The sequence below is a fragment of the Helianthus annuus genome, chromosome 13 (assembly GCF_002127325.2).
Source record: "Helianthus annuus cultivar XRQ/B chromosome 13, HanXRQr2.0-SUNRISE, whole genome shotgun sequence".
NCBI classification, from domain to species: Eukaryota; Viridiplantae; Streptophyta; class Magnoliopsida; order Asterales; family Asteraceae; genus Helianthus; species Helianthus annuus.
In genome coordinates, this window is record NC_035445.2 from 120,589,670 (window position 1) to 120,661,758 (window position 72,089).

Here is a 72,089-nt window from a genome sequence, read left to right on the forward strand (position 1 = left end):
CAGTCTATGGTTCGTTGACTTTGGTTGCTCGAACCACATGATGGGAACCAAGTCAATCTTCACGAATCTAGATGAAACATTTAAGTTGGATGTGCAGTTGGGTGATAAAAAGAAGCTGGCCATTGAAGGTAAAGGAACAGTGAAGATCGATACAGGAAGAGGAGGACATAAGTTATTAAGTGATGTTTATTATGCACCCAAACTTGAGTATAACTTACTTAGTGTGGGTCAACTTATGAAGAAAGGTTATGCCCTCCATTTTGAAAATGGAAGATATGTTATCTCTCAAAGAGGTGTGACTCTCATGAAAATTCATGTTTCCAGTAATAACATGTTCTTGTTAGATGCCACCAAGGCTGAAGTATGCAGTAAAGATGATGCTAAGATGATCACTTCTCAACTGTGGCACCTAAGGTATGGACACTTGAATTATGCCAGTCTCAAGACTTTACATGATAAACACATGGTAATTGGTTTGCCTACTATTAAGACTACACCTCACTGTGAGGGGTGTCTTATGGGAAAGCAAACTAAATTACCCTTTCAGTCTAAGTCTTGGAGAGCCACTAAAAGGTTAGAACTAATCCATGCAGATTTATATGGCCCTATGCAAGTGCCGAGTCTTGGCCAAAGTCATTACTACTTGTTTGTAGATGATTTCACCAGGATGTGCTAGGTATATTTCTTGGCTAAGAAATCAAAGGCATTTGAGAAGTTTAACGTATTTCAAAAGTTAGTAGAAAAGCAAAGTGAAAGGTCAATCAAAGTGCTTAGAACCAATAGAGGTGGTGAGTTCACCTCCAACCAGTTTAATGCTTATTGTGAAGAGATGGGAATTAGACGTGAGCTAACAATACCATACACTCCCGAACATAATGGAGTTGTAGAACGAAAAAACAGAACCATTATGGGATTTGCTAGAATGTTGAAAGATAAGGAGCTTCCAAATTTTCTGTGGGCGGAAGCAGTGGCAACGGTTGTGTATTTAATGAATCGATCACCAACTGTTGTGGTTGATGGTCTGACTCCATTAGAAGCTTGGTGTGGAGAAAAACCAAATGTTGAGAAATTACGTGTATTTGGGTGTGTGGCATACACTCTTACAAAATCCCAAGGAAGGAGAAAGTTAGATATCAGAGGTGAAAATGTATTTTTATTGGCTATGCAAATCAAGGTACTGGATACAGGTTATATAATCCAGTCACTAAGGTATTTCAAACTCAAAAACACGTTGAGTGCTTGGAAGAAGTAAAGTGGGATTGGTCTAGTAATAAAGTAGAAAGTCAAACTTATGCTGCTTATTATGTAGATCCATTCCCTATGGAGGCTAGTAATGCTAGTGTATCTGCACATGGGGACACAAGTGATGCAACCTTTTCAAGTAATTCAACTCATGAGGCTTTAGACCAAGGGGTATGGGGGCCGGCTTAGGCCCGTCTTAGGCCGGCGCCGGTCCCCCACACCGCCCCCCTTGGCTTGTGATGTTAAAACCGGCATGCTGAAGATGGGGAAGACGGGCCATGATTTTGAATATATAGCCGTTGAACGGCTATATGTATTTAATAAAAAAAATTCCTTTTTTCTATAAAACCATTCCATTTTATACCATTTTTCATCACTTTCTCCCCACTTTCAACCCAAAACACTCTCATTTTTATACCACTATTTTATAAAAAAAAATATATTTTCATCCACAATGGCATCTAATTCTTGGTGGTCCTCGGGTTCTTCGGACGAAGAGGAGATGATTTTCGCAAACACTGTAGTAAAGGCGGCGCAGATTCTTACGGAGGAGGAAGAGGAAGAGGAAGACGACTCGTCTGAAACCGTTATTACCAGACGAATACGGGTTAACAGAGACCGCGAAGGTTTGTCATTAATAAATTTTATTATCCTTATTCCTTATTTACTCGTATTTATATATTTTTTTACGACTGGAGCGCACGAGAAATTGGTGAACGATTATTTTTCGGATGCACCCCTTTACAACGCCGACATTTTCAAATGAAGGTTCCGAATGAGTCGCCGGTTATTCACACGGATTGCTGATGATTTGGCCGGGGTAGACCCGTTTTTCACGCAACGACCCGATGCTCGGAATTATGAAGGGTTCACCACGTTACAAAAGTGTACTGCGGTCATTCGCCAACTGGCATACGGGACAGTGGCCGACGCTTTGGACGAGTACTTACAGATGTCGGCAAGAACTACACGGGAATGTTTGTATCGGTTTTGCCATAATGTGGTGAAACTGTATAGCAAAATATATTTGCGGAAACCAAACGTGTATGATGTTCAACAGTTGTATCAAGCTCATGAAGCACGGCACGGGTTTCCGGGAATTCTTGGTAGCATTGATTGTATGCATTGGGCGTGGCATAACTGCCTGAATGCATGGCGCGGCCAATACACGCGAGGTGATCACAGCCATCCAACCTTAATACTTGAGGCCATGGCGTCACAAGATTTGTGGATCTGGCATTCTTTCTTTGGTCTCCCAGGTTCACTCAACGACCTCAACGTGCTATACCAATCGGCGATCTTTAGCGATGTCGTTAATGGAACCGGTCCGGACATCCGTTTTACAGTTTCTGGGGTTGAGTATAGACGCGGGTATTATCTTGCTGACGGAATATATCCGTCTTGGTCTACAATTGTCAAGACTATTCCATTTCCCGAGGACGAAAAAAGGAAAAAATTCGCCAAGCGTCAAGAAGCTGCAAGAAAAGACATCGAACGTTGTTTTGGTGTTTTAAAAAAATGGGCCATCATTCAACAACCGGCATGCGCGTTCACACCGAAGAGGTTGCGCCTTTGTATGTACGCTTGCCTTTTGCTCCATAACATGATTATTGAAGACGAAGGTCGGGCGATTTGTGAGTATGATGAGAATGCATCTTACGGGAATACTGTCCCGGTAGAGCCGACGCAACAGGATTTAAACTCGTTCGCGCTAATCAACGACTATGCGCATGCAAACCTTCAACAGGATTTGGTAGAACATATATGGAACAATGCAAACGACGCGGACGGTGACGAAGACGAAGACGAGTAGTGTAGTTTTTTTTAAATTTTTAAATGTTGTCTTTTTTTATAAATTTATGTGGTGTAATTTTTTTAGGTCATGTAATTTTTATTTATGTTATGTAATGGATTTTATGTCTTATTTTTAAATATTGAATTGTCTTTATAAAGTTAAACAAATAAAAAAGTAAAACAAATAAAAAAGTTAAACAATAAAAATTAAACATTAAAAAATTATGTGGGGTAGCCCCATCATCCACCCCCCTCAAATTGGGAGGAGGCCCATCCTCCATGAGACGGTGATGTGGCGCCTACGTGGCGGCCCATCCTCATGAGGAAGAGCCTCCCCATTCCCACTAGTCTTACAATCTCCTGTACAAGGTACTAGTCCTCAAGTCTCATCAACTTTGCATGTAACCTCTAGTACTAGTGATAAGTCAACATCTGCTAGTACAGCTACCTCACCTATATTGAGGACTAAGTCCTTGAATGATGTGTATGATGCAACCACTCCCATAAACATGGCTCCTGACTTCTACACATGCCAATTTGCACTAAATGTTTCGGATCCTCAAACCTTTGATGAGGCTGTCACTAAACAAGAATGGAGAAAGGTAATGGAATGTGAGTTGGAGGCAATAGAAAAGAACAAGACCTGGGAGCTCGTGGATCTTCCTCCTGGTAAGAACTTAGTTGGTGTAAAATGGTTAGTTAAAACCAAGATTGGACCTGATCGAAGTGTGTTGAGGCATAAGGCACGACTCGTAGCCAAGGGGTATTCTCAGAAAAAAGGTATCGATTATCAGGAGACCTTTGCTCCTGTTATTCGATTTGAAACTATTCATATAGTCTTGTCTATTGCAGCCCTTAAAGGTTGGAAGCTTTACCAACTGGATGTGAAGACGGCATTTCTTAATGGCAATTTGGACGAAGAAATTTATGTGGAACAACCGGAAGGTTTTGAGGTTCATAAAGGTAAAGTGTACCTGATCAAGAAAGCAAAGAGCTTTATGGACTTAAACAGTCACCAAGGGCGTGGTATTCAAAGATAGACTCCTACTTCACTATGCATGGTTATGTTAGAAGTGAAAACGAACCAACGTTGTACGTAAAGAAGACTAGCATACATGATGTCATTTATGTATGTTTGTACGTGGATGACATTGTTTATACAAGTCCGAATCCAGCTCTTCTGAATGAATTTAGGGAAGGTATGATGGCTTCTTTTGAAATGACTGATTTGGGTTTGCTAACTTATTTTTTTGGGTCTGGAGATATGTCAATCAAGTCATGGAATTTTTCTTTCACAAGAAAAGTATGTTGCTGATCTGTTTTCAAAGGCAGGTATGCTGCAATGCAAACCTGAAATAACTCCCATGAATTCTAATGAAAAACTCCAAATGGAAGATCATTCAGAAAAGGTTGATGCCGAGTTCTGCAGAAGTATGGTTGGCAGTCTTATTTATCTCACTCACTCTCGGCCAGATATAGCTCATGCGGTTAGCCTGGTGTCACGTTTTATGCAAAGTCCATCATGTCTTCATCTTGGTGCAGTAAAAAGAATTTTGAGGTATGTAGCTGGCTCAATAAAGTTTGGATTGTTATTTGCTAAAGGTGAACTTAATCAAGAGGTGAAGCTAGTTAGTCATTCAGATAGTGACTGGGGAGGTTGTATTGATGATCGAAAAAGCATTTCTGCCAATGTGTTTTCTCTTGGCAGTGCTGCAATTACATGGAGTACCAAGAAGCAAGGAACGGTTGCGTTATCAATCACTGGAGCAGAGTACATAGCTGCGACCGTAGCCACTTGCCAAGCAATTTGGTTAAGACGTATTCTAGAAGATCTTCACTTCAAACAAGTAGGTGCTACAATCACTTTTTGTGACAATCAATCTACTATCAGCCTTTCAAGGAATCCAGTGATGCATAATAGATCAAAACACATTGAGTTGAAACATCACTTCATTCGTGAGATGGTCAAGCAGGACTGCAGGAGGAAGTTATGCTAGAGTTTTGTAACCCAAGAAGTCAAGTAGCTGACATCCTTACTAAAGCATTATCCAGGGAAAAATTTGTGTTCTTCAGAAAGATGCTTGGAGTCAAGGAGTTTGAATTATCGGGGGGTAATAAAATTAATCCAAACTCTGGTGACTGGTTGGAATATGGGTCAGATTCAGATATGGATCATGATTCAGATATGGATCATGGAGCAAGTAATGGTGGGCCAAGTCAGAACTAAATTCCTATTCTCATGCATGCAATCACGTGACATCTTATCTTTACTTTTACTGTTTAAAGTTTGAATTATCTGTTGAATAAAGCCTATGGCTGAGTCTATGACTCTTGCTGATTTTTCTGTCTTTCAGTTTATTTCCGTTGGATAATTTTAGTATTTAAAAGGTTCTTTGTTCATTGTGATTGTATGCAACTTTTCTGAGATAATAAAAAGCCCTATTGCTCTTGTCTTCAATACTTGTTAACCTTTTGTTCTTCTTTATTGTATCTCTAATACCAACACATTTGACATAGCAGTTAGCAGTTGCTACTGCTAGGGTTCCTACTAAGCTGCTGATGAAGCTTAGTAGAAGTAGTCGTGGAGTCCGTTGCCATTAATGGTCAGCAAGTTCTTGAGGGGAAAACGCGTTCTCTAAGTGGATACTCGCAATCTGTTTTAAGGGAGCCGTATTCAGCACGAATCCACAGGAAAAAACCGCCTTCTGAATTTTTGTTTTTCTTTTATCCCAGTTGTTACCAGTACTGTAAATTAATTCCATTTCCTTCCATATTGTAACTTATTTAAAAGTATTTATATCAATTTTACCAACAGTTATCTTACAAGTAAAAGTAACATGAATTTATACATGATCAGAGGTACATATTTTTTCGATCTATGGCCTTGCAATCTTCTTCGAGAGCACGTAAACCGATAGCCAAACGAACAGTAGAAGCGTAATGGAGGATATTAGTGACAGAAGAATAGAGGTTCCAAAGTGAATACAGTATGAATCATATTTATCACAGATCTTGTTCCATCTGCTATGAGAGTTCCCTTTCAGTCCAACGTATCCAACTCCTCCTGATGCACCTGTTGCTGCAGCCACAATGCCCAGTAGCAGCTGCAACATATAGATTTATATATAAGTTGGGTTTTTTTTTTAATTTGTTATGCATCGATGATGCTGAGAAGAGTATGGTTCGAAATAATACCGAATCGAGTATAACGAAATGGAATTTTAGCTTTGCGGAGGTTTCTCCTGGCTTCAATAAGGCCAAAACCGAGATTACACCAGTAATGATGCTGTACAAAGCAGCTACCGAGAGTGCTGCTACAAAGTATCTGCAAGATAACAAAAATAGTAAAGGTTGGTGAATTAAAAGGAAAGCTGCTGAAAACAATGATATAACATTTCGACAGAAATTTGCGACCGACCGAACAGTCGCAACTCTGTCGCAAGTACACTTTGCGATGAAGTCGCGATGAAATTTGTTTTGTCTTTTTGTCGCTAAACACCTGTGATGGTACTTGCGTGAAAAGTTTACAATTTATGTTGTCGCTACCTCTGCGACACTTTTCATACAGCCTTTCCCGACGGAATTCCGATGGTATTGCAATGGATATAGTGTATGCTATGAATTTACGACAGGGGATGTTTGGGACTGAAGTTCGTAGCAGTTTTGTAACCGAACAGTTCTGTCACGAACCCGGTGAAAATTAGCGACAGGTAGAAATTTAGCGACGGTAGATTCTGTTGCAAAATTTGTCGCAAAATTAGTAATGGGCATGTCGCTGAATGATGACAGAATATGCTTGTCGGAATTTCTGTCCCCTAAATTTGTTGCTAAACCAGAAAAATCTGTTGCTAAAATATTGTTTACAACAAAAACAGTTAATGTTAAAGACTACAACAAGACGGCTTTAGTTCCGTCCCTAAATCAGTTTCATATCATTGTTGTTAGCAGCTTTCAATCAACATACTCAGTAAATCCCACCAATAGCAAAGCTAAGGTAGGGTCTGAGGAGTGTAAGATGTAGACAACTTCACCTCTACACCCTATAGGAATAAAGAAGTTGGGGGGAGGGGTGTGGCAAAGGTGAAAGTATACTAATTTTAACGTAATTTTGCTAATTTTATGGTTGATAGCCGAAAGACAAGGGAGTACATGCACTAATTGGCTTTTGTCCCAATTGTTGAGTGTTATGTAGAGACTGTGTACATCTTACTCTCCTCATACCCTACCTTAGTTTTGCTATTTGTGAGATTTACCGAGTATGATGTTGATGATGTTAGCAGCTTAAAAAAAAAAGAAAAAGAAAAAAAAAACTTACACAAAAGCTGGGGAGTGACTAAATTTCGCATCCCTTGATATTACGACGCCCGGGGCGACTAGAATTTGTTTGGTTTGTTTAGAAGTGACCATGACAACGATACTGGTTACCGCGGTCGCAAACAGCAAGACCCTCAAGAGCAGATCAACCACCGCATGTTTCTTCAAGCTACGATGACCTAAACTATACTCCGTCGGTGGTGCAGCTGACGTTTTTAGTGGTACCTCCATGCTTACAGTGGCATGTTGAGGAGTTGTGGTGTCACTGGATGCCATTGTTGCGAGAATGTATATAGCTAGATTATAATAACTGAGTAAAGTTGGTTGTTTTTTTAAGTGTGGTTGGAAGAGCATAATTATACAAGATTAGGTCAACTAAATTGGCAACATATTGGTAGTATTTTCACACACGTATGTGAATTTTAAGTTTTAGCGTGTGAAAACAGATTTTTGTTTTCTTGGTCAACAAGGGATTACCAGATTTGTAAATAGGGGTTGCTTAGGTGAATACACTATTGATCACTTGGGTTTTATAGTCTAGTGGCATCTTGAGGGTTAAGTCTTGGATTCCACTCCCACAAAAAAGAGGTTTTTTCCCATATTTATTGGGTTTCCCCCTGAATTGGTGTGAAAACAGATTTTTTTTTTTTTTTGGTCAACAAGGGATTACGAGATTAGGGGTTGCTTAGGTGAAGGCACAATTGATCATTTGAACGTAAGTTAGATTGTTTAAATGTGGTTGGCGGATGGCTTATTTATTGGCTTTTTTTTTTGGGTAAAGCTTATTTATTGGCTTTCTTCTTTTACTAAGTCTATCTCCAACGCTGGAGAAAAAGAAAGATCCGTCCCTGCCCTTGATGATGTGGCTAAATGACATGGATGAGAGAGAGTGAAAAAACTCTAAAGCTAAGGGCGATGCCTGTTGCAGAGGAGGGGAAGAATGGCTGTTGTTGTGAGAGAGGAGACGGGGACCACTGTATTGACGCCCGTTGCAGAAGATGGAGATAATGGGAGGGCAGCTGAGGTGGCCCGGGCGGGAGATAAAGGGCGGACACTTGCGTTGTGGATAGTCTAACCAGCCGGCTCCTTCGGTAACTGTTTGTGAATTGTTTTGGGAGTATGTTTAGACCAGGCATAGTGGAGTTTTTTTACGTTTTTCCAAAAAAAAAAAAACCCCCACCACGCCCTTCCATTCCCTCCCCCCCCCCCCCTCCCCAGGGGCGTTTTTGTTGCGAATTTGGGTTGGGGCGTTCCAAATTAAACGTCGGGTGAAGAAATCTTGGGCCAATCAGACCATTCCACGGTTGGATGTATAAATATTGCATAAATATGGGTAATGATTGAATGTGGGTTATGGGGGGTTATGGGGCATTATACCACTACACCCGTTTTAAGATAATGCCCACATGCTGACTAGACTGTGATATGGCGCAAAACACCTAAGAGTATAGACATTTTCTTCCTCTCCCACCATACATGGTCTTATGCTCATTTATTTACATTTGATTAAACGTTCGAAAATGAGCATGACTTGTTTGTAAACCTTTGCTTATTTTCTTCGGTTTATTTTCATTTGCTTATGTTTGTCTAACTCAATTTATTAGTTAGTTATTAGTAATACTAATTAATTGGTCCATCATGCATCAACACGCCATCTCAATTACATTTTCGAAATCAAGCATTGTGTAATCGATAGATGAACGAGCAAACAATGTTGGGAATTCGAAGTCAATCTCATGGCATCATGCATGGAGGCGGCTAGTAGATAATGATCAACTCGAGTTAAGGAGTTGTAAGATAAACATTACTAATTAATTAGTGGATTATTATCTAAGTATCCTATTTGTGTCACGTTAGGATGTGTGTTTAGACAATTATCATGTAATTAATTAAGGAATATTGGATTTTAATAAGACTAAATTACAGAAATCAACATTTATGTTATACTCAAACTACACTTTGTACCTTTCACTATGAAATTGACAAAAATCAACCTTTATGTTCATGTTTTGCTACAAAGTATAACCTTTAACACAAACGATGTTAGTTTTCTTGGTTAACTGCCCTCACATGCATTGCATGTGAGGGTATTACTGGCATTTCCCATTTCCCATATGTATTTTATATTAATTATTAATATTTATATAACTCAGCTTACCTACCCCCACCTCTCTCTCTCTCTCTCTCTCTCTCTCTCTCTCTCTCTCTCTCTCTCTCTCTCTCTCTCTAAGAAAACCTTCAAATTCATCCATTCATCCATGACATAACAGAAAATCAACATCTGATTCCTTCTCCTAACTCAATTCGTCGCTACTTTCTCAGATCTAAATCCTTTTGATTCACTGTTTACGGAAATGGTTGCAATTTCTTCCAGGCCTTGTACCGTTGAAGAGATCTTCAAGGATTACAACGCTCATTGTGTCGGAATCGTTCGAGCTCTCACTTACGGTATTGGTTTTTTTTTTTTTTTTTTTTTTGCGTTTTTTGTAGCTTTTGACTTTGTTTAGTTGCTGATTTTTTATTGTTTGTTGTTGCGGATGTTGAAGAATTCTACGTAACTTGTGATCCAGGTTTAGTTTCATGTTTAAATGCATTTGTGTGATTTTTGAGCGATTTTTGTGACAACCGGCAAAATTTCAGGTTAATCCGTACGATCTAATCACTATTTATTAATTAAATTTTGTGCATTTAGACTTAATTATATTATTAATTGAGTCCATAAAGTCTAGCAATGTCCGGGTAAATGCATGGGTTTGCATTTGATGTCGTTTGGTATCATCTTATCGCTTCATGTAGCGATAAGAGTATGTAAATAAAAAAAATAGAACGAGCGTTGGTGGATTATCCGGTACATTATAAAAGATGCTGACACGGTTCCAATATGCCTAGAACTGTAAAATTTATGGCATTATTATGTGTTTGGCACAAGTAATATATAAAACTTGTTTCGGATAAGAAAGTATCATAGAATAGTTATTTGATGTATCGCGTCAATGTTATTTTAATCGTGTTCTAACATCTATACATTCCACCAAACAAAAAAAAAAATCTATTGTTTAATCATTATTGTCTGATGATAATTAAACTAGATTAGAGTTTTAACTAACTCTAAACATTCTAATTAGACTAAGCACCTAAATATCTAGAAATACCATTCTTGCAAGTGTACAACCAAGTAAAAAAAAAAAAAACAAATCAATTTACACCCACATGCCATACGTCCAACCCATCTCCCCCATTTCCCTATTACCTAATGATTTGATGTTAGTAAAATTTTTGTCAAAAGAAGTATGGTGTAACATGTGTTAGGTATAACTCTTCATAACACTCAAACTAAGAAAATAAGCTCACTCATTTTCACCCTTAAACTTTCGGCTGGACACCCACATTCCTCTCAATTTTTTTTTAACTACCACTACACACATAACTACACTAGAATTCTACCAAGTGTTGAGATTGGGAAGATTGGAGCAATACCTTGGAGTTTATTGTCAACACCTAAGCTTCTACATTTACTTTCAAGAAGTAATCTTTCCTAGTTTTAGACTAGTGGTAAGGATCTTATTTATACCTTGTTTATATACCCATTTAATATCTATTTGTGCAAGTTGTCACCGAATGAGATGTTAAAAAGTATTTTGTTAAACAAGTAAAGTTGATGATAAAAGAAATGAAGGCTTTCCAAGTGTATAAATATATGGTGTTTGTGTTTATGTTCTTACTAGTTATAAAAAAATGATTTTTAGATATTTGCATGTAACATGATGTTAGTTATAAGTCATGGGTGTGTAAGATGTTGTTATATGAGATTATGTCTAAAATGTAAGTAAAATATATGTAGAGAGTTTGCGGGATGTATGATGATCTTAAAAGTGGTACTTGTATATATAAGTGTTAAAATCAATCTTAGTGTGTTAAAATATAGTTTAACATATTTAATGGTGAATCTCATATGTTAAGATTTGGAAGATATTAAAAATGAGTTATTGTATGATATAACCTGATTAAGTATTCTTTTAGGAGTTAAAAATAACTTAATAAGAGGAAAGTGGTGAATTTGGTTTATTAAAGTGTATATTATGTTAATGGTAGAATTTGACATAATATGGTTTAAAAAGGGCAAAGTATATGTTAAGAGTTGATGTTACATATTTAATATCATATGGATTGTTATATGTAAAATAATGATTCGGTATGTCAAGGGTCTTATGATATTTAAAATCGAGACTTTGGAGATTTTTAGTAAAAATTGTCGCTTTATATTAATTTGGCCTTTTCAAAATATACAAGTATTTTAGTACAAAGTATATCATTCCTACAAAAATCGAGTTTGAAAGTATAAACGGCCAAATCTTGATGTCGTTGCCAAAACTATATACATTCTTGCCTACAAGCATTTAAAAATACAAAATATATATTTTTGAATCGTAAAATAATTTGGAACATATTCTCCGCAAAGGGTCAACAAGTCGTATAAGTGCGATCCGTGAAACTTTGTGACTTTTGATGGATTATTTTTTTTATAGTTACGGGTTATCATGTTAATGATGAAACGTGTTTACATGGTTAAGTGCTTGTCATATATAAGTGTACGCATGTATGTGAATAAGTGTATACAGTATGTGAGCAAAATGTTCGTGTCAACGAACGAGTTTTCGATAAATATATAATTAATACTAAAGACATTATTTTCTGACTATTTATCGTAATCGGAGCGTATATTTATTTTAATAATAAATATATATGCACATTTTTGGTCGAGTTCGACATACGGATTTTGTGGTCGTCAAACCATGTGAATAAATATGATATTTAGTTGTAAAATATATATTTACTGGTTTGAATTTGTAGCTCGGGACTAGGTCTCGACATTGTGTGACAATGTGTGAAATATATATATTTCCTGTAATATATATAAATACTTGGGAATTCTCGGATAACCACCCATCAACGCGTCGTAAGAATTAAACATTTTAAATAAAAGGTTAACATCTCATTTTGTCTAAACAAGTTTGGTGAACGACTTGTCGAGTAGACACATATTTAGACCTAGTGTCTTATTGAATTAGGACACGTGTAGGTCGGGAATTATTTTGGACATTTGGTCTTGCTAGCATACGCACGGAACGCAATTTGTGAGTCTTCACGGCCCCTTTTACTTATTTAAATGTTGATTTAATCGGGGGAAAGTCATGCTTGGTTACGGGGTATGGTAGTGGGAATGAAATCCATTTTTGTCTATTTTGTGCGCATAAGTTGGTTGGTTTTAGAGCTCGGAAGTCCTCGTGTTATTGTTTCTTTAGTAACCATTAGTCGTGGTAATGACCGCGGAACAGTCGAATAGATCTATTGGGTTTAACGAGCCCCGCTCCTGGTCGGTCGTGACCCTGTGGGAGTGCAATTGTGTCCAAATATTCTTAGACATCGTCATGGTGCACGATGTGGCGAGGCATCATCGTTATGGTTTGGTTACGGGCTTATGTCGGCACATGTATCACGGTTTTTGCAAGACCATGATTCGACTTTCGTGATTTCATTAACTACGCATACTAAATTTTTATCAAATGAGTTTAAGTTTCATTTGTGTCATTTAAACCTGTGAACTCACCAGCATTATGTTGACATTTTTAAGCATGATTTTCAGGTAAGTGAAATTTGGTTCGTGGCTTTAAGAAGTTGCATGCATCATGGACGATACCTTTTGGGGGTTTTGCCTTGTATATTTCATCGTATCGGAAATATACTTGACAAATCCTAGGAACTTTATAAACAATATAACTTTTGGTCGTATGTGTTTTTGAAACTGGAAGTTGTGTAAACTAAATATATTGCTATGGTTTGTAAACTTTAAACTTCGGTATCGTTGATGCTTAATCATATTAGTTGTTTGCTTATCGTATGCTTGAAATCCTTTCATGGTCGCACCTTGCGTTTCCGCCTTCGGCGGGGTGGGACAGATTGGTATCAGAGCCTCGATTATAGCGAACTAGGATTCGGTCTCGAGTCTAGACTATAATCTCATATCTAGGTGCCACGCATTAAACGTTTTCACTTGCCTGAAAAGTTTCATTGCATTGCATCACGTTCATGGTTGGGTCTACGAGTCGTAGGCGGGATTCATGGTTTAGTCTACTTAGTGTAGAAAGGAGTTTTGGGTATACATGGTTTGGTCTATATTGTATAGGCAAGTTATTTGGTTCATGTGGAGGGTTTTGTGATTTATATACATATATATAATTTATATATACATGTGTTTGTACGGATTATCTTGCCAGGTCACAATGTCGTCAGCTTCAGATCCTATCGACATTTCAGATTCAGACGAGGGGATCATTGACCTCGTGTCCGATGAGGAGGTGATCGAGTTGGAGTCGGATGATGAGCCCGCTATGGAAGTAGTGCCGGAGACGGATACTGAGCCGGAGGAGGATCCGGACTACGTGTCTGTCGATGTGCTGAGTGGCGTTAGTGGTGAGGGGGAGATAATAGCCTTAGGTGGCCCTGTGCTGATGGATGATATTCTCGATCTGGGGGATGTTCTAGTCCCTGGTGTAGTTGTCGTAGGTCACCCCGATGGACACCTTATTATTGACATCCCTCCCCTTGCGATTGAGGTCCCTCGTGTTGATGTCCCTGCTGGTGGGGACAAGGTTCCAGTGTTTCATGTTGATCATGTCGACGATGACATAGGAGTGGGCGAGGCGTTTGATATTGCGATTCTAGAGGTCTCTTCCCCAGTTGTGTCCGTCATGGACATTTCATCTTCCGACACTACTGATAGTGTATCTTCTTCTGCTCTTAGAGCCGTAGGTCCTAGTGCTCACGCTACGGACTGTGGCACTGCTGTAGAGCTTATAGCTCCCACTACTCTCGAGATGGGTGGACCGTCTCGCGCTATTCTTGCTCAAGTCGATGATGAGAGAGTTAGCGAGCCCAGGAGGGAGATTCCTTCTGTTTTTGAGATTGGAGGACCTTCATGTCCCGCTACAGCCAGCCCTTTCATTGAGAGATTCCGAGCTGCTGGCTTTCTTGTGCCCCCAAAGCTCGAGACGGGCGGACCTTCTCGACCCCCAACCACCATGTCTCCTTCTGATCCTTGCTACCGTTCTCCCATGTTTCCACCCACCCTCGAGAAGAGGATAGATTCTATTGAGATGCTCCTACATGTGTTTATGCATAGGATTGATAGGGAGTTGGATGTTATACGACAGCGAAGAATCAACGATGCCGAACAGGTGATTATCCTCACTTCAGCTTCAGCACGCCACGATGTGACTTTTGGTATGACAGATTCTAAGATTTCAGAGGTTCAGGCTAGGGTGACTACACTCGCTCATGGGATGAGAGTTATCGAGGAGGACTTAGCTAGAGTCAGGGCGGCACTCGAGACACGACCACCCCAGCCCCCACCCCAGTAGTTGTGATGTGATGATCTTACTTTTGGTTACGAAGATTGCTCGTGGAAGAAACTTTACCTTTTTGTATATTGTCTAAACTTGTAAGCCAAGGTGATGTAGCCTTGAGCTCTTTTGGATCCTTCACGAAACAATGTAACAAGTTTGAATGATATGTAAATTATGGTATTTTATTTTGATGCGTTGTATTTTGTTCTTTTCATGATTATTATGATGTTGTGGTTGTTATGGTGTGGTACTTGTATGACACTGCAATTGTTATGATGGTGATTAATCATATAATTTTTATTACTCGTGCACTCATGATTGTTAGTGATACTTGTCAATGTCATCATATGGTTATTAAGAACGGTTGTATTCTTATATTCGTACATGGTTGGCAATATTTGTTGAAATATATGTCTAAAATTCTTTTGATATTTTACATCAGAATACCATGGCTCCGAAACGAAGAAATACTCGTAAACAACCGAATTACCAACTTCCCACCACGGAGGCAGAGTTGGAAGCTTTGTTGGAACAGCGCATTGCTACCGCCATTGCACAGTATGAAGCAAACCGTGTCGATTCCAGCGGCGGTACTGGAGGCTCCGGAGGTTCTGGACCTGGAGGATCAGGAACGGGTGGGAACATTGTGATTGGTAATAGTTGGTTTTGCATGGCAACTATGGATTTTCTTGATTATGTTATTCTTATAATAATTATATCTTGATAATTCAGGAGGTACTACCATTCCAGGGTGCACTTATAAGGCATTCCTCGACTGCAAGCCTCTAAACTTCAATGGTACCGAGGGAGCCGTTGGGTTTGTACGTTGGGTGGAGAAGACGGAATCGGTGATCCGTATCAGCAAATGTACCCCGGAACAAACGGTGATGTATGTTACTTGCCTCTTTCTGGATGAGGCGTTGACTTGGTGGAACCTTCAGGTTCAAACATTAGGTGATGAGGCCGCTTATGGGATGACATGGGAAGGACTTCGGGAATTGATGCGAGAAGAGTACTGCTCGAGAGCTGAAATCCAAAGACTAGAGACAGAATTTTGGAATCTAACTATGATCGGCGCTGATGTTGCGGGGTATACGCAACGGTTCCATGATTTGTCCAGGGTAGTTCCCTACCTTGTGACACCGGAGTTCAAGAGAATCGAACGATATATATGGGGTTTGGCACCTGAAATCCGTAGCATGGTTACCTCGTCTCACCCTGCTACAATTCGAAGTGCAGTGAGCCTAGCTGTTAGTTTAACTGAAGATGCGGTGCGCATGGAGACCCTAACTAGGAAGGGAAGTGACAAGAAGGATTCAGTCGATGAATCAAAGAGTTCGGGTAAGCGGAAATGGTCTAACTTCAAGAAGGGTAACAACGCTACAAACCAAACTGCAAAAACTCAAGATGTGAAAGCTTTCTCTGCTACTGCGAATGCAACAAGCTCTGGTCCAAGAAAGTATACGGGTCCTCTACCCAAGTGCAACAAATGTAACTACCATCATGTGGGCACTTGTGAAAGTGCCAAATGTAAAAGGTGTGGAAAGGTGGGACACAAAATAGAAACTTGTAGGGTGGTGTTACCAAAGAAGGACAAAGGATGCTACGAGTGCGGTGCCGAGGATCATTTCAAGCGGCAATGTCCTAAGTTGAACCCAGCTAAGGGTCGAGCCTTCGTGATTGGAGCTAAGGATGCTCGTCAGGACCCGAACGTAGTTACGGGTACGTTTCTTCTCAATAATCATTATGCTTCAATTCTTTTTGATACTGGTGCCGACCTTAGCTTCGTATCTACCGACTTTAAACGTATGTTGAATTTAGAGTCAAGCAAGCTAGATATACCCTACTCTATTGAATTGGCCAATGGAAAGTTGGTTAAGTCATGTGAGGTTGTTAAGGGTTGCACGTTGGTCTTGTGCAATCAAGAATTTAGTATAGATCTTCTACCGGTCCAACTGGGTAGCTTCGATGTCGTAGTCGGCATGGATTGGTTGTCGAAAAACCATGCCGAAGTGATTTGTCATGAAAAGATAATTCGTATTCCTCTATCCGATGGTGAGACGCTTTCTGTCCATGGAGAAAGACGTGGAACCCCATTGCGAATTATTACTTGCATGAAGGCCCAAAAATGTCTACGGAAGGGTTGCTTCGCATTCTTGGCGCACGTAGTTGATAAGAAGACAGAGGAGCCTAAACTTGAGGATATTCCTGTTGTGAGGGAATTCCCTGAAGTCTTTCCTGAAGACTTGCCAGGATTGCCCCCACAAAGGCAAGTCGAGTTTCGCATCGACTTGGTCCCAGGAGCTGCCCCTGTAGCTAAATCGCCTTACCGTTTAGCTCCGTCAGAGTTGCAGGAATTATCTAACCAACTTCAAGAATTGCTAGACAAAGGTTTCATCCGACCGAGTTTCTCGCCTTGGGGAGCTCCGGTCTTGTTCGTGAAAAAGAAAGACGGAACCTTCCGTATGTGTATAGATTACCGGGAGTTGAACAAGCTCACTATCAAGAATAGGTACCCTTTACCAAGGATCGATGACTTGTTTGATCAACTTCAAGGTTCTAGTTTCTATTCGAAGATTGATTTGCGTTCAGGCTATCATCAGTTGCGAGTTCAAGAGGAGAGTATTCCCAAGACGGCGTTTAGAACCCGTTACGGTCATTATGAGTTTCTTGTCATGCCTTTCGGCTTGACTAACGCACCGGCCGTATTTATGGATTTAATGAATCGCGTGTGCAAACCTTACTTGGACAAATTTGTGATTGTTTTTATTGATGATATATTAATATATTCGCGGTCAAAGGAAGAGCATGAGCAACATTTAAGGCTTATTCTCGAATTGCTGAAGAACGAGAAACTATACGCAAAGTTTTCGAAATGCGAATTTTGGATTCGCGAGGTACAGTTTCTCGGTCATGTAGTAAACGAGAAAGGGATTCATGTCGATCCGTCCAAGATAGAGGCTATAAAGAACTGGGAAGCACCAAAGTCTCCAACTGAAATACGCCAGTTTCTAGGATTGGCGGGGTACTATCGACGATTCATTGAGAATTTTTCAAAGATAGCACAGCCTTTAACCGCCTTGACCCAAAAGGATAAAAAGTTTGACTGGGGAGATAAACAAGAATCAGCGTTCCAGTTACTTAAAGAGAAACTTTGCGGTGCTCCAATTTTGTCTCTACCCGATGGTACAGATCATTTTGTGGTTTATTGTGATGCCTCGCATCAAGGTCTAGGTTGTGTGTTGATGCAACGAGACAAAGTCATCGCTTATGCATCGCGTCAGTTAAAGGTCCATGAGAAGAACTACACCACCCATGATTTGGAATTGGGTGCGGTGGTGTTCGCTTTGAAGATTTGGCGACATTATCTCTACGGTACACGGTGTACCATTTTCACGGATCATAAAAGTCTTCAACATATATTTGATAAAAAAGAATTAAATATGCGCCAACGTCGCTGGGTGGAGTTGTTGAACGACTATGATTGTGAGATAAAGTATCACCCGGGCAAGGCCAACGTTGTTGCGGACGCCTTGAGTCGGAAAGAAAGGGTTAAGACTTTACGTGTTCGTGCGTTAGGATTAACAATCCAAACGAGCCTCACCACTCAAATTCGTGACGCACAACGTGAAGCTCTTAAACCGGAGTTTATTAAGGAAGAATCTTTGCGCGGCATGGAACAACAATTGGAACCTAAGGAAGATGAAATGTTGTACTTCATGGGTCGTGTTTGGGTTCCATTGTTTGGCGGGTTACGTAATATAGTTTTAGATGAAGCTCATAAGTCGAAGTATTCGATTCATCCAGGTGCTGATAAGATGTATCATGATTTGAAGGAATTTTATTGGTGGCCCAATCTTAAAGGCGATATTGCGACCTACGTGGGAAAGTGTTTGACTTGTTCTAAAGTTAAGGCCGAATATCAGAAGCCATCTGGCTTGTTACAACAACCTGAAATCCCGATATGGAAATGGGAACAAATTTCTATGGATTTCATTTCAAAGTTACCTAGAACATCTAAGGGTAATGACATGATTTGGGTAATCGTGGATCGTTTGACAAAGTCCGCACACTTTCTACCTATCCGCGAGAAGGACAGTATGAAAACGTTAGCGGAATTGTATATCAAGGAAGTAGTGGCACGTCATGGGGTACCTGTTTCTATAATCTCTGACAGAGATGGCCGTTTTATTTCAAGGTTTTGGCGTTCCTTCCAAAAGGCATTCGGATCTCGCGTAGATCTAAGTACGGCCTATCATCCTCAAACGGATGGCCAAAGTGAAAGGACCATCCAAACACTGGAGGACATGCTCCGTGCATGTGTGATGGATTTCGGTGGAAATTGGGATACTCATTTACCATTAGTAGAGTTCTCGTATAATAATAGTTATCACACGAGCATCAAAGCTGCTCCATTTGAGGCTTTGTATGGAAGGAAGTGTCGGTCCCTGTTGTGTTGGGCGGAGGTCGGTGAGAAACAGTTGATTGGTCCAGAATTGGTTCAAGAAACCACGGACAAGATTTTTCAGATCAGAGACCGTATCAAGGCGGCTCGTGATCGTCAGAAAAGTTACGCGGACGTTGGGCGTAAACCCTTAACCTTCGAGGTCGGAGATAAAGTCTTGCTAAAAGTCTCACCTTGGAAGGGTGTTGCAAGGTTCGGTAAGCGTGGTAAGCTTAATCCGAGGTATATCAGGCCGTTTGAGGTTTTAGACAAGGTTGGTACCGTCGCGTACAGACTAAAGTTGCCCGATGAGCTTAGTGGCGTTCATGACACATTCCATGTGTCAAACTTGAAGAAGTGTCTAGCCGACGAGACACTTATCATTCCTGCAGATGAAATCTGCATCGACGACAAACTCCACTTTATTGAAGAACCGGTCGAGGTTACGGATTGGAAAGTCCAAAAGTTGAGGAGGAGTCGTATTAAATTGGTTAAAGTTCGTTGGAACTCCAAGCGGGGACATGAATTTACTTGGGAACGCGAGGATCAAATGAAGATGAAGTACCCCCATCTGTTTGAGAAGACTCCTGTTCAGGATGACTCGGCTTGAATTTCGGGACGAAATTCTTTTAACGGGGGGAGAATGTGACAACCGGCAAAATTTCAGGTTAATCCGTACGATCTAATCACTATTTATTAATTAAATTTTATGCATTTAGACTTAATTATATTATTAATTGAGTCCATAAAGTCTAGCAATGTCCGGGTAAATGCATGGGTTTGCATTTGATGTCGTTTGGTATCATCTTATCGCTTCATGTAGCGATAAGAGTATGTAAATAAAAAAAATAGAACGAGCGTTGGTGGATTATCCGGTACATTATAAAAGATGCTGACACGGTTCCAATATGCCTAGAACTGTAAAATTTATGGCATTATTATGTGTTTGGCACAAGTAATATATAAAACTTGTTTCGGATAAGAAAGTATCATAGAATAGTTATTTGATGTATCGCGTCAATGTTATTTTAATCGTGTTCTAACATCTATACATTCCACCAAACAAAAAAAAAATCTATTGTTTAATCATTATTGTCTGATGATAATTAAACTAGATTAGAGTTTTAACTAACTCTAAACATTCTAATTAGACTAAGCACCTAAATATCTAGAAATACCATTCTTGCAAGTGTACAACCAAGTAAAAAAAAAAAAAACAAATCAATTTACACCCACATGCCATACGTCCAACCCATCTCCCCCATTTCCCTATTACCTAATGATTTGATGTTAGTAAAATTTTTGTCAAAAGAAGTATGGTGTAACATGTGTTAGGTATAACTCTTCATAACACTCAAACTAAGAAAATAAGCTCACTCATTTTCACCCTTAAACTTTCGGCTGGACACCCACATTCCTCTCAATTTTTTTTTAACTACCACTACACACATAACTACACTAGAATTCTACCAAGTGTTGAGATTGGGAAGATTGGAGCAATACCTTGGAGTTTATTGTCAACACCTAAGCTTCTACATTTACTTTCAAGAAGTAATCTTTCCTAGTTTTAGACTAGTGGTAAGGATCTTATTTATACCTTGTTTATATACCCATTTAATATCTATTTGTGCAAGTTGTCACCGAATGAGATGTTAAAAAGTATTTTGTTAAACAAGTAAAGTTGATGATAAAAGAAATGAAGGCTTTCCAAGTGTATAAATATATGGTGTTTGTGTTTATGTTCTTACTAGTTATAAAAAAATGATTTTTAGATATTTGCATGTAACATGATGTTAGTTATAAGTCATGGGTGTGTAAGATGTTGTTATATGAGATTATGTCTAAAATGTAAGTAAAATATATGTAGAGAGTTTGCGGGATGTATGATGATCTTAAAAGTGGTACTTGTATATATAAGTGTTAAAATCAATCTTAGTGTGTTAAAATATAGTTTAACATATTTAATGGTGAATCTCATATGTTAAGATTTGGAAGATATTAAAAATGAGTTATTGTATGATATAACCTGATTAAGTATTCTTTTAGGAGTTAAAAATAACTTAATAAGAGGAAAGTGGTGAATTTGGTTTATTAAAGTGTATATTATGTTAATGGTAGAATTTGACATAATATGGTTTAAAAAGGGCAAAGTATATGTTAACAGTTGATGTTACATATTTAATATCATATGGATTGTTATATGTAAAATAATGATTCGGTATGTCAAGGGTCTTATGATATTTAAAATCGAGACTTTGGAGATTTTTAGTAAAAATTGTCGCTTTATATTAATTTGGCCTTTTCAAAATATACAAGTATTTTAGTACAAAGTATATCATTCCTACAAAAATCGAGTTTGAAAGTATAAACGGCCAAATCTTGATGTTGTTGCCAAAACTATATACATTCTTGCCTACAAGCATTTAAAAATACAAAATATATATTTTTGAATCGTAAAATAATTTGGAACATATTCTCCGCAAAGGGTCAACAAGTCGTATAAGTGCGATCCGTGAAACTTTGTGACTTTTGATGGATTATTTTTTTTTATAGTTACGGGTTATCATGTTAATGATGAAACGTGTTTACATGGTTAAGTGCTTGTCGTATATAAGTGTACGCATGTATGTGAATAAGTGTATACAGTATGTGAGCAAAATGTTCGTGTCAACGAACGAGTTTTCGATAAATATATAATTAATACTAAAGACATTATTTTCTGACTATTTATCGTAATCGGAGCGTATATTTATTTTAATAATAAATATATATGCACATTTTTGGTCGAGTTCGACATACGGATTTTGTGGTCGTCAAACCATGTGAATAAATATGATATTTAGTTGTAAAATATATATTTACTGGTTTGAATTTGTAGCTCGGGACTAGGTCTCGACATTGTGTGACAATGTGTGAAATATATATATTTCTTGTAATATATATAAATACTTGGGAATTCTCGGATAACCACCCACCAACGCGTCGTAAGAATTAAACATTTTAAATAAAAGGTTAACATCTCATTTTGTCTAAACAAGTTTGGTGAACGACTTGTCGAGTAGACACATATTTAGACCTAGTGTCTTATTGAATTAGGACACGTGTAGGTCGGGAATTATTTTGGACATTTGGTCTTGCTAGCATACGCACGGAACGCAATTTGTGAGTCTTCACGGGCCCTTTTACTTATTTAAATGTTTATTTAATCGGGGGAAAGTCATGCTTGGTTACGGGGTATGGTAGTGGGAATGAAATCCATTTTGTCTATTTTGTGCGCATAAGTTGGTTGGTTTTAGAGTTCGGAAGTCCTCGTGTTATTGTTTCTTTAGTAACCATTAGTCGTGGTAATGACCGCGGAACAGTCGAATAGATCTATTGGGTTTAACGAGCCCCGCTCCTGGTCGGTCGTGACCCTGTGGGAGTGCAATTGTGTCCAAATATTCTTAGACATCGTCATGGTGCACGATGTGGCGAGGCATCATCGTTATGGTTTGGTTACGGGCTTATGTCGGCACATGTATCACGGTTTTTGCAAGACCATGATTCGACTTTCGTGATTTCATTAACTACGCATACTAAATTTTTATCAAATGAGTTTAAGTTTCATTTGTGTCATTTAAACCTGTGAACTCACCAGCATTATGTTGACATTTTTAAGCATGATTTTCAGGTAAGTGAAATTTGGTTCGTGGCTTTAAGAAGTTGCATGCATCATGGACGATACCTTTTGGGGGTTTTGCCTTGTATATTTCATCGTATCGGAAATATACTTGACAAATCCTAGGAACTTTATAAACAATATAACTTTTGGTCGTATGTGTTTTTGAAACTGGAAGTTGTGTAAACTAAATATATTGCTATGGTTTGTAAACTTTAAACTTCGGTATCGTTGATGCTTAATCATATTAGTTGTTTGCTTATCGTATGCTTGAAATCCTTTCATGGTCGCACCTTGCGTTTCCGCCTTCGGCGGGGTGTGACAATTTTGTGGTGTAATCAGTGATTTTTGCTTGTTATTTTTGAAGTAATTTTAGGTTTTGTTTGTGCTTAATTTGTAACTGAATATTAATGTTTATATACTGATACATAATTCATGTGATTTTGAGCACTTTTGTAATGTAATAAGTGATTTTTGAAGTTATTTTAGCTTTCAAGTCGATTGAATTTTTTGTTTGTGCTTAATTTGTAATTGAATTTTAATCAGTGATTTTTGTTTGAGTGATTTTTGTTTGTGCTTGGTTGCAGAGTTTAGAGAGAGATGAGAGTGTGGTGGGTTGGGCTGGGGGTAGGTAAGGTGAGTTATATAAACATTAATAATTAATATAAAATACACAAGGGAAATGGGAAACCACAGTAATACCCTCACATGCAATGCATGTGAGGGCAGTTAACCAAGAAAACTAACATCGTTTGTGTTAAAGGTTATACTTTGTAGCAAAATATGAACATAAAGGTTGATTTTTGTCAATTTCATAGTGAAAGGTACAAAGTGTAGTTTGAGTATAACATAAAGGTTGATTTCTGTAATTTAGTCTTTTAATAATCCCAACTATTCCTCGTTGGCCGTCAATAGTCTCAACTTCAAAAATAACCACTGATAGTCCCAACTATTGACATATTGGCCACCAATGGTTGGGCAGTGGTTATTTTTGTAGTTAGGAATGTTGGCGGCCAACGACGAATAGTTTGGATTATTAAAATCCAATATTCCATTAATTAATAGGAATCCTAGTTATAGTCTAATGTGCTAAGTTAGCTATATATACCGTGTAATGGGTAGGGATTTGTAAGAATCAAGTTTTTGTGTAATTTTTTGATCTAATAATATTGTGAGAGTTAGCCATAATTTCATATTCATTTGATTATCGATAGATTTAATTATAGGTGATAATTATGTCCAAAATAATAGGTTTTTCTAGTTAATATTTTATTATTTAAAATAGAGTTTGAGTTAGATTAGGACTTCAAAATAATAGGTTTAGCTAGTTAATCTTTCTATACTTATAAATAAAAATCTTTTTTGACACGTGTCAATCTATGGTGCCTCGATATTTTAGTTTTCAATTTCTTTTTCCTATTAAACGATAGTTTAACTAAATATAATTTAGATAAGGATAATAACATTTTTATCAAACTTTGAATTAGTAATCTCCTTATCTTACTTTTCAATTTTTTTCCTATTAAACAATATTTAACTAAATATAATTCAGATAAGGATAATAACTTTTTATCAAATTTTCATTCTCATTTAAATTAGATTTAGTTAAATTATTTTTTTAATACTATTATTATATAATATTTAATAGGATACATAAATAAGAAAATTATATTATATCACAAACTTCATGAATCTCTCTTATTTATTTACTATTTATTGTATTTTTTTCTGTTTATTAATAATCATTTAATATTTCATTGGTTCTATCACATGTAATACACATGTTTCTAACATAATAATAAATAAAAAACAAATTAAATATTTAATAAGTAAATAGTACATCGAATTTATCATTTAAATACATATCTTGACGATCATGCGTGTTAATAGATTATGTTATATTTATTTAACTCATGCAATATACGGGGTATTTTAAAAATATAACTATATTGCTTATTATATAAAATTAAATTTAAGCAACTCGTGTATAACACGGGGTTCTAAGCTAGTATTTTATTATTTAAAATAGAGTTTGAGTCGAGTTAGGACTAGAACAAGTTTCGTATAAATAGAGGGTTAAGGTTATAGTCTTAGCGTGCTCTCATTGATAAATAATGAAAAGGGTTCAAGTATCGTGTTTGCATGTTTATTTAAAGGCCTGATTTCCAACAATTGGTTTCAGAGCCAAGTTCAATAGTCGATATCAAACGGGTACTCGGGTTCTTAATTGGCGACTAAGAAGTCTAATGGGTCAGCAATCAGTAAGGTCAGGTCGAGGTCGGCGGTACTGGTTCGTCGGAGATATGGCGTGCGTGTACTGTTACGATGGCGGACAGCGAGTAGGTTGTTCGTACGACGGCAAGTCGAAAACAACTCGTTTTCAATTAGCGTGTTACAAAGGGTTGTTCAGGGAAAGCGGAACCAAGCGGGCCCTGCCTGGATTGGTTTTTCACAGCAGGTCTCGGAGTAATCGGTTTTGTGAAAAAATCGGCGGCACTTAAATCAGTTTTGCGGAAAAAATTTGGCGACGATTTGGATTTGTTTTGTTGGCTCGGAAGGAAGAATTGCACGTTTTATATTTCCTGCACGTTTTATATTTCCTTGTTTGTTAAAGTTTGGTTGATCCCTACCTCATTCATAACATCCCGAGAGGGATTGGTAGACTAGACAGGGGGGTTAAGCTCCTTGGTGGAGTTGTTAGCCGTGATCCTAGCTTTATTGGGGAGTTGGCAGGGCGACGGGCCTCGGGGGCGATTGACCTCATTAAACTCTTGCCCTGCCTTAGGGATCCCCAATGTGAACTCCTTCTGCTAAGGTCGTGTATGGGGGTTACTAAGAAGACTTCTAATGCGTAATTAGGAGTTCACTAGAAACCACACCGGAAGGAGCTAATACCCAAATATCTCAGGTCTGCAATATATTTTTAACACCTTAATTTCATCTTTATCTTGCACTTGCAAGGATTTGAACACACAACCTCACATTTGTAAGGGTGACACCATACCACTAAACCAATAAGTCATGGGCTAATAGGGATGAGCATTTGGTACCGGGTAAGCAAGTTAGTCGACGTCTCGACAAACTTGTCTAACATCTCAATTCTTCATCATAAGACGTGCTCTCTTCGACAACAAAAAATGAAATTTGGTTGCTTGATAAGCAACTTAGTCGACGTTTCGACGAGCTATTTAATTGGTAGGTAAGTTAGTTGATGATGATGAAATTAAAACTAACTACCTTTAACAACCCTTAAATACTTCAATACAACAGTAAAACAGTCCAGAAATGCTCACATGTTTGCTTGACAGGTTAAATGGTGTTGACCAAATTCTGGTCATCTTAACTAATCATATTCATAAAAAAAAAATAATAATAATAAAAAAACCATCAACACCATCTGGTGCTGACATGCAAAAGGCCAACAATAGATTGAAAAAATACATTGGAATTAATATAGTCAAAATGTTGTTCAATAGTTATATGTTTATGACCTAACCAACTTCAACACAAAAAGGCAAAAAAAAAAAAAAACAAAAAAAAAGATGAACAATTTACATTACTCAAAAGAGGAGCTTCTCAGTTCTCACCATCGCGTAGAATAAGAATTGCGCAAAAAACACAAACAACAAAATACTCGACCTCTGCATTCTACGTGTAAAAAGCGCGTACCTTACTCCCATCGTCTCATTGGTCGAGCAGTATTTGCAGCATTTTGTATCGAGTGGTTTTTTACCACACCGCAAGTCTAGTGATTCTTTGAAGACGAGTCATTATGTTTCTTTCTGCGTGAACGACCGGTAGGTGCAGGCTCGGCCAATGGACCAGACCATGTTTGGATTGGTTGTTTAGCGTATGAAAAATTGGAACTAAACGGAACATCGGGAGGGTCAAAAGTTGGATCCATGTGATGTGAGGAACCCAATGGGTAACCCAGTGTCCCGTCCTGGTGAGGTGGAGGAAATTTCTCGCTTTTGCTTTTTGCGTTTGCGTGTGTGATCAACCGCCGTCTCTGCAAAGCATAACAGATTTGTATGAAAATGAGATGTAAAGGTGCGTATAATAGTAGATAAGAAGTTAGTTAAAGATAAACGGGTTAAACGGGTTAAAAGTCTAGTATTCTCAATGCATAAAACCTCCTAAATCCATTTAATAAATAGTAATAGAAATTATATGATATGTGTAATCATATTTAACGCACCAACCATTTACAAGAAATTTAGATGCTACGGACACAAAGGGTTTCGGGTCAACTCAACCCAGCCCATTTTAACCTGCACCAAAAGTTGCCCATTTTGACCGAAACCCTATTTCACTAGTGGCGGTGGGCATAGTTGTTAATAGCGAATATCGGACGATAGCGACGAACTACCTATATGCAACGTAGTGATATCGATGAAATAACGGACGGTATTTTATGTTTAGCAACACACTAGAAGAAAATTTTAGAAAAAATTTATATGTATATTATATCCAAATACGCTTTTTATATGTATAGTTAGACCATGTGTAGTGGTGAATAAAAATAATGCCCCCACCATGGGGCATTATCCGACACGTGTCATCCCAGTCAGCATGGGGCGTTATTGCAAAAGTGGCGTAGTGGGAATAATGCCCAAATAATGCCCCTTCCAAGCATTAAACAAATAAAAAAAAAAGGCAACCTAGATTCTTATTGGCTAGTCAAAACCTTGGACCCCACCATGTGGCCACATGCAGTGGACTTTCAGCATTATAATTAAAACGCTAACATCAATTTTTTTCAAAAAACACGCCCTATAACGCCGGGTGTAGTGGGAGAGGGGGCGTTTTGGGGCGTTTTTTTTCAATTTTTTTAAAATATAACGCCCCACTACGAGTGGTCTTAACAAAAAAAAACACTAAAATCTCGCTATTTATATTAAAACCATAGTTATTAAAGGCGCGAAGCGCACTCTAGGCGCATAGGCTCCGATTAGGGCCTAGGCGATAGGCGCCAAAAAAGCGTGGGCTCGAGAAAAAAAAAGCGCACTTAAATAAAAAAATTAAAAAGTTCATGAAGGGAATAAAGTACTCAAAACCAAAACAATAATGTTCATACTAGCACTTAAAAAGTCACAGAGAACAAAATACTTAAAACCGAAATGTTCATTATCATCTAATTAGTACCAAAAATTCTAAAAGAGTAGCGTATTAGTGTAGAAAAGTAGTACTAAATAGACATTTTTTTATTTTATAAAACTACAAAAGATTTCTACATATTAATTTAAATCTTAATGGCATATAATAAATTTTTGTTCAGAGGAGAATATGAAGAATTTGTCATTAAAAAAAGACCTTAATTAGTATTAACTGCAAGAATTTGTCATTAAAAAAAGACCTTAATTAGTATTAATTGCGCATTAAAAAGTATCATTAAGTTTGTTTATGTTGAGGCCTCATAAAGAAAAAAATACGAAGCATTTATCATTAAATAACAAAAACCCTAATTAATATCAACTGCCTTGCTAATCGCTTTAATACCTTGGTAACAGAAGCGCATTAAATGCGCTTCGCCCTAAAATCTCGCCTAGGCGCAAAAAGCGCTCGCTGTTAATAACTATGATTAAAACAAAAAGAGAAAACATAAAATCCCGCTATTTACCCGCTATGGAGGCGCCAAAATCAAATAGCGACACATGAGCGCTTCACTATAGCGCCCGCTAGCGCTATTAACAACTATGGTGGTGGGAGTAAGTGTGGAAAAGTGGTGCCGACAAGCAAAGATGGTAACAGGAAATAAAATTTTATAAAAAAAAAAACGAGTAGTTGTTTGGCATACATCGATGTTTACTTGTAGCTCGGCATTGGCTTCAGGAGCAGGCATAGCGCGTGCAGGTCTTTCACGCGTGCGAGTCTTCTTCACTCCATCAGCATTGTTTTTACCAGCTGCCCTTAATCTACCAATAGATATATTCACATTTATTTTATAAACAAGTTAAATAAACTTAATAATTGATTATTTATTTGTTTGTTTATTTTGGCTTGGTGAATGTTTTTGTATTACCTTCTAGCTTCTTCATCGCGAAGTTTGGCATCCATCTCCTTAGTAGGTGGATATTTTGGAAGGCTTGACGGGTCACATGCATAAGGTTTTGTCGTAAAAAACTACATAACAATAAACAACATTTTTTTAATCTTATTTAAAAAATTTAAATCCATAATAATCGAATAAGTTTGCAATGCTTACTTCGCTTCTTAAAGCAGCTGTTGCAGTTTGACGTTCTGCAGGATCAATTGCAAGAAGGGTATCGATCAGTGGTAATGACGATGGCGGGAAATTTTTAAATGTTTCTGCTATACAACGTTTATATGACTGTTGGGGCTTAAATATGGTTGCGTGTGGCAATTTTGACTTTTTCCAATATTCTTCGGAAGGCGAACCACATAGCTTGAAAATCTTGTGAAGCTGCTCTACCTGATTGTATAAATAATCAATAAAAAGAACTCACAAATCCATTTTTTGAAGGGTTAACATCATAGAAAATTAAAATACTTGATCTTTTTTACAAAAAAGCCCCTCAGCCTAATTTTGATATATTAAAATCTTTTGACATCTTTAAAAAAAGAGTAAATTGCACGGATGGTCCCTGTGGTTTACCAAAATTTTGGATTAGGTTTGCAAAAGTACACAGATGGTCCTTGTGGTTTACACTTTGTAACGCATTTAGTCCCCAGATTTTTCCAAAAGTACATGGATGCTCCCTGTGGTTTGCACTTTGTAACGCATTTAGTCCCTAACTTGGACATGCTAAATCTTTTAGATTTGTTGGCTAGGGACTAAATGCATTACAAAGTGCAAACCATAGGGACCATCTGTGTACTTTTGGAAGGCTAGGGACCAAATCCAAAATTTTGGTAAACCACAGAGACCATCCATGCACTTTACTCTTAAAAAATGTACTCGTGAAAAAAAAATTAGGAAAATAACCGTTTACCCTTAAATGGGTCAAGATTTTTAAAATTTTATCCACGTCAACGTCTTTTACAACTTTGAACGTCACTTCATCAAATCTTGACCCATTTAAGGGGTAAAAGTTTTTCTTTTTTAAATTACAAGTGTGTGTATTCCAAACAAATTTAGTGATATTAACGTAGCAAAACTGGATCGAGGGACTTTTTCGTGTAGAATGAGCACGTATGTTCGTAAGTTAGTTTTTATGGTAATAATCTTTTTTAGATATAAAAGAGATTATAAATTACCTCTGTACGACCAGGCATGATAGGCTTTCCAGCTAATAACTCTGCTAAAATGCACCCTGCACTCCATAAGTCTATACCTACACCGTAATCAGTGGCCCCGAGAAGCAGCTCGGGTGGTCTATACCATAACGTAACAACCCGGCTAGTCATAGGCTGCTTATGATTAGGATCAAAAAACGATGCCAAACCGAAATCAGCGATCTTCAAACCCCCTCCATTATCAAGTAAAAGATTGGACCCTTTTATATCGCGATGTAACACGTGACGGTTGTGACAATGTTCAAGCCCGGATAACAGTTGATGCATGTAACACTTGACCTAAAAAAAAAAAGAAATAATATTTTATATAGAGTAAAATGCCATTTGCGTCCTGGAGGTTACGTCAATTTTGCGACTTTCATCCAAAAGGTTTGCTTTTCCGCATCTGGATCCAAAAGGTTTGAAATCTTGCCATTTTCATCCGGCTAGTTAACTCCGTCCATTTTTCTCCGTTAAGTCTAACGAACTTCCATCTGTTATGCTAACTTAAAGAGCAATTCAGTCTTTTTCACTTTATTTAAAAAAAACCGAATACCTCTAAAAAAGACCGAATTGCCCTTTAAGTTAACAAAAAAGATAAAAATACCCCAACTTAAAAAAGAAATGTGAATGGAGTTAACGAGCCGGACAAAAATGGCAAGATTTCAAACTTTTTGGATCCAGATGCGGAAAAACAAACCTTTGGACGAAAGTCGCAAAACTAGCCAAACCTCAGGAACGAAAATGGCATTTTACTCTTTTATATAACTTGAGGGAAAAAATTATTATAACCTAACCTGAGGTTCTGTGAACTTGATCGTAGGACTAGCAGCGAGCCCGGCCAAATCATGCTCCATGTATTCAAAAACGAGATACAAACTACAAGACATTCTTGATGTAACTAATCCTTCCAATTTTACAACATTCGGATGGTCTAAACGACGTAATATCAAAATCTCTCTGGCCATGAATTTTACACTTTCGGGCTCCAAATTGTCAAACCGGACCTTTTTCAATGCAACTATTTTTCCCGTCATAGTGTCTTTAGCTTTGTACACATTACTGTATGTGCCTTGCCCAATCTAATCACAGTATTACAATATACGTATAGCATCATCAGTACACATTGCCTTTTGCGATTTATAAGAGTAAGATGCTAAATATAATAAATCTAGTTTTTTTTTTTTTTTGACAAAACTGACATGATCGACTATAAAGAAAAGAAGTAAAATAGTTGAATATGCATGTATTTATGTTTTGGAACTGATTATCTGATTTCAAGTTGTTATGATCAGTGTTTATGTCTTCATAAACAAATTCCGCTTCTAAATTCTAATTATCTGATTATTCAGAGGTGAAATAAAGGCCTTTTTGGTCACTTTATCTATTGATTTGCTTAGATAATCAAAATGTGCCAAACATATTATTTGATTATTAAAACTCTAAATCATGGTTGTAAAAATCCTGACTAGCATCCGATTAATCGCTAGTCAGAGGTTCACTGAGTAATTTTCCTCTAATCGGCCAATTAATCGCTAGACGGTCCACGACGGCCCCAAGCAGTCCTAATCAGCCAAAAATCGGCGGTTCTGGACAAATTCCGGCCAAGTTCCGGTCAAACCTTGTAAATATCAGTGATTAATCTTGTCTACTTAACAAAATGAGCCAATGAGGGGTTAAAAATTGTCTTGCTAAAAAAATTACACAAAAATGTCTGCGTATATATATAAATCTGAAGGTTACATATAAAACTCCCAATCCGATTAATTCCTATTCCCGATTAATCGCTAGTCCGTACCCCAACGGCCGACCAACGCCTAGCAACTCTTACAACACTGCTTTATATTGCAAAAGAACATCTGTACATATACTTCCAGCATGTTTTAACACAAGTACACAACTGACTATATGATTCTAACAATTGTACATCATGTATGCACTCCCAAACAAAAAGATCCATATACACACCCAAATTTTGTAGTCACACATCCATAAGATCATGCTTACACGAAACTATGATTCAAAAAATTGTTCTAACAGTAATATAAGTGTAAAAAATAATTAAAAATAGATCCTTTGACTTACCTTATCAATTTTCTCAAACGTATCAGCCCTGCGAGGAATCCACCCGTTGATCGCCTCACCAGCAACCGCCGACAGCCAAGCAGGCCACCCAGCAGCCACCTGTTCACCATGCAAGTTCTTCATCGGATTACTCAGTCTCGGGTTCGGTTTCGACCGCCTTCTCTCACCTCTCGGCCTCACATTCCCATCTTTTTCCTTTTTCTGCACCACCCCATTTTGCGCCACCTGTTCACCATTATCTCCGCCATCAGGATTCACAGTCGATTCTTTCTCCGCCCTCCCCGATTGACCGTTCGGATCCCTGTTTCTCTCTTGTTTCTTATCCGCTACAATCTCGGAACTCGGTGGCCCAGAAGACGAATTCTCTCTTCCAAACACACACCCCATCTATCCCAAACTTTAACAACCCTAACCCTCATTTCTCATCACATTCTGAGCTGGCAATTAGCATCCCTTCACACACACACACACACACACCCTGTAACAATAACCAACCAACCAAACTAACATATACAATCTATAAATTCAAAAATCTCATCAACCAACACCTAATTTGAAACGGGTATTTGATAAAGATTAATAAAGACTAATAAAGATTGAAAAAGATTACAAAAAGCCCTAACTTTTGTTCACCAAACTAATCATTCAAAAGAACAAAAACCCAGAAAAATATATTGGTCAAACATGAACAAACTGAAAAGGGTATGTTTAAAACAGCATAAAACAAAAGAAAAAGGTTGAATTTATGGGTTTGAAACATGTTTGATTGAAGATCTAATTATTGTTAGGGTTAAAAGATAGTTGAAACTTACTGAGATTTGTGGAGACTGGAAACAGAGAGGTGATCTGAAGTGTTGTATTCCCTCTCACCACTAACAGTCAATCACTCAAATCAGTATATGCGATTTACAAAGGTTTTTTTCTCTGTAAAGTTTCACCAACCCTCTAGTTGCCATTTTAACAAGATTAGTTGATTATAAATACTTATTAGTATTTATTTGACCCATGAATAAATATTAGATTTAGAGTCATTTTTAAGATTAGTTTGATTAATCTATGGCAAAGGCAATTGGTTAAATTTAGAGTCAAATTTTATATAAAATAATAAAAACATATTTTTTTTTTGTTATGGTTAAGTTAGATTTTAGAATAGTTTTTCTTTGACTAGTATAATAAGTTAGGTTTGAGTATTTAATGTGAACTTTTTCGTAAATATTTGAATTGGAAATCTTAAATAAAATTAATTATAAAACTTATTTATTGGTTAGTGATGTTTATTTCAAGGTTAACTACCTTTAGTTAATCTTGAAAAAAACAATTATTAAATAGTAATCAAGTTTCATATTTATTCGGTTAGAAAAAATAATTATTAAATAGTAATCAAATTTCATATTTATTCAGTTTGGTCAATGACATATAATTATAAAAATTTCTTAATACTTAAGTGATTTTATGTTTAAAAAAGTTTGAATGGTTTTAATAGTAAACAAAAGAAGATTATTTTATTTTATGTGACATATTTCCATTGAAAAATACATCACTAAAATCGATACATATTTAAAATATTGTTAGTTTTAAGTATAAAAAATATAAAATATATCTTTAAAGCAGGATTTTTTTAATCGATTCTTATTTTTGGGAGTATAAATTTTACACCAGGTAAAAGATAATTTATTTAGTAACTTTTTATTAAAAGAAAATCACTAAAATGCGTTGTTATTTTATGCAGGATAAAAAAATATATATATGTATTATTGCATAAGCTCAATAGGGAATAAGTAAAAATTTTAATTTCAAATCTATCTACTATAATAAAAGACACCAAATTTTGGACATGTGTCATTCATAGAAGGTATCCTTAAAATATACTTATTTTATATTAACTAAATAAATAAATAATAAATTAATATTAAATCTTATAATGCTTTAATAAAATATTATTCTCAAATCTAAATTGTTAATTTAATATATTTTTAAAATAAATACTTCTCTTTCCTACTTATCTTATATTAAATATATAAATAATAAATTATTATTAAATGTTATCCTAATTTATTAAAAATATAACTTTTTTATTAATTGGTATATAAAATTATATTTATTCAACTCGTGTAAAACGCGGTTTTAAAAATATAATTTTTTTTTTATTTTTTACTATACAATGTTACATTTATATAATACGTGTAATACACGAAGTTTTTAAAGATATAATTTTTTATCATTTGCTATGTAAAATTAGATTTATTCAACACGTGTAATATACATGGTTTTTAAGGATACAATTTTTTTTTTATTATTTGGTAGATTTTTCAACCCGACTATACACGGGTTTTTTAAAGATACGACGTTTTTAGTATTTAATATACAAAAATACATTTATTTAATATGTGTAATACACATGGTTTTTAAAGATATAACTCTTTTTTAGATCTATTCAACACGTGTAACATACGGCGTTTTTAAGGATGTAATATTGTTATTATTTGGTAGATTTATTCAACCCGATTATATACGGGTTTTTTAAAGATACGACGTTTTTAGTATTTAGTTTATAAAATTACATTTATTTAATCTGTGTAATACACATGGTTTTTAAAGATATAACTATTTTTTATATTTGATATATAAATTACATTTATTTAACCCGTACAATATACGAGGTTCATAAAGATATAATTTTTTTTAATATTTAATATATAAAATTACATTTATTCAACCCGTGTAATACACGGGGTTCTAACCTAGTATAATTATAAAAGTATGTTGGTTGGTATTTTAAAGACAATGTTAAATGTTTTGCGATGTAAAATCATTTATACAACATAATACTATGGTTAGTATCTGTGTAATATACGAGTGAATCTAAAAATTGTGTAGATAAGAAATTCAATAAATTAAAAACATATTTATACATTCATATCACCAAATTGAAATAAAAAGAGTAATGATAAGTTAATTTGCATGCATCGAGACTAATAATTATAGATACAATACTTGTAAAAAGGAAGAGTTAGAACGTTACTTCATGTTCATTGCGAAACATACAGCCAACAGAAAAGTAAGAGTACCAATATTGTTTTTAGATATAATTTCAGGTTGTATAACACGATGAAAATAAGAAAAGTTAATAACTGAAATTAAATATTGAAACATACAATAATCCAAAATGAAAAGTTACAACAATGGATAATAGATTACAAAAAAATATTTCTTTATATACAATATTTGATTCATTTGATGTTTTATTTTTAACATTTTCAAATCCTTTATGTTTTAGTTATCTTAAAAAAGCAAATAAACTTTTAATGTTTTATAAACTTAATATTCTCTAAAATTCGGTTCTCGTTAAGAGGTTAACTGACTTGCTTAAATAGTAACAAATAAATTGAAACAAAACATAGACGAGCTTTAAGGTAAAAAAAAAAAAAAAAAAAAAAAAAAAAAAAAACAAAGACTACCAACTACACACGTAACAAGCAAGCGTACATATCAGAATATAGTATAGTTTAGGTAAATTACCGAGTACCAATCCTAGAACACAAAAATTATTACTTTAATCATGTGAATAATATCTAACCTATGTAACTTTGAAATTATGAAATAATATGAAAAACGAAATACTAAAAATAAGTTTTAATTAGAAATCAAATATAATAAAGAATAACCAACTATATGAGAATCCTCCTAATGCTTTTATAAAGTTTTTTAGAGCATTCACATCCAATCCACTAAAAATAAACATACATTTCACTAAAAAACAACTCCTATATCAATATATTTTCACTAAAAACAAATACTTTTTCTCTCTCCTTTTCAATATATATTACATTTTTCTCTCTCTTTCACTCACAACCACTTTCAATATATATTACAAAATTATAGTGGGTGAACAGTGTCCCCCCAAATATACAGATGAACAGTAATATTTTCTCTCTCCTCCACTCACAACCACTTTTTATACTCTTTACATTTTAAAAACCCCACACACTACATATGATGGACTGGATGAGAATGCTCTTAGTTATAGATTTATGAAAAGCTCATTATAGTAGAAACTATTAATGAGGTGTGAAGTGTTAAAAAACCATTGTCCTACCAGGTTGATCACATTACCCCGAATACTAAAGCTATAGACACACTTAACTATCAAGTTTTAAGTAACTAAGTAGTTTATCAGTCCCCTATTATTTAGAGCTTCTTTTAATTAGAAATCAAATATAAGAAGGAATAACCAATTAGGATCAGAATACTTCTAATACTTTTATAAAGTCTTTTAGTTATAGACTTGTGAAAAGCTCGTTATAGTAGAAACTATTAATGAGGTGTGAAGTGTTAAAAAACCATTGTCCTACCAGGTTGATCACATAACCCTGAATACTAAAGCTACAGACACACCTAACTATTCAGTTCTAAGTAACTCTGTAGTTTATCAAACCCCTATGATTCAGAGCTTCTTTTAATTAGAAATCAAATATAAGAAAGAATAACCAATTAGGATCAGAATTCTCCTACTACTTTTATAAAGTCTTTTAATTATAGATTTATGAAAAGTTCATTATAGTAGAAACTATTAATGAGGTGTGAAGTGTTAAAAACCATTGTCTTACCAGGTTGATCACATAACCCCGTATAATAAATGAAGGGGTATGGTCCCAAATCTCGCACCGGGCTTGGCCGCGAGAGACCATCACCTACCTTGCCACCCCGGTTAACAAGGACAAACCTACGTTCGTGCGGGCAACGCGCTATAACAACCCTCCTAAAATACTTACGACACCCCTAATATATTTTAAAATGTCCCTATACTTCTTAAAATACACACCGTATGCGAAAACCGGACCCCGAATACCTTATATAATTAAAAATAAAATAAAAATAAGTTTTTTAGTCTCTCGCGGGCCGCGAAGACTTGGTCTTCATCTTACGCGGGCCGCGAGCGAGAAGATAAGTGGCGCAGCCCAGGAGCCGCCACATGGCAGGACACGCGTCAGAACCCGGGTGACTCAGCAACACCGCCGCCGCCCAACCATCTCTCGCAGGCCGCGTAGCCTTTGGCTACTATCTACGCGGGGCGCGACGAACCTCAGATCAGACCCTATATATAGAAGGCATGGGTTGATCATTCAAACTCGTTCACAATTAACTTTCTCTCTCGAAATTCTATAGTATAGGCCTAATTCTCGGGTATTATACCCCCTAAATAACGAAGTTCTGCCTCGTTGTAAGTATTATAACCCCAGTTACGTATTGGATATGCTGCCCGATTGATCTGGGGCTCCTTAATGGCTGTCGAGCTTCTGCCCGACGTGGTCGTTGGAATACCGTCTCGGGGAGGGTATTACTAATATAAATATTGGGTTATTATACTAACACATGTGCATTTGTGTATTTAATAGATAATCGCCAGGAAACTCTAAAGGAAAACCTAAGACAACAATGTGAGTAATCCTCTTTTGTAAACCTTTTTGTGAGTAATCTCCTTTTTGCAAACTGTTTTTACAAAAACTCACTTAATTAATAGTATACTAAATAGTTATTGAGTATTTGTAATGATACAATTATCGTCGGTATATTTGGGGTTTTGTATACAAAATTTGTTACTACCTTGCGAGGAGTAACATGACCATAAGTCGAGACGACAGTACCGTGGGTGGTAATTGATATGAACTGGAAACAAATGTAATTACGTGAACGCCCTCAATACTGCGAATGATAAAACCTGTTTTGATTAAACTGGGATTCACTCACCAGTATTTCCTGATGATAAAATTTTGTAAACACGTGTTTCAGGTAACTTAGTGTGAAGCCAACAAAATCCAGCTGGAGTACTGAAGGCTTAGAAAAGTGGCAATAAAAATTACCTAATTAAAAAGGAGAATTATTTTCAATAATTGGGGTTATTCCCTATAAATGTATCAAAATGAAAAATCAGTTTTGTCCTACTTATAAATGTAATATCAGAGAGACTTGGGTTTTATCCCATTTCTTTATTTTAAATATTTTTGGTGTTTAACTCTGATAACATATTTCCTAACTACGGCCCTGATGAAATTTCCATTGCCAAATTAACAAACACCGATACCACTAAAACTGGCCGCGACCGCCCGTTCCTGGTTTATTAGGAGACGGGGGTTGTGACACGCGCGGACCTAGTTTGTTGTCCCAATCGGATAAGTGATGTCACACCCTGACTTTTGCGGAAGCGTGATTATGTGTGACTTGCTTAATATCATTGCATTCAACCATAACAAACAAACTATATGATAAAATCCAAGATGATCATCCATTGATAGTTTTAAAACATTACAAGCAACATTGTTTTAAATCCCAAAACACAAACTTCGCGTTCAGAATACAACACCAACAGGTTTTAAGTTTCATAAGGACTTCACAAAAGACACATAATAAAAGATAGGCTTTGAGCTATGTATCTCATCCAGGATAAGATACGCAATCCAAACCCTTAGACACCGGATGACATCTATTATTCCAAACAACCCTTGAAAACTTCAACGCCCGCCAGATCCATACTTAGTTTCCTGAAATACATGTAGTTTAAAAACATCAACAAAAGTTGAGCGAGTTCATGTGTTTAGTGTGTGAGCTCGAATAAACTCTGTAATCATCATAAGTAAGTATGCATGTATTTATAAACCCTGGTATGAAAGCAAATAAGGAAACAGATCAATAATGGTTTGCAAGGCCATTAATATGTGTGACGTGATGCAGGAAGGCTCAAACCTAGCAAATTTTGCATCGGGCTTCCGGCTGAAAGACATAGTCACCTCATGGGCCAAACCCCGGTCCACATGGGTGGGGCTCACTACACCCAAATAGATCTATCACTCATGTCCTTTGATCCTACTACGAGGATTAATGGTCTTAAGCGTTATACCCACCACTCACATGATCAAGCAGTACATTCCTTAGCTAACCATACCATGTATAAACGTTTGTAATCAATTTGTAACATGTACTTCACCCCCGAAGTTATAAAACAAAAACAGTTAAAGAAAAAGGGGACATGAACTCACAGTTTTGCGTTCTTCAATTCAATCTGACGTAACTTACAGCTGATACTCGTTCACACGTCTTCCTACAAACGTACTACGGTTTATTAGACGAGCGGGTCGTGGCTTGACTTAGTATTAATTAGTGTCTTTGAGTTACATTTCTTTGTGTCCTTAATATTATTCCAAGTTATATAATTATTTATTAAAATAATAAATATTTTAACTTAAATTATATTTATTTAATTTTTGGAATATTAGTTAAAATAATATATTCTAACTTGACACAATTTATGTATTTGTACATATATAACTTCCCAAGGATGGGCGTATTTATACTTGTATTCTAATACTTGTATATTTTTGCCAAGTATCGATGGCGTATTCCGGTGTATATTTATACGTACGAGAATACGTATTTTTTGTGTTTATTAAGTATCTTATACTTAATTTTTGTATTAACTTTTCCGGAATAATATTTCTAATAAAAATACATCAATATATATTCCCAAAATATATATTTTAAGAAATATTACACAGAAAATTACTTATAATTTTTCCCTTGGCAAAAATATTTATAAATTTCATATAAGTCTCAAAAATAATATATTTTCAAGTTAACTTGGAAAATATATATAAACTCATTTTTCACCCAAAATAATGTATTTCATGTTTATTCAAGAAAATATATATTTTCTCCCAAAAATAATATATTTTCTCCTTGTAAAAAATATGATATATTTTGTAATAATTGTAAAAATCATATTTTTGTTCTCTTGGTGTCCAGATTACTAATTACCAAAATATACTTATGAATTTATTTCCGGAATATTTATGTATGTTATATTCCTTGTTCGGTTGTCCAATATTTTGGGTATAAATTTTATATTCATTTCTTTGAATTTTGGTAATATTATTGGATTGTAATTTCTTGGTATTTTGGTGAGTTATATTATTTCAAGTCCTAAAATAATATAACTAATACACATAATATAAAAATAATCACACACATGATGACATCTAAATATATATCTTCCTAAATACATATTTAGTCACTTTTATTTACAAAAACCAATCTCCAATATTTATAATTTTTGTAACAAAAATTATGGCAAATTTTATATGAAAATCCTTGGTTTAAAATATACTTGTAAATATTTGTTTAAAAATATTTTTCTAAGTGTTTAATTTTTAGAAAAATTTTGCCATAGTTTCTCCTTAAAAATGGAGGTTTCCATGCTTTCAAAGCATATCATTTTCTTTTATAAATCAACACAATCAACAATAAACCAATCAACACTTACCAATTTACCAAAATCATGCATAAATTACTACTTCATGAACTTGAAAATTTATAAAAATTTGTAGTAAATTGATGCGTGTTAGTGTGAATATATTTTTATGTATATTTTTAGCCCTTTTTAACACTTTAGTCAAGTTTTAAATTTATAAAACACGATATTCTACTAACACTAAACACACATATGGGCAAGTGCACCCATCGTGAGTGTAGTATAGCGTTGGTAAGATACCGAGTTCGTCCAAGGACACAAGAGCTTTTAATACCGGTTTATCCTCAACGTCTAATCAAATCAAAAGTTTAGAAAAAAGGTTTAAACATGAAAATAAAAACTAAAAATGCTGAAAATAAAAATAAAATAAAAACAGATAGACAAGATGAATCACTTGGATCCGACTCGCCTTTAGTGTAACCTTTGATTATTTCCGCACTTTTGCACTTTTTAAGAGATTATCTTAGTTATTGTAGTAGGCCCCTCTTTTGAAGGTGACGTTACCCTCAACCCAGTAGTTTGAGTCAGCAAGGATACAATCCTAAAGGGTTGGATTATTGAAAGATAATTAATTAAGTTATTAATGCGTAATGTGGTAGGCCCCTCTTTTGAAGGTGGCGTTACCCTCGGCTAAGTAGTTTGAGTCAGCAGGGATACAATCCTAAGTAGTCGGGTTAATATATTAATAGTAGTTTACATATGAGGGGATCAAGAAATTCGAACCCCCGCCATCCAATACCAGTGGGTATTGAAGGAGGTCCTACTATGCTTGACCCAGGTCCTTGCAGGATCTATACACTGAACGAGGCAAGTCGTTTACCAAACCATTCTCTTAACCCCCGACCAGGTAGCCAACATATCTCCATATAGACCGTGGAGATATGAATGGTGTAAATCTTTTATTTTATATAGACAGTAAAATAATGCCAAGACACCACGGACAAATGATAAGGAAGTTTCACCTTCAACATAAGAAACTGGTTATTAAAGTCATTAATACATAACCAAATAAAAAGTGCGAAAAGATTAAAAATAAAAAGTATTACACTAAATGTTTGTCTTCACCAAGTGATGTAAGAGACTTAGGCAAACATGGCCTTTGACTGTCAAGAACTCTTACTATCAATCTTGGATCCCGAGACTACTACACACACTCTATGATGGATGATGGATGATGGTGGTGGATGATGGTGTTGTGGTGGTGGTGGAGTGTGGGTGAAGTGGGAGAGAGGTGGTTTGCCAAGGGATGATTTGCAAGTGAGCCAAGCACCCCTATTTATAGCCTGCACAGAAGCCCGGACACTGCCCCGTGTCCATTGGGCACGGCCCCGTGTCCATCCATCTTCTCTTTCTTCATTAAATGCAGTTTGTCTGCATTAGTTGACCACGCCCTCGTGTCCGCTAGGCACGGCCCCGTGTGCAGAAGCGTATCTGTACTATCAAGATTTGCTTAGATTCTGCGAATCTTTGCGTTGACCACGGCCTCGTGTCCGGTGGACACGCCCCCGTGTTGGGTGATAGAAGCTTCTACAACTTTGTCTTTTCTGCAGACACTTGGGCACGCCCCCGTGCTCATTGAGCACGGGGCGTGTTCAGCCTTTTGTTCTCTTGTTTTTGCTTGGGGAGATGCTGTCGAGGGGTCGGGCATGCCACGTTTATTCGTTTTCTTGTATTATTGTTAGATTTGGCAGCATTTTTGCTTCTTTTGTTCCTTTGAGCTCATTTAATCCTGAAAATACAAAAGGAAGACAAAAGCACACGTTTTCCAACATTAGTACTAAAAAAGGGTAGTTTTATGCCTCAATTGATGTAATTTATATGTTGCATTTTACACACATCAAATACCTCCACACTTGAATCTTTGCTTGTCCTCAAGCAAAACCCTTTATAGTATGGCTTACACTCCTAAATGGAATGGGTAGAATAGAAGGTTTTGGGCTTGTCTTGAGTGTCGGGAATCCAAGATTTTTATTAGGTTTTATTTTTATGTTATTTACAATCCTATTCGTTATGATTTATTTAGAACATTTACATAAGAGAAATTACTTATTTGGGCATAACATGCCTCTTTAGAATTCCATTTATATACAAGTTCACATACCTCATGGGAGATCACTCAACACTCGGCCGAAGATGTATTTGTGAAACACTCGAGACCGGCATGGAACTTACTTCTACCATATGCTTGCCAAGCGATCAATCCTCCTCCTCTTTAACTATAAACCTTTGTAGATATCAAGAGGACTTTTGGGAAAGGTTAGGCTTGGGTTAAAGGTAGGTGGTTTTTTTGGGTTAGTGGTTAGTAGAAAAGGGCGAAAAGCGTAAAAAGCATCGGTTTTCGTAAAACTTTTTGTTTTTGTGACTTTTTTTTTTAAATGAAGCATTTTCAAAAAAAGTTTCTTTTTGATGAACTTGTTTGTTTATTGCTAGGCTTCATAGCAAAATATATATATATATTTTTTTGATAAGGAATGTCACAAGAAAACCGAGCTTGTTACTAAAATAAAAGGTTTAAAATAAAAAGGGTTTTGGTGGGTAAAGGGTGTTTGTTTTGAGGGTTTAGAAATGAAAATGTTTAGGCTTAAAGGGGTTAACTATGAGTATTTTGGGTAGGTGGTAAAAAAAAAAGAAAAATAATGGTGTTGAAAGAAAAAGGGTTAGTCCTAATGCCTCCATCATTTACTTACTTGGGTTTAAGTTGGTAAGGACCGGGAATGTATCGTCATGGCAAGTTCTAGAGTTGTAAGAAATCAAGCGGCTATTCACACAAGAAACGAAAGATGAGCATTTAGTTTAAAGATGTATATTTGTATGCTCAATAAAGGCTCAAAACTCACTTTTTTGTGGGAATGGGTTTTTAATGTGATCTAGTATATATAATCAAATTTTAACTAGATTTGTTAAGCCGTTTCGTAATTTTCTTATGTTGGTTCTTTTTATCACGACGCTATCGGTTGTAAATTTATAAAGATAAAACCTTTTTAGAACTTGTTATTCCCAATTTAAACCAAGACAAGTGAAAAAACGAAAAGTTTTTGAAAAAATTTGGGGTGTTTAGCGGTTCCAATAGAGTTTTGTGTAAGGCTTGCAATTAGGACTTGCAAAATTCAAGGTTTTAGCATCCCCCGCACACTTAAATTACACATTGTCCTTAATTTTTCCCAAAAATAAGTTTTTAGGTTGATTGAATGTGTAAAAGGGTGTGTTAAAAATAAAAATTTATGTTACTGGGCGTCTGGACACGGCCCCGTGGTGTCCGGGCACGGCCCCGTGTTCAGATCGCTAGTAACAAAAAGTAACAGAAAGTAACAGAAGGCTGGGCACGGGGGCGTGTTCAGTGAGCACGTCCCGTGTCCAGTTACCTGAACTGGGCATTTTTCTACAGGTCATTGAGCACGGGGCGTGTTGGCTGGGCACGACCCCGTGCTGTACTTGCTGTAATGAAGAAAAATTGTCGGGTGGCTCTGTTTTTGTGCATGGGGTGTTGGTTCAAGCTTCCCTTAGTATCCTTCACCATCCCGAGTGTGTTTTATTCCTGAAAATTTAAACTAAACTAGAAAGCAATAAAGGTTAATCTAAACTAAAGCTAAGGATAGTTCCGCGGAATGCCTCCGTGGTGTGCCACGTTTATAAGGGTCCTTGGCTAGACCCAAAGCCAGTCATATGTTACCCAAGTGGGATGGGTTGCATCCCATGTTGCGCCGTCGGAGAGCATCATCCAAACTTGAGTCTATGACTTTCATGTAATTGACCGGGTCATCATCTTCGACTCTTTTCCCGACTCCAAACTTCATTTCCTTATCCCAACCCTCAATGTTAGTGTTCCCCCATTCATGTATACCACTGCGTGGGCTGTAGCTAGGAATGCCCTCCCTAAGATGAGTGGTACTTCGGTATCTTCTTCCATATCTAGTATGACAAAGTCGGCTGGGAAGACAAAGTCTCTGACTTTACCTAATAGATTTTCAGCGACACCTTGTGGGTATTTGATGGACCTATCGGCGAGTTGGATGCTCATTTTCGTAGGGCTTGTTTTTCCTAATTCGAGTCGGTCAAACATTGATGCGGGCATGAGGTTGATGCTAGCCCCAAGATCGGCTAGTGCATTACGTATGGGTGAGTCCCCGATGGAACAAGGAATGGTGAAGCTTCCGGGATCGATCTTCTTTTGTGGGAGTTTGTTGAGTAGTAAGGCAGAGCATTCTTCACTTAAATTAACTAATTGCAATGATTCAATTTTCCTTTTGTGAGTGAGAAAGTCCCTCATGAATTTTGAATATTTAGGCATTTGGGTTAGGACTTCTAATGGAATATTGACATGCAATTGTTTTAGTAAATTTATGAATTTTGTGAATTGCTCATCGGTCTTTTGGCGAAGTAACCGACCGGAATAAGGTACCGGAGGATTCTTGGGTGTTTCTTGGTTTGGTGTAGGAGTCGTCTCTTTTTGTGGTGTTGATGAAGACGTGGTTTGGCTTGGTGGACTCCTTTCATTTGTGGGAAGCGGAGCTTCCTCGGGACCGACAGTACGATTTCTCAATGTGATGAGATGTACTTGTGCCTTTGGGTTTGTTTCGGTATTGCTAGGTAACGCGCCTTGTGGTCTATCGGAGAAATTTTGAGCTAGTTGGTTTAATTGTTTTTCAATGTTTTGAATACTAGCTTGTTGGTTTCTAAAATTCGATTCCAATTGTTGAAATCATTCCGAGTTTTTCTTATCGGAGTCAGAGATGAGGCGTGAGACAGTGTCTTCAAGCCTTTCTCGTCCCCCTTGTTGTTGAGAAAAATTTTGTGACTCATTGCGTGGTTGCTGAAAGTTTGTTCTTTGATTATGATTTTGTTGGTTACTACTATTGCCAGGTTCTCTCCAACTAAGGTTAGGGTAGTTACGCCATCCTTGGTTGTAGGTACCTGTCGGAGGACCCGACGGCCTAGGTCTATTATCAATGTAGTTTACCGTTTCCGTTTGATTATCCATTTCTTTCATACAACTCCAATTTTCATGTGGCCCACCACACCCTTCACAAGCCATAACCGAGGCCGTTTTTGTCATTTCTAACTTTTTGATTTTTGAAGAAAGGGCCTCGATTTGAGCTTGTAAAGAAGTGCTTTCGTCAACCCTATGGGCGCCCGGGGCAATAGATTTATTGCCTCGGGGAGTGTGCCACTGAAAATTGTTTTGAGCAATTTTCTCAATTTGATTATAAATTTCATTTGGGCGACGATTACCTAAAAGTCCCCCGGAGCTAGAGTCAAGTGTTTGTCTTGTGTGTGACAACAACCCATTATAGAAAGTGGATACTTGTTGCCATACCACAAGGCCATGATGAGGACACTTTCTTAGTAGCTCCTTGAACCTTTCCCAAGTTTCATATAAGGATTCCCCATCCTCTTGTGAGTATGTATTAATTTCAAGTCATTAATTTAGCTGTTTTAGCAGGAGGGAAATACTTATGTAGAAACTTTTGGGCTAGTTCATCCCAGGTGTTTACCGAACCAACTGGGAGGGTATTAAGCCAAGCCTTAGCTCGATCTTTTAGTGAAAATGGAAACATTCGTAGGCGGACGGCGTCATTTGATGCTCCGTTGATCCGAAAAGTATTACATATTTCTAAAAAGTTGGTAATATGTAAATGGGGATCTTCATCCGCAAGCCTGTGGAAGGTTGCGGAGTTTTGAAGCATTTGGATCAAATGCGGCCGAAGCTCGAAGTTGTTGGCATCAACATTCGGTGCATTGATAGCAGCGCCAAGATTACCTACGGTGGGCCGTAGGTAATCCATGAGGGTGCGTTGGTCTGCCATTGGAAGTAGGTCCCCCGAAACTTTCTCTTGGCTTTTAGCTTTAAGTCTTTTTCTTAGAAAGCGTTCAGGTTCGTCTAGAGGTTCTTTTATGTCTCTGCTGGAACTGAAGCTCATACACTATATAGAAAGTTCAGGTGTGGTGCCTGGGTTCCAAGTCCTGCAATAAAAACAAAAAAGAACGTTGGTCAGAAGTTTCACCACGGCCCCGTGCTCAGATGAACACGACCCCGTGGTCGGAATTACAGTGATTGATTTCCGGATCCCCGTTACTGAAAAGCTCGACACGACCCCGTGTTGCACCGACACGACCCCGTGCTCAACTCTCTGTAACTCGGAAAATAAAAACTGCTAGTAACAATGATGGGCACGGCCCGTGTCCGACCAGGCACGACCCGTGCTGAGTTCTGCAGAAAGTGAAAAATTAAAAAAATCCTAAAAAAATAGAAAAATAAGAAAAAACGATTAGGCCGTTGGATTATTGAAAGATAATTAATTAAGTTATTAATGCGTAATGTGGTAGGCCCCTCTTTTGAAGGTGACGTTACCCTCGGCTAAGTAGTTTGAGTCAGCAGGGATACAATCCTAAGTAGCCGGGTTAATATATTAATAGTAGTTTACATATGAGGGGATCAAGAAATTCGAACCCCCGCCATCCAATACCAGTGGGTATTGAAGGAGGTCCTACTAAGCTTGACCCAGGTCCTTGCAGGATCTATACACTGAACAAGGCAAGTCGCTTACCAAACCATTCCCTTAACCCCCGACCAGGTAGCCAACATATCTCCATATAGACCGTGGAGATATGAATGGTGTAAATCTTTTATTTTATATAGACAGTAAAATAACGCCAAGACACCACAGACAAATGATAAGGAAGTTTCACCTTCAACATAAGAAACTAGTTATTAAAGTCATTAATACCTAACCAAATAAAAAGTGTGAAAACATTAAAAATAAAAAGTATTACACTAAATGCTTGTCTTCACCAAGTGATGTAAGAGACTTAGGCAAACATGGCCTTTGATTGTCAAGAACTCTTACTATCAACCTTGGATCCCGAGACTACTACACAAACTCTATGATGGATGATGGATGATGGTGGTGGATGATGGTGTTGTGGTGGTGGTGGTGGTGGAGTGTGGGTGTAGTGGGAGAGAGGTGGTTTGCCAAGGGATGATTTGCAAGTGAGCCAAGCACCCCTATTTATCGCCTGCACAGAAGCCCGGACACGGCCCCGTGTCCATCCATCTTCTCTTTCTTCATTAAATGCAGTTTGTCTGCATTAGTTGACCACGCCCCCGTGTGCAGAAGCGTATCTGTACTATCAAGATTTGCTTGGATTCTGCGAATCTTTGCGTTGACCATGGCCCGTGTCCGGTGGACATGCCCCCGTGTTGGGTGATAGAAGCTTCTACAACTTTGTCTTTTCTGAAGACACTTGGGCACGCCCCGGTGCTCATTGAGCACGGGGCGTCTTCAGCCTTCTGTTATCTTGTTTTTGCTTGGGGAGATGCTGTCGAGGGGTCAGGCATGCCACGTTTATTCCTTTTCTTGTATCATTGTTAGATTTAGCTGCATTTTTGCTTCTTTTATTCATTTGAGCTCATTTAATCCTGAAAATACAAAAGGAAGACAAAAGCACACTTTTTCCAACATTAGTACTAAAAAAGGGTTAGTTTTATGCCTCAATTGATGTAATTTATATGTTTCATTTTACACACATCATAAATTACTAGTGTGTTTAGTAAGCTTAGTTACCCTTTAAAGTGTGGTTGTTTATTTAAAAACGTCATTATTGAAGAAATTAGTTCTTAACAACTCGTAAATAAGTTTTCTAAAAATATTTCTTCTTGAGTTTTTCTTGTTAAATATGTATTTCTACACTTGATTAACCACCTAAAATATGGTTAATTTCTTTAAGAACCAAGCTTATGTAAATCTTGTATTTTTAACTTGGTTTCTTGAAAAAATCATTCTTGAAATCATAGATTTACAAGACTTTACACTTACTTGGGTCATCGTTTTACAAGAAAAACAATTTACACTTCAAGTTCATGATTTATACAAGGATGATCTATTGATCTACAACATAATCATCCTCTCATCTTACTAGATTATGTCTTTAATCACCATCTAGCAAGATCACATGATGATTAACATCAATAACATCAACAATCAACAAGCATAACAACACCTAAACAACATGATTTCTTATTATTTTAGTCTTATGTTTAAGTTTCATGTTCAAGATTCATAGTGTTCTTTAAGATTAACAACATATACCATCTTTTAACCAACTTAAGAAGATGTAAAATAGAGTGTAGATGATCTTACTACTAGCTCAAGGCTAGGGATGATCACAAGATGAAGAAGAGGTGGATAAAAGCTTGTATGAGAGGTCCTTTAACTTCCAAGAGTTCCTAGCTTCCTTATACACCTTCTTACACCTTTGAGTAGTAATAGAATGGATGAATCTTAAAAGATGAAGATGGATATGGGTGTGGGTCTTCACGGCCGAAGGTAGAGGGGAGAGGAGAAGGAAAATGGTGTTGGTGAAATGTGAATGAAATGAAGATGATGGCACTTGTGGTTAAACTTTTAATACATCAACAAATGTTTCTCTAATGGATAAAGTGTTAGAATAATGGAGACATGATCTATTTTTATCAACAAATAAAATCAATAGTGGGGGCCACATGTTGGCCGTGAATAGGTGGGGGGGGTCTTGGCTAGGTTGTAATGGTAGTTAGATTATCTAGTTCAAATCCAAGTGTTTAGTTAGGGTGTTTAGTTACTAGTATGTTATATAGTGTGTTATGATGTTCGGGGACCATAACTAGCTTGGAAATGTTAAAACAATGCTTCTAATGAAAATTTGGTGTTTCGGGTGTGTCCAGTTGTTCGGTTGGTTACCGGTTCGTTAAGGTGCTAACTTATGCAGTTTAGGGTGCTTTATGTTACCTTTTGTGACAGTTTTGATTCCCGGCACTTAGGAAAGCATTCAGGGCCATTTAACCATATTTCTGCATGATATTAAGTTGTTTAAATGCTGAATTTTGCTGAATTCTGCAGAATTCTGCAGTTTGTGTGAGTTTTAGGCACTTTCCGGCACTTAAGCTATCACTAGGAAGGCAGTTTTATGATCCTTACTTTCCTACACACTTTACTAGTGTGACTCTTGGTTTCTGGCCCATTCTATATCTCAATACCATGTCTGTCTATGTACTGAACTCCGTCAGTATTTTTCTGATTTGTCTGATAACTGTGCTCTCTTTGTTTCGTGCACCTTTTGAATCAATAAAGTGTTGCATGTAATAACGATATGACATTTGCAATATATGATGCACATGTATATATGATAACAATAATCAGAAAGTATTCATGTCATAAATATTAAATCAGCACAGTCATTAAGCACTAATTACTGTTTAATAATTGTACGGATACATGCAAATTTGACAGTTGTCACATTCTCCCCCTGTTAAGAAAATTTTGTCCTCGAAATTTAAACTACATTAGCTCCTTAAGGTTACGTTATGCATAGATGAGTATGAATAATACCAAAGTGATTAACCACGAAACCGAATCAAGACTTACTCGAACCAGGTGAATTCAAGGACATACTACAACAATGGGAACCCAACAGTTAAAAGGTATGTGTTTCAGAATTTGATGTCAAAGGATACGAGACATCTAGATGTATAATCTGGTGTGACTTTGTTCACAGAGGTTCAATAAAAGAGGAGTTTTGACCGATAGAATTCCAAACAATCGCTTACAATATGCAAATGAGTTCTAGTAACAATAACATCCGCTAGATGAACTCAGAATCAGCAAGCTCAAATGTAATAGTGACACGAAAATGATCTGTCAACTTTCGAACAAATAAATGAATAAAATTAGTGTGTTGACATTATTGAATTGCGAGAATACACCGAAATGAAATACAACTGAATCTGGTGTATCATTGTCTTAATACGAGTCAAACGTAAAATATATGTAGTTTCGTATGAAACGGTTGACCAAGATTAGCACAAGCTTCAAGTTTATACCGACACCACAAGGTGTCGTAGTGAACGACATAATTCAATAATAGCGGTGACCGAACAAGTTCACCATGTTTGAAATCAAATGAAAGCGCACTGAAATAAATATGAAGATTTGATTTAAACGACGTCATAGGGTTTTCAATTGAATATGGAACATCAAAGAACTATTGTTTTCGACCGAAGGTGAACAAAATTATCGCAAGGCATTCGAAAGATAATGAAAGAAACGTCGATAGGTACACCGGAATATAAAAATGAATTTGTGTACCCTTGTCTTTGTACACGATTGTGTTAAGACTGCTTTAACATGATAAAACAGAGCGAATTTAGAGCAAGCCAATGAATAAATAATTAAATCCGTGCATGAGATGCGTAAACGAGATTAGCGCAGGCTTCAAATTAGTGAGACACCACCACAAGGTGTTGGAATCAACAGCGACTTAATGGAGCCGTAGACCGAACAAGTCTACTACGACTCAGAACAAAGATAAACCATGTATGTAAATCGAAGGAAAAGAAATTTCAAGAAGGCTTTGTTGACTCAATATCAAGGAGTCGATACTTACAATAATGCTGATTATTCGAGACACAAGGCAATAACTGGATATAGCGAGATGATATTTGTAACTTTGATGAAAACGATCATTAAAAGGGAAGCCACATGCGTAACAAACGATACATGTGTAACATATGAAATGATCAAGAAATGAAGCAAATGAGTGTTTGCTCTAATGAAGAAAATTGTCGTGATGCAACTACCATTAAGAGGAGTAGAGATGTAAAAATCTACTTGCTAGATGCAAAAGTGGAAATTTCAATATAAGAATTTCGAGTACTTCACCTGTTTGGTTAACTATAATAGCATATACGACAGAATAATGGTGTTTGCTCGAGTTAATGGACGTGGTTCCTAAGTGATAGCCTTTAATGAGCTTTGACATAAGTTCCCAAAGGTCCTAAGTACATGTTTCCTAGGTTCTCAAAGTTTTGTATTCTGTGTATAACTGTCTTGTGTACCGTGTAGAAAACACAATATTAGCGTATATTTAAAACAAATCGTTGACTCACTGTTCTTCGGTATACTTTCTTCCTGAATCCGCAGCTGGCGATAACCTGATCGAAGATCGATCTTGGAATAGTAGTTGGATCCTTGCAGTTGGTCGAATAAATCATTAATCCTCGGCAAGGGATACCGATTCTTGATGGTTAGCTTATTCAGCTCCCGGTAGTCGATGCATATTCGAAAACTACCGTCCTTCTTCTTGACGAACAGAACTGGAGCTCCCCAAGGCGAGAAGCTTGGCCTTATAAATCCCTTATCTAGCAACTCCTGAAGCTGCGCTGACAACTCTTGCATCTCTGAAGGCGCAAGTCGATAAGGTGCCTTAGCTACAGGCGCGGTGCCTGGAACCAAGTCAATGCGGAACTCGACTTGTCATTGAGGAGGTAATCCTGGCAAGTCTTCGGAAAAGACTCTAGGATATTCCCTTACCACATGGATATCTTCGAGCGTTGGTTCTTCGGCTTCTTTGTCCACGACATGAGCTAAGAAGGCAACTCATCCTTTACGCAAAAACTTCTGTGCCTTCAAACAACTGATAATCTGTAGAGGCGTATCCTGCTTCTCCCCATGAATCACGATCGTCTCTTCATTCGCTATCAGGATACGGATGTCCTTCTCATGGTATACAATCTTAGCTCGATTACTCAACAACTAATCCATCCCAACCACGACGTCGAAGCTTCCCGATTCAACTAGTAGAAGATCTATCGAAAACTCACGCTCTCCTAGCTCTATCACACAGCCTCTAATCACTTCACTAGCTTCTACTAGCTTCCCATTAGCTAGTTCTATTGAGTACAAGATATCTAACTTACTTGCTACTAAACCAAGTATATTCTTAAACTCTAGAGATGCGAAGCTATAGTTGGTACCGGTATCAAATAGCACAGATGCAAAGTGTTGATTAATAGGGAACGTACCAGTGACTACGTTCGGATCCTGGCGAGCTTCCCTAGCTCCAATGTTGAACACTCTTCCATGAGCTTAGTTATTCTTAGGGAAATTTTTCCTAAAGTGCCCCACATCCCCACATTTGAAACAACCTGGAACTCTACCATTATAGTTTCCGTCTTGGTTGCCGTCATCATTTCCTCCTTGTTTGGGATACTTCGCCCAACAGGCATCCTTATCGTGTCCTTCCTTTCGCACCTAGTGCACCAAGGCCTCAGACATCGACCTTCATGGTGAAACTTGCACTCATCACATCTCGGCTTTGTCCCTAAGTAAACCTTCCTGAAATTCCCTATGCCACCACAGTTTAAACAACCTTGACCTTGTTCTCGATCATTACTGTTTCCGCCCTGATGGACGTTGTTGTTGTTTCCTCCGCGATTTCCGCTATCATCTCGACCTTCATTTCCATGTCCAGGACCACGCCAACACGTCTCCTTGGCATGCCCCACTTTGCCACAGTTATCACATTTTCCATATCTACATCGCCCGGTATGATGACGCCGACAATTGTCGCACTTAGGTAGGTTACCCATGTACCCTTTTCCCTTTTTGGCATTGTTGTTGTTATTCGCCCGAGTACCCTTTTGGAAAACAGTGAGCTTCCTTTTGTTCTTCCCAGATGACTCCGCATGAGTCTCCTTCTTCTCTTCAGAGGTTGAAAATTTTCCCAATCTAATCGCTTCTTTAGTGAGCGCCACACTTAAGTCAATTGCATCGATAAATGTTGGAGGATTTGATGCTGTCATTAAGCTCAGTATCTGAGGCGCCAATCCCCAGATGAATCGTTCTATCCTCTTAAACTCTGGTTCCACCAGATATGGAACAACTCGCGACAAATCATGAAATCTCTGCACATATTCCACCACCTTTGGACCTTCCATCTTCAGGTTCTAGAATTTAATTTCCAGCTTCTAGATTTCAGCCTGAGAACAATACTTCCTACGCATTAATTCTTTCAGCTCATTCCATGTCAAAGCATACGCAGCAGCCTCGCTCAACGTCTGAACCTGAAGGTTCCACCATGATAGAGCCCCATCTAGAAATAGTACAGAAATGTATGTGACTTGTTGCTTTGGAGTACATTCGCTCATTCGCAAAATAGAATCCGTATTCTCGACCCATCTCACAAAAGCTACGGCACCTCCAGTGTCGTCGAAGTTCAGAGGCTTGCAGTCCAAAAACTGCTTGTAGGAACAGGCTGCAACCCAAGCAGCATCATTCACAGAAAGCATTAGCAAAGCACACTCGGAAATGTCCAAACATATTGTAATGTGTCTTAGGTGACTTAAACATTACCGTTAGGTGGGTTATTCCCTGAGGTACCTCCGCTGTGTTTGGAGCGAAGGGCCTCGTGTTGTGCAGTGGCCTGTGAGATGCGCTCTTGTAATTCTGCCTCGGTCGTGGGCAACTGAGTGTTCCTTCGAGGAGGCATTTTCCTTCTAATAAGAAGATCAGATAGGTCCGGTCTTATTCGTTAGATAAATGTATATAGTTGTCTAGAGGTCGTATGTACATACACATAATCAATCATCATATCAAGCAATCATGCAACTACACAATCACAACATGAGAAAGTAACCCAACGATGTGTTTAGTGAGAACATGACGATTGAGATTTCATTAATTACCAATCACCGTTACATTGTTTACAAAGTGTATCATCAAAAGGGACATAGGGTCACACTACCCTTGTCCAATAAGTCTGTCGATGTACAAAAATCACATAGTCAAAAAGTGGTCTTCAGAAGTCTTCACAATCTCGGCCCAATAGTGGTGCTCTCACCAAAAGTAATACATCTACATAAGACCAAAAACCTATTGTACTGATGGAGGAGGTGGAGGAGGGAGGAAAAGCAAACTGAGAACATGTGCGAGCTCCTCCTCGAGCTTGCACAAATGACGAAGCAAGTAAATGATCTGCTACTCAATGGTAAGGAATCGAGCATCAAACCCTGGAAAAGGAGTAAGAGGAGCAGGTGGATGTGAAAAAGGAGACGGTGATGAACGTGGGGGAACAAAAGTAGACTGACAATGACACGGTAGGGGACGCGGAGTCAGCTCAAGCTCCAAGACTCTGCGACTCATAACATCAAATCGAAGCTGAACGAATAAAGTAACTCATCCCGTGTATAGCCAACAAAATGAGAGGGATGGTAGGGGTCTGAGATCGGCATAGAATACGGTGGGAACCATCAGAATGGCTCATCAAGTGGTGAAGAACTGAAAGGAGCAAACGGTGCAGACTGAGGGATCTATGGAAAAGCTGCTGGAACAAAAGGATCATCACGCGGGTGCTAACCAGAAGTACCTTCCCCCGGACGAGGTGCAGGGATGTCCTGTAAGAAGACGATAGGCAAGTCGGTGCGATGGATATCAGACTCTACAGGAGGGAGGGGAGCAACATCAGCGGGTGCAGGTAGGGGAACAAATGGCTCAACAACTGGAGGGTCAACTGGTGCAGGAACTGGGTCAGGTATAAGGGGTGCAATGTCTAGTAAACCAAAAGGAATAGGGTCAGGGTCAGGTATCGGCTCAGGATCAGCAGGTGCAACATCAGGCTGATCAAGAGGAACAAAATCTGGCTCAGGATCAAGCTCGGGGTCGTGTGGAGGAGATGGTGCAGCAGAAATAGCCGTATCATCATCAGAATCAGTAGCGTAACGCTATAATCCGACCGCCTATAAAGCTGAGGATGTCACAAACTCAAAGGAATCCGAGACAGAGTGCAAACTAGAATCAGAGAATAACTCAATGACAGGAATCTCAGGAGGTGGGACAGTAACCTCTTCTATCTCTCCATCACCCTGGGCATCAACAGGAGGACCATCAACAAACAAATCAACATCATCATCAAACAGATCGTCGAAAGGCCAATCCTCGGGCGGAATGACCATGAGAGGAACAGGATCGAGGATCAGAGCCATGATGTGCTCACCATCAGGATGTCCAATGATGAGATGATCATGGACTGGAACAGGAATGAGAAAAGGATCCTATTCTGTAATACCATCAACAAGCGGTAAATCATCGCCAAAGTCGGGCAACGCGAACGGCTGGAAGTCGTCCTCTTCATCCGATAGCATGTCAGGGTCGCTCTCAGTGTCTGACGTAAGTATCTCGGGCTCATGTGCAATCTCATCATCTGAGACGATAGCCATAGGATCATCAATGTCTGATAATCCGCTCTCTGAAGAAGACATAATGCCTGTAACATAACAATCATAACATGTGCACATATACTAACCACTAGCACTTAGTATGGAATCAAGTCAGTTACCACTCAAATATGTATTCACATTATCCTTCATGAAACTTTCTATCCTTCCCAGTCTATCCCAGACTAAACCATAAATGTAACCTTGCAGCCGTGTTTCTTGTCTTTCCTTTTGTAAAAACGTTTGTTCCCTGGATCTGGGCGTTTCGTGTATGCAATGAAAACATGTTGTAAAAATATTTTCGTGAGAGCCCTAATGATTACAATCGAAGAAAAAATCCTAATTCATTACAATCGAAGCTCTGATACCAAACTGTCACACCCTGACTTTTGCGGAAGCGTGATTATGTATGACTTGCTTAATATCATTGCATTCAACCATAACAAACAAACTATATGACAAAATCCAAGATGATCATCCATTGATAGTTTTAAAACATTACAAGCAACGTTGTTTTAAAACCCAAAACACAGACTTTACGTTCAGAATACAACACCAACAGGTTTTAAGTTCCATAAGGACTTCACAAAAGACACTTAATAAAAGCTAGGCTTTGAACTATGTATCTCATCCAGGATAAGATACGCAATCCAAACCCTTAGACACCGGATGACATCTATTATTCCAAACAACCCTTGAAAACTTCAACGCTCGCTAGATCCATACTTAATTTCCTGAAATACATGTAGTTTAAAAACATCAACAAAAGTTGAGCGAGTTCATGTGTTTAGTGTGTGAGCTCGAATAAACTTTGTAATCATCATAAGTAAGTATGTATGTATTTGTAAACCCTGGTATGTAAGCAAACAAGGAAACGAATCATTAATGGTTTGCAAGGCCATTAATATGTGTAACGTGATGCAGGAAGGCACAAACCTAGCAGATTTTGCACCGGGCATTCGGCTGTAAGACATAGTTACCTCATGGGCCAAACCCCGGTCCACATGGATGGGGCTCGCTACACCCAAATAGATCTATCACTCATGTCCCTCGGTCCTACTTCGAGGATTAATGGTCTTAAGCGTTATACCCACCACTCACATGATCAAGCAGTACATTCCTTAGCTAACCATACCATGTATAAACGTTTGTAATCAATTTGTAACATGTACTTCACCCCCGAAGTTATAAAACAAAAACAAAAAGAAAAGGGGGACATGAACTCACAGTTTTGCGTTCTTCAATTCAATCCGACGTAACTCACAGCTGATACTCGTTCACACGTCTTCCTACAAACGTACAACGGTTTATTAGACGAGCGGGTCGTGCCTTGACTTAGTATTAATTAGTGTCTTTGAGTTACATTTATTTGTGTCCTTAATATTATTCCAAGTTATATAATTATTTGTTAAAATAATAAATATTTTAACTTAAATTATAGAGTTAATTACATGATTAGTCCCTATGGTTTGTATGAAGTAACAATGTCAGGTACTAATAGTTTAAAGTCACACTTTAAGGTATCAACTTTCAATTTTATAACAATCTGGGGTATCAAGACTAACATATGTTAGCTTTTCTGTTAAATTTTTATAAAATGACAAAAATACCCTTTACTTATAAATGCAGAACTGCTGCCATTTGTCTTCTCGAAACATTAAATTTGTATATATCACAGAAATATAAAAGGTTTAATATGAGTGCACCATCCTTCCGTTCAAGAAGCATGCTTAACCGGAATATTCCACTATAAAAGATACACAGTTCTAGACTACTTATGTATGCAACTGTAATCATCACAACCTAAAAACAAACATTGTTCTAACTAAAGCTTAATTTCATGATTTACACAAATAATTATCATTTAAACTTGAACCGATACCAACAGTTACACTTTCAAAATTCTCATCAAATTATTCCATAAACACACACACGGTTAATATTCAAATCTAAACACACTTACATGCTTAATCAAAGCTTAATTTCATGATTAACACAAATCATTATCATTTAAGCTTTTGAATCGATATCAGCAGTTTCAATTTCAAAATTCTTAACAAATTATTCCATATCAGTAACCGGAAAACTTCTCAGAGTTTTACCGGAGTTCTGTAACAAAAAAAGGCTAAACAGAAAAAACGAAAACCGATCTAACTGTAAACGAACTCCGAAATTCTTGCCGGAGTTAAACGGAAACCCGTCACGACCGTAGCTTGCGCCGCCTCCATAATATCCACTATCTGAACAACCATTTAGACCATAGAATCAACATCAATTCCTACGTTTCTTCCTAATGAACACTCAAATCAGACTAAAACCATCGCTAGGCCTGTGGGGTTGTCGTGTTATGTCACCGACTTCGATTTGGGGCAGAATGGTTCTGATCGCTGATATTAGGTGATGCTGATTCGTAGCAGAGTGGTGGTGAACGTTGGTAGTAACCGGAGTTGATTTGGGCGGTGTTGTAGGTTAAAAGGATTGAAAAGGTTATCACATTAGCACAAATCACACCTGTCTTCTTAATTAGTATTTATTTAAATTAATACTTTTAATATATATGATTTGATAAGTTATAAATTAGTCCATGTGCTTTTGTTTTTATAAGCAAAGGGTATTTTTATCATTTTATAAAAACTTAACAGAAAAACTAACATATGTTAGTCTTGATACCCTAGATTGTTATAAAATTGAAAGTTGATACCTTAGAGTGTAACTTTAAACTATTTGTACTTGACATTGTTATTTCATGTAAACCACAAGGACTAACCATGTAATTAACCCTAAATTATATTTATTTAATTTTTGGAATATTAGTTAAAATAATATATTCTAACTTGACACAATTTATGTATTTGTACATATATAACTTCCCAAGGATGGGTTTATTTATACTTGTATTCTAATACTTGTATATTTTTGCCATGTATATCGATGGCGTATTCCGGTGTATATTTATACGTATGAGAATACGTATTTTTTTTTGTTTATTAAGTATCTTATACTTAATTTTTGTATTAACTTTTCCGGAATAATATTTCTAATAAAAATACATCAATATATATTCCCAAAATATATATTTTAAGAAATATTACATAGAAAAATTACTTATAATTTTTCCCTTGACAAAAATATTTATAAATTTCATATAAGTCTCAAAAATAATATATTTTCAAGTTTAACTTGGAAAATATATAAAAACTCATTTTTCACCCAAAATAATGTATTTCATGTTTATTCAAGAAAATATATATTTTCTCCCAAAAATAAAATAATTCCAAGAAAATATATATTTTTACTTTCCAAAAATAATATATTTTCTCCTTGTCAAAAATATGATATATTTTGTAATAATTGTAAAAATCATATTTTTGTTCTCTTGGTGTCCAGAATACTAATTACCAAAATATACTTATAAATTTATTTTCGGAATATTTATGTAAGTTATATTCCTTGTTCGGTTGTCCAATATTTTGGGTATAAATTATATATTCATTTCTTGGAATTTTGGTAATATTTTGGATTGTAATTTCTTTGTATTTTGGGGAGTTATATTATTTCAAGTCCTAAAATAATATAACTAATACACATAATATACAAATAATCACACACATGGTGACATTTAAATATATATCTTCCTAAATACATATTTAGTCACTTTTATTTACAAAAACCAACCGCCAATATTTAGAATTTTTGTAACAAAAATTATGACGAATTTTGTATGAAAATCCTTGGTTTAAAATATACTTGTAAATATTTGTTTAAATATATTTTTCTAAGTGTTTAATTTTTAGAAAATTTTTGCCATAGTTTCCCCTTAAAAATGGAGGTTTCCATGCTTTCAAAGCATATCATTTTCTCTTATTAATCAACACAATCAACAATAAACCAATCAACACTTACCAATTTGCCAAAATCATGCATAAATTACTACTTAATGAACTTGAAAATTTACAAAAATTTGTAGTAACCTACTAGTGTGTTTAGTAAGCTTAGTTACCCTTTAAAGTGTGGTTGTATATTTAAAAACATCATTATTGAAAAAATTAGTTCTTTACAACTTGTAAATAAATTTTCTAAAAATATTTCTTCTTGAGTTTTTTTGTTAAATATGTATTTCTACACTTGATTAACCACCTAAAATATGGTTAATTTCTTTAAGAACCAAGCTTATGTAAATCTTGTATTCTTTAACTTGGTTTCTTGAAAAATCATTCTTGAAATCATAGATTTACAAGACTTTACACTTACTTGGATCATCATTTTACAAGAAAAACAATTTACACTTCAAGTTCATGATTTATACAAGGATAATCTATTGATCTCACATAATCATCCTCTCATCTTGCTAGATTATGTCTTTAATCACCATCTAGCATGATCACATGATGGTTAACATCAATAACAGGAGCAATCAACAATCAACAAGCATAACAACACTAAAACAACATGATTTCTTATGATTTTAGTCTTATGTTTAAGTTTCATGTTCAAGATTCATAGTGTTCTTCAAGATTAACAACTTATACCATCTTTTAACCAACTTAAGAAGATGTAAAATAGAGTATAGATGATCTTACTACTAGCTCAAGGCTAGGGATGATCACAAGATGAAGAAGAGGTGGATAAAAGCTTGTATGAGAGGTCCTTTAACTTCCAAGAGTTCCTAGCTTCCTTATACACCTTCTTACACCTTTGAGTAGTAATAGAATGGATGAAACCTGAAAGATGAAGATGGATGTGGGTGTGGGTGTTCACGGTCGAAGGTAGAGGGGAGAGGAGAAGGAAAATGGTGTTGGAGAAATGTGAATGAAATGAAGATGATGGCACTTGTGGTTAAACTTTTAATACATCAACAAATGTTTCTCTAATGGATAAAGTGTTAGAATAATGGAGACATGATCTATTTTTATAAACAAATAAAGTCAATAGTGGGGGCCACATGTTGGCCGTGAATAGGTGGGGGGGGGGGGTCTAGGCTAGGTTGTAATGGTAGTTAAATTATCTCGTTCAAATCCAAGTGTTTAGTTAGGGTGTTTAGTTACTAATATGTTATATAGTGTGTTATGATGTTCGGGGACTATAACTAGCTTGGAAATGTTAAAACAATGCTTCTAGTGAAAATTTGGTGTTTCGGGTAGTGTTCGGTTGGTTACCGGTTCGTTAAGGTGCTAACTTATGCAGTTTAGGGTGCTTTATGTTACCTTTTGTGACAGTTTTGATTCCCGACACTTAGGAAAGCATTCAGGGCCATATAACCATATTTCTGCATGATATTAATTTGTTTAAATGCTGGATTTTGCTGAATTCTGCAGTTTGTGTGAGTTTTAAGCACTTTCCGGCACTTAAACTATCACTAGGAAGGCAGTTTTATGATCCTTACTTTCCTACACACTATACTAGTGTAACTCTTGGTTTCTAGCCCATTCTGTATCTCAATACCATGTCTGTCTATGTACTGAACTCCGTCAGTATTTTTCTGATTTGTCTGATAACTGTGCTCTCTTTGTTTTGTGCACCATTTGAATCAATAAAGAGTTGCATGTAATAGCGATATGACATTTGCAATATATGACGCACATGTATATATGATAACAATAATCAGAAAGTATTCATGTCATAAATGTTAAATCAGCACAGTCATTAAGCACTAATTACTGTTTAATAATTATACGGATACATGCAAACTTGATAGTTGTCACAAGTGATGAGAAGACTTACCTTGTGTATGAAAATGGGTTTCCGTCACCACAAGGGATGTCGTAACCACTGCGGTTACCGCATATAGCAATGCGGCCTAAAACCGCATCCTGTAGTCCCAGAAGTGGCACTGCCACTTTTGACTTCAGTGACCAAGCCAGCAAGTGGTCTGTCTGGACACACACTGACGACAGTCAGCTGCCCAGTCCATATGCATGAAAAGTTAGCAGATCGACTGACAGCTGCAGCACTTCTGTGACATGCGCTTCTGACACACCTGCCAAAGGCTACGTGTTGTCGGTCTAGCCACTCAATTACCCTCCTTCGCTCTTCGGCTATAAATACCCATCCCGGACCAGGTTTGAGGTAACGCTAATATGCTCTCTCTCTCTCTCTCTCTCACTCAAACACACACTTTACTCTCAAGCAAATACTGATTCTAGTGGTAACAAGGAGCACCCCCACCCCATCCTCCTTGTTACGAGTCACGGTGTATTTCCTTGAGCGGGAGACAGGTTAGAGGACGGCTCGGCCATTCATCTCGGAAAGAAGGGATTAACCCTACTTGATGAGACTAGCGAGTTAACCCTCCCGGTTAACCACTGTTTCATCACTAAAGCTATAGACACACCTAATTATCTAGTTTTAAATAATTAAGTAGTTTAACAATCCCCTAAGGTTTAGAGCTTCTTTTATTGTTTAGTTACACAAATTCACAAACTGTTAGATTTATTATCTATGTTACCCAGTTTTAAGAAGCCCTAACGAATTTCCAAACTCTTTTAATCAAGTTCTTAAACACATTAATCTATTAACCAAGTTCTTAAACACATTTATCTATTAACAAGTTCTTGAAAAGGGTATAGTTAAGATGATTTTCTATTAAGGACTGTCACGTGACAGTAATGGGTTACCGACTTACTGTAATATCATGTGACACAAAAATGTTTTTGTTTATGTTGATACATAATGTCTATCGCCTGCGTCATCAATCTGTATCATGTCAGTCATATGTAATTGTTTGAAAAGTTAATGTTTATGTATATTAGGCCAGTTCGCACGAACTGACATGTGATAGGTCAGGTCGCACGAACTGGAGTTGCCAGTTCGTGCGATGTGGATGTGTAAACTCGTGCGATCTGGAGAACCTATAAATAGGTTAGTTGAGTTCTTCATTTGTAACCTTCTAGAGAATTTTGCCACGAAATGCTGTCCGATTCTCTCTGTACCAAAACGTTTATAATCAATGAAGAACATGTTTAAAGTGACTTTCTACTCTTCTACTCCTGTTCTAACACTGACTGACGGTTTCTAGTCTGATTCCGCCTTTCTAGAAACCAGATTTGACTCAGATTGACTCGTATTGGACGAATCCTCGATCCTACAAGTGGTATCAGAGCTCAGGATGAGTCAAATCTGTTGATATCAGTGTTTTGAACGGTTTAGAATCATATACTTCTACTCTTTCTTGGATTTTCAGACGAATGCACAGATAAAATGGACTGAATTTTAGATATTACGTGTAAAACATCATTTTGAACAATCGTACAAAGTTACAGACCATTAATCAAACTAAAACTAATCCAAAAATGTCAAAAACTTGAAACTAAGTCTTCAAACGAAGTGAAACTGTCCAAATCGTGTGAAAATGATGCTCAAATCGTGTGAAATTGATCAGATCGTTTGAATTTTGCTCAAACCGTTTGAAAAACTTGTCCAGTTCACACGAATTGGACCAAACCGTTTGAAAATTTCAAAACTGTATAACCCGATCGCACGGAATGGACCATCTCGCACAACTTGAATGATCAGTTCACACGAACTGAAAATTTTTAACTAATATTTGTCACTTCGCACGAGTTGGATTGTCCAGGTCGTTTGAATCATACAGGTCGTTTGAAATAGTCCAGTTCGCTTGAGAAGTCCAGGTCGTCTGAAAGTCCAGATCGTTTGGAAGTCAGGTCGCTTGAAATTAAATTTTTTTCAAAACTTAGAAATTTTTTGAAACAATTTTCAAAGTAAAAAATGGACAATCAAGAGTTTTATAATGCATTTTTCGGAGGAGGTATGACAGCTCAAACTCCAGCAAGTATAGCCTAGAATGTGAATATGGAGAACGAGCTAGGAACCATGCAAAAACCACCGAAACTGCTCAACATTGAAGATTATTCAGGGTGGCAGGATAGATTTCGCACGTGGGTTCAGGCGAATCACCTCGAATGCTAGCTGAAAGTTGAAACGAAATATGTAGTTCCTACGGGTGATGTTGGTCTTCCAAAAACACTTAACTCGTTAACTCCGGCTGAACAAGAACACTTTAAAGCCGAGAAGAAGATGGTCAGTTATTGCAACAGGTAATTAAGGAAGACATTTTGGTACTGTTACAGCATCAGAGTGACGCGCAATCTATTTGGAACGCTCTTAAACTCAAATTTATTGGAAGTGCTTCAATGATCAAAAGCAAAAAAGCGCTACTAAAAAAAGAATTCGACATATTTACTGCTATCAGTGGAGAATCAACAAAAGAATTGATTGAGAGGTACTGTCACTTGGTTGTGGAGATGAAACGTTTGAATATGGATAAATCAGACGAAGAGTGGGTTGATAAGTTGGCTGACGCACTACCACAAGAAGAGTGGGGTACGTTCTTATTGGTTCTGAAGAACAATTTGGAATACGTGGGTTTCAATTTGAGTGCGTTTATTGAGAGAATTGAAGCTCATGAGCTTGAACTTCGGAAGATGAGGAAAATGAAATCTGCAAACATACAACAAGATGTTCAGCTTTATTACAAAGGAAACTCATCTGCCACATCTGCTTCGATTCCAAAGATTCAAACGACATTCAGTGCAGATTCTTCATCGGGAGTACCTCAAAGCATGCCTAACAACAACGTTTCACCGTTTTCAAATTACGAACCGAATCCTAAGGTTAAGAGTTCTCAAGAACAAGTTTCTTCTCAAAGTTCTTCAGGTTCGAACAATCAGAGTTATAGTCATGGGATACTGTACAATATCGCTGTTAATATAAAAAATGGTCAAGATTTTACCGAGACAGCCGTAAAGCAGCATATAGCACTTCTAGGTTCTGTACTTGAGTCTTACGAGAGTCTAGTAGCCGAACGAATTGGTAACCCAGACATGACTAAAGAAGACTACGATCAAATTGATCCCGAGGAACTAGAACTCATCGACATAAAATGGGGTATGGCGAGCATTGTGAGAAGAGCTCAAAGGTTCATGGAAATTACGGGAAGAAGTAGTCTCGCAGGTCCTGATCCTAAACTTCGATTCAACAAATCGAAGGTGACTTGCTTCAAATGTAAAGAAAAGGGGCACTTCAAACACGAATGTCTGAACAGAGAAGTTAATAACCACCAGAATCCATTCACCAACGACTGTTACCGACAGGCCATCTATCATAAAAACAGTCAACAACCATTCAATCCATGACCTCAAATCGAGAACAGTCAATCCAAACAAATAGAAAAAGCTCTTTTGGTGAATCAAGATGACGAAAAGATTCCAGAAGGTTTCAGTTGGGATAAGTATGTTCCAGGAAGTGATCTTGCAATGATGGCTGAAATTGTTGAAGAGCCGGAACCGGAATTGAGGAATGTGTTCCTGAAGTTGAAGAAGTCAGTGAAGTGGTGAATGAAGAAAGTTTTGATCTAGAAGAGGCAGCAGCAGCGGTCTACTATTATCAGTCTGAACAGGAGGTTATTACTAATGTATTTAAATCTATAATGCCAACTAATGTGCTTAATTCTTTTGCAGGTTTCTTTAGTGAACCGACTACGGGTTTTTGCCCACAGTATGAAGTTGAACAAACTCCGGTTCAAGAGATCATTGATGTCTCAAAGGAAATGAATGAAGAGACTTTGAAAGAAATAGCAGACAAAGTTCTTATGGTCAAGCTGCAAGAGGTAGAACAAACTAAAACACCTTCTGATAACAATGAGACCAAAGATGCAACTCAAGAGTTAGTGTCAGTCGAGAAGGAGTCCGATGACAAATCAGAAAAATTGAAGTCCGAATCCAGAGAGAAATCTGAGTCTGAGTTCGGAAAGTTTGGTAAATCAGAAAGTAAAAATGATAAACAAGAAAATGTTTTTGAAAAAGTTGAACCAATTCTTGAAAAGCCATGCGAAAACTGTTTGAAACCATGCATGGATTGTCTTGAAAAAGACAAACAGTTTCAAGAGTTGAAAAATTTTAACGACAAATTAAAATTTGATTTTAATGATGTTAAAGAAGCTTATGACACTCTGTCACGGTCAATTAAAATGATTCACACTGAGAGTAAAGAAAATGACAAAATTGCTAATCTGCTCAAAGCTACGGTCATGGAAAAGCAAATGTCGATTAACATCCATCTGGACACAATCGCATCTCTAAAGAAGGAACTTGAACTGATGCGCATTGAGACAGAAAGAGTTGAGAAAAAGTTGATCAGTTATCTTTCATCTTCATATGTGATTGATCAGATCGTTCCTCAACAAACTGATTTCAAAAATGTTCCACCCCCAATGTGGAATCATTATTCTCAAAAAAATCCAGACGGGGTGGAGGAGGCATTGAATCTCAAACTGAGAACAGAAGAGAATGAGTTACCGGAAAACATAGATGTTACATTCTCTCCGTCTGACACCGACAACGAGTCACAACTGGTTAAAACAGTTGTAGACCAAGTGTTGGATGAAGAGAGTGATAACACTGATTTTGAAACGGTTAAAACTCATTTTGAGAATTCCAGTTCAGAATCTGAAGATGACGGAAACTTTCTTGATAAGTTTATTCCAAAATCAGATAAAGTTTTGGATGACGACTCGATCATTATGGTTTACACGATGACCGGAACTGACAAACTATATACTGATTTTGAGTACCCGATTCAGAATGCGAACTTGGAAAAGGTTGAAAAAGTTTTTAAACTTGTGGAAATTGATATCTCAGAAGTTAACAACAACTCGTTTCTATCAAAACCGAAAAAATCTTTTGTTAAACCACAACCGACAAACAACCCGGGAAAGAAAAATGAATGGGTGGGTAAAAATGGTAAAAACTACAAAAAGAAAGGTGTTGGTTTTGAGATGAAAATGGCTAAGAAAGATGTTAAGCCAAAAGAAAAATTGAGTGAAGTGTTTGTGGCTGGTAATAATACAAAAGTCGAAAAGGATTATATCTTTAGTAAGCAAGCAATTGACGACTTTATTGCAGCCAAAAAGATAAGAGATGAGACCAACAGATCCACTTTTGTTGAATATGACAAAAGAATCTGTTATCGATGCAGTGAAATCGGTCACATGGCTAAACAATGTGTCAAAAAGATAATAAGACCAGTTATCCATAAACCAAAACCAAAAATTTCAAATGATGTTAAGGGAAAATCACCTATGGTATCCCCGTTGCATATTCTTAAATGCGGTGAATCATTGAAATCAGAGGACAAACCAAAATCAGCTTTTGAAATTGGTGAATCTTCAAAATCACAAAAGATTTCAAAGGTTTATCTTAAAACAAAGACTTCCCAAAGTCAAACATGGGTGAAGAAACTTAAACATTCTTTTGAGGAAAAGAAAATGGAAAAAGTTTTAAAATCTGAACCAAAAATCTGTGCAACCACCAATGAAAAAAATTAAGTTTGAGTTAGATAACTTGATTCAAGAATTCCCACCTATCAAAGAAGGAGCTCTTAAGTCAAACCCAGAATCTGATGTTCCAAATGTTGTTTTTAACATTCCAAAAGTTGACAAAGTAGCTCATGATATTGTCTTTGGTAGTATACCAAATGTTGAAAAATCTTTGGTATCATTGTTTAAGTAAATGTCTTTTGATGCGTGTAGGGGCTGATGTGCACAAAATGCAACATATAAATTACATCAATTGTGGCTTAAAACTAACCCTTTTTTAGTACTAATGTTGGAAAAGGTATGCTTTTGTCTTCCTTTTGTACTTTCAGGATTAAATGAGCTCAAAATAACAAAAGAAGCAAAAAGACAGCAAAATCTAACATAAATACAAGAAAAGAAACAAAAGTGATATGCCTGACCCCCCGACAGCATCTCCCCAAGCAAAACAAAGAAGACAGAAGACTGAACACGCCCCGTGCTCAGCGAGCACGGGGCCGTGCCCAAGAAACAGCAGAAAAGACAAACCTATAGAAGCTTCTATTGCCCACCACGGGGCCGTGCCCAGCGGACACGGGGGCGTGGTCAAGTTGCTGCAGGCGCATTTATTGTAATTGCGAATTACAATTAATGAAGAAAGAGAGTGTCAGATGGATACGGGGCCGTGCCCGAGCTTCTATTCAGCCTATAAATAGGAGTGTTTGGAGCTCTTGCAACTCATCCCTTGGCACACCACCTCTCTCACACTTCACCCACCACCCACCACCATCACAACACCATCATCCACCACCATCATCCATTGTCCATCATAGAGTGTGTGAGTCGTCTCGGGATCCAAGATTGACGGTAAGAGTTCTTGACAATCAAAGGCCATGTTTGCCTAAGTCTCTTACATCACTTGGTGAAGACAAGTGTTTAGTGTAATACTTTTTATTTTTAATCTTTTGCACTTTTTAATCGGTTTTGTATTAGTGACTTTAATTACTAGTTTCTTATGTTGAAGGTGATTCTTCCTTATCGTTTGTCCGTGGTGTCTTGGCATTATTTTACTGTCCATATAAAATAAAAGATTTTCACCATTCATATCTCCACGGTCTATATGGAGGTATGTTGGCTACCTGGTCGGGGGTTAAGGGAACGGTTTGGTAAGAGTCTTGCCATTGTTCAGTGTATAGATCCTGCAAAGGACCTAGGTCAAATTTAGTAGGACCTCCTTCAATACCCAAAGGTATTGGATGGCGGGGGTCCAAACTCTTTGATCCCCTCATAAGTTAAACTACTATTCAAACTTTAACCCAGCTACTTAGGACTGTATCCCTGCTGACTCAGACTACTTAGCTGAGGGTAACGTCGCCTTCAAAAGAGGGGCCTACCACATTATGCATTAAGAACTTAATTAATTATCTTTCAATAATCCGACCCTTTAGGATTGTATCCTTGCTGACTCAAACTACTGGGTTGAGGGTAACGTCACCTTCAAAAGAGGGGCCTACTACAATAACTAAGATAATCTCTTAAACAAGTGCAAAAGTGCGAAAATAATCAAAGGTTACACTACACACGAGTCGGATCCAAGTGATTTATCTTGTCTATCTGTTTTTATTTTTATTTTACTTTTCAGCATTTTAGTTAGTTTTATTTTCTTAGTTTAAAATCTTTTTTCCAACATTTTGATTTGATTAGACGTTGAGGATAAACCGGTACTAAAAGCTCTTGTGTCCTTGGACGACCTCGGTATCTTACCAACACTATACTATGTCCACGATGGGTGCACTTGCCCATATGTGTGTTTAGTGTTAGTAAATATCGTGTTTTATAAATTTAAAACTTGGCTAAAAGTGTAAAAAGGGCTTAAAATATATACCTAAAACATATATACACTAACACACATTAGGGCTTCCAAGGTCTATCATTTCTAAATGGATAATGGATAGCGGCGCCTCACGGCACATGACAGGGATGTTAGTACTGCTATATGACGTCAAATCAATCAATGGAGGTTATGTCGTGTTTGCTGGAACTCAAGGTGGAAGAATTGTTGGAGAAGGAATACTTACTAACGGGGTTGTAATATTCGATAAAGTGAATTACATTGCTGAGTTAGAAACCAATCTGTTGAGCATCTCTCAGATTTGTGATAAGTCATTCACTGTTCATTTTACAAAAGATGAATGTCTGATTCTTAAACCAGGATTTAAAATACCAGCAGAAATGGTGTTGATGCGCGCTCCTCGTGAAAACGATCTTTATGTACTAGACATGAGCGTTGCAACAACGACAGATAAAAAGGCACAATGCTTTGTGAGTAAGACGAAGGCGACTGAAAAAGAATCCATCATGTGGCATCGTAAAATGGGGTATATTCACTTGAGAAAGATGAACTTTTTAGTTCATAATGATCTTGTAGAAGGTGTTAATTTGAAAAGCTTCCATCTAAACGATGACTGTATTGAATGCAAGAAAGGGAAGCACACGGAGAAATCACACCCAAAAAAGCTCTTGAACTCCATCAGATTACCGCTCGAAAGACTCCATATGGATCTTAACGGACCAGTTAATGTGAAAAGCATTTTGATGAACCTATTCAAAAAGATGGAGAATTTATACAAATTGCCGATTAGACGTATTCAAAGCGATAATGGCACAGAATTCAAGAACAACCGTATGCTCGAATTCTGCAACGATAAGGGCATTCTTCATGAGTTCAGCGCACCGTATACTCCTCAACAAAACGGTGTCGCAGAAAGGAAAAATCGTACGTTGATCGAAACGGCTCGTACCATGTTAGCAGATTCGAAATTACCGGTATATTTTCAGAGTGAGGCGGTTGCCACGGCATGTTACACGCTCAATCGAGTTCTTATGGTGAAGAAGTACAAGAAAACGTGTTTTGAATTACTACATCTTTACAAACCGAATCTGAAGTACTTAGGACCATTTGGTTCACCATGCACATTTATTAATCCAGACGGTAAATTTGGTGCAAAAACTAATGAAGGTTTCTTTGTAGGATATGCTAGTCCGTTGAAGAGAGTTTTTGTTCCGAGTTTGGGGAAGATCATACAAGTTCAGCACGTTGACTGTCAACAGTTTACCGCTCCAACTCAACTTCCCGGAAACAGGTTGCTATTTGATTACGATAATCTTGGGAGTCATTCCATTTACCGACAGAGCCGAATGAGGTGGCACTGGCATTCTTATACCAACAATAGCAGTCTCTTTCACAAGAACAAGTGCCGAGACCGTTGGTAGTTTCCTCGCCCACCGTGGGTTCAAATGATCATGAGGCTAGTCCTAGTGGAACTGCACATGTACCCCCAGAAGAAACAGCTCCAGTATTTGACCAATCTGACGACTCAGAATCGGAAACTGATCCGATTTATGACGAGGAACCAAATATTGCGACTTCAAATGCTGTTGATCACACGGGTGATCAGAATATAACAAATTTGCAATCGGAAGTGAGCGTACCGGATACAGTCATGCCAAGAACGTTATCTTACCATCCATCAGAGCAAATCATTGGTGACCTTCAAAGCGGCGTGAAAACCCGCGAACAAATAAACAAAGGGCTTACATATTTTTACTCCTCTGTAGCACCTTTACAAGAAGAGTTCTCATTAACATGTTTTATCTCGCAGGTAAATGCAATGCAAGAAGAGCTACTACAGTTTGAAAAGCTTGGAGTGTGGAGGTTGGTTGATCTCCCGGCAGATCAGAAGTTGATCAAGACCAAGTGGGTCTTCAAATGTAAGAGAGATGATAGAGGGGTTATAGTAAGGAATAAAGCACGTTTGGTAGTCCAAGGATTTAGTCAGCAAGAAGGGATTGACTTTACTGAAGTATATGCGCCCGTTGCTCGACTTGAGGCAATCAGAATCTTCTTGGCATTCGCGTCATGGAAGGGATTCAAGGTCTACCAACTGGATGTCAAATCTGCATCCCCTCTACGGCAAAATTAAAGAAGAAGTGTATGTCGGTCAACCACCGGGTTTTACCGATCCTGTACACAAAGACAAGGTGTATCTACTCGACAAGGCGTTATACGGATTACACCAGGCCCCGAGAGCTTGGTACGAGACGCTTTCCCAGCATCTGCTGACCAACGGGTTCACCAGAGGGACTGTCGAAAGTACCCTGTTCACTAAAGAGGTTGCAGGACATCTTTTGATCGTGCAAATATATGTTGATGATATAATTTTCGGATCAACGAATGATGAGTTGTGTAAAGAGTTTGATAAGGTCATGAAAAAGAAGTTTGAAATGAGTTCAATGGGGGAGATGAAGTTCTTTCTCGGGCTTCAAGTTGAACAAATGCCCGATGGAATCTTCATACACCAGACCAAGTATGTGAATGATGTGTTGGACAAATTCAATATGTCCGAATCATCTCCCATCTCAACCCCCTGGCTACAAATCATGGCATATGTCCGGATGAAAGTGGTGAGAAAGTGGATGAAACGCTTTATCGGTCAATCATAGGATCGCTAATGTATCTTACAGCATCACGACCGGACATCATGTATCCAACATGCCTCTGCACCCGGTACCAGTCAAGTCCCAGAAAATCACACATGATGATAGTGAAGAGGATCTTACGGTATCTCAAAGGTTGCCCAAGCACCGGCTTGTGGTATCCCCGATCCGGTTACTTCTCTCTAACTGGATATTCTGACTCTGACTTCGGGTGCTGTAAGTTAAACGCTAAGTCCACAACTGCTGGTTGTCAGTTCTTCGGAACTCGGCTAATCACTTGGCAGTGTAAGAAACAAACCACAGTCGCTCTCTCGACTTGTGAGGCTGAATACGTTTCGGCTTCCAGCTGTTATTCTCAGATCCTCTGGATCCAACAGCAAATGAGGGACTATGGTTTGAAATTCTTAGACACACCAATTTTTGTGGACAATGAGGCAACCATTAATATCACTAAAAATCCGGTTCAACACTCTAAAACAAAACATATTGAGATTCGACATCATTTTATTTGTGATTGCTATGAGAAAAAATTGATTCGAATTGATTATATTCACATCGATGATCAGAGAGCTGATTTTTACACAAAAACCTTTGATAAAACAAGATTTAAGTATCTTTTAAAATTGAACAGGTTAAAGAATTTGTTTTCTAGGAGGGTGGTAGAGTGTGTGGCCGACTCGGACGGCGATCAGAAGTGATCTGCGACTAGTTGTCATGTTTTCTGTACAGTTTCTTTACTGCTTTTCATAAAACCAAAAACACAAAAATATGTTTTTGATTT

The 72,089-nt window shown here is 37.3% G+C and overlaps 3 protein-coding genes and 1 non-coding gene across 6 annotated transcripts; 2 read left to right on the forward strand and 2 right to left on the reverse strand.

Annotated features, from left to right (window-relative positions):
- Nucleotides 1-5,802: 5,802 nt before the first annotated feature.
- On the reverse strand, nt 5,803-7,661 carry LOC110899215 (CASP-like protein 1). Its single transcript, XM_022146088.2, has 3 exons — nt 7,352-7,661; nt 6,232-6,361; nt 5,803-6,140 (listed from the first exon to the last, which is right to left on the reverse strand). Exons 1-3 carry the CDS (start codon nt 7,624-7,626, stop codon nt 5,913-5,915), a joined length of 633 nt encoding a protein of 210 aa, XP_022001780.1. The 5' UTR covers nt 7,627-7,661; the 3' UTR covers nt 5,803-5,912.
- A 7,540-nt stretch (nt 7,662-15,201) lies between these two features.
- LOC118485843 lies at nt 15,202-19,807 on the forward strand. The gene is made up of 5 exons (XM_035982334.1): nt 15,202-15,406; nt 15,486-18,043; nt 18,266-18,793; nt 18,884-18,951; nt 19,141-19,807. Exons 1-5 carry the CDS (start codon nt 15,202-15,204, stop codon nt 19,805-19,807), a joined length of 4,026 nt encoding a protein of 1,341 aa, XP_035838227.1.
- Nucleotides 19,808-26,280: 6,473 nt separating this feature from the next.
- Nucleotides 26,281-33,137, reverse strand: LOC110899216 (probable serine/threonine-protein kinase At1g54610). Of its 3 annotated transcripts, none has more exons than XM_022146089.2 (8): nt 32,989-33,133; nt 32,177-32,654; nt 30,889-31,173; nt 30,074-30,391; nt 29,061-29,288; nt 28,878-28,978; nt 28,653-28,770; nt 26,281-26,864 (listed from the first exon to the last, which is right to left on the reverse strand). In XM_022146089.2, the coding sequence occupies exons 2-8, from the start codon at nt 32,561-32,563 to the stop codon at nt 26,601-26,603; spliced, it is 1,701 nt and encodes a 566-aa protein (XP_022001781.1). In that variant the 5' UTR covers nt 32,564-32,654; nt 32,989-33,133; the 3' UTR covers nt 26,281-26,600. The 3 variants fall into 3 exon arrangements, with proteins under 3 accessions (XP_022001781.1, XP_022001782.1, XP_035837331.1); XM_022146090.2 differs by having other exon boundaries at nt 32,177-32,641; nt 32,988-33,122; XM_035981438.1 differs by having other exon boundaries at nt 32,177-33,137.
- A 12,659-nt stretch (nt 33,138-45,796) lies between these two features.
- Nucleotides 45,797-45,904, forward strand: LOC118486022. Its single transcript, XR_004877879.1, has one exon. It is a non-coding gene; the product is annotated as a small nucleolar RNA R71 (small nucleolar RNA).
- The last annotated feature ends 26,185 nt before the right edge of the window (nt 45,905-72,089 follow it).

Bases quoted from the DNA above. Each gene is read 5' to 3' on its own strand.
- LOC110899216 (XM_035981438.1), bottom strand. From the start codon at position 32,563: ATGGGGTGTGTGTTTGGAAGAGAGAATTCGTCTTCTGGGCCACCGAGT. The intron at 30,392-30,888 runs GTTAGGTTATAA...TTTTTTTTTTAG, and splicing joins TCAAGTTCACAGAACCTCAG to GTCAAGTGTTACATGCATCA. The intron at 26,865-28,652 runs GTATGCCAAACA...TATGCTTTGCAG, and splicing joins AGCTACAAGTAAACATCGAT to AGACGGCGGTTGATCACACA.
- LOC118485843 (XM_035982334.1), top strand. From the start codon at position 15,202: ATGGCTCCGAAACGAAGAAATACTCGTAAACAACCGAATTACCAACTT. The intron at 15,407-15,485 runs GTAATAGTTGGT...TTGATAATTCAG, and splicing joins GGGTGGGAACATTGTGATTG to GAGGTACTACCATTCCAGGG. The intron at 18,794-18,883 runs GTAATCGTGGAT...TTGTATATCAAG, and splicing joins AGGGTAATGACATGATTTGG to GAAGTAGTGGCACGTCATGG.
- LOC110899215 (XM_022146088.2), bottom strand. From the start codon at position 7,626: ATGGCATCCAGTGACACCACAACTCCTCAACATGCCACTGTAAGCATG. The intron at 6,362-7,351 runs GTAAGTTTTTTT...GTTATCTTGCAG, and splicing joins AGTCACTCCCCAGCTTTTGT to ATACTTTGTAGCAGCACTCT. The intron at 6,141-6,231 runs GTATTATTTCGA...TATATGTTGCAG, and splicing joins ATTTCGTTATACTCGATTCG to CTGCTACTGGGCATTGTGGC.